The sequence below is a fragment of the Aptenodytes patagonicus genome, chromosome Z (assembly GCF_965638725.1).
Source record: "Aptenodytes patagonicus chromosome Z, bAptPat1.pri.cur, whole genome shotgun sequence".
Lineage (NCBI taxonomy): Eukaryota > Metazoa > Chordata > Aves > Sphenisciformes > Spheniscidae > Aptenodytes > Aptenodytes patagonicus.
In genome coordinates, this window is record NC_134982.1 from 36,519,840 (window position 1) to 36,580,787 (window position 60,948).

The following is a 60,948-nucleotide window of genomic DNA, read 5'->3' on the forward strand; positions in this document are numbered from 1 at the left end:
GGAGGAACAGCTCTTTACATCTCTTTCAAGAAAATTAAACCAAACCAAATGTCCATCTTCAGCCCCTCATGTTTCTAAATGCCTGTCCATATTTACTTTTACATTTGCTATGAATATACGGCTAGCCTGCACACCTTCCTGCCACGTTTTGGGAAGGATTTATCAAAACTTCTTCTGTAATGATGCACTTTCTTCTTTCTTCCATACTACAGGGAACAGTACAAGAGCCAACATCACTGATAGAAAGGTTTTGGTAATATATTTGCTCCCAGTTGAAATGTATAGTCAGAATTCTTGTTTCAAGTGCCAAAATAAAAATGAGACGGACAATATACTTCACATTTTGAAATCTGTCTTTGCCGATTCTTAGGGTTCAGGCAGGTAATTTCAAGCAATCCTGTTACAACGGATTAAACATTTGCTACTTGCTTCCTGACCTGCAGTAGTGGACTGTGGTCATAATCTAGCCGTTGTGTGAAGTAATGACGCCTGCCAGTTTTGGACATCTTACCACCTTTATGGTTATTCTTCCTTTTAAATATAAACTGATTTCCTCATACAAATAAATTTCTTACTTGAATAGTATTATATTATCTCCCTTTACATTTGACTGATTAGAGATAAAATGTTACTCCTTTCATAAATTAATGGATCATTTCAAAGGTTAGTGGATACTGATGCATTATTTTTAAAAGCTTTCTTCCTTACAAACAAATGAGTGAATTTTTTTCACCAAAAATGCTAGTACTTGTAAATGAAGATGAACTTAGTGACAAAAAGATCACTGTTTTTACCTATTAATAGTTTTTACATATAAATAGTTCTAATATATTTCATTGTGGCCTGCTTTTAACATGACAAACCTATCCTGTGGCACTAAGTATTGTCTTTCATGCCCCATGCAGTACCACCAGAGACAAACTAATAACCGTCAGGGAGCATTAGTGATAGTGAAGATAGAGGCTTACTGAAATAACACAAGCATGTTGCAGTGCTGTTGAAAATAATTGATTTTGGCAACTTGAGGTCCGTGGGCTGCAAAAATGTCATTTCAGAACTGCTTTGCCAACAGCAGAGCTGTGTGCCTAACTTGAGATTTCAAAAAATACTGAGCAGAAAGTTCACTTTGAGTGAGAAAATAGAGTGAAACGGCATTGATTCAAAAATGTGAAAAATGTTGTGTTGAAAAAATCTTCAAAACCAAACATTTTCTTGTAAAAAAAGTTCAATTTAAGCTGTCGTTTTCTAATGAAAAAGCCTATTGTTTATACTTTCCATCTAGAGCTAATCAGCACAAAATTAGATGTTCAATAGCATTCTGATTTCATTGAACAGTCAATGGTCAAATTGAGGTCCTGAAATTGAGTCAACAGTCAAATCAGGTCCTGAAAAAAATCTTTATTTAATTCAGTGTGTGCATCTCCTCATATTCACTTACTGAGGTTCATACATACCTTTACCCTGGAAAGCTGCAAGTAAATCTGTGTTTATGCAGCAGACACTCAGAGAGACACCATGCTGCTGAGATGCCAAATTAGTTCTAAGTTCTCATTAAAGAGGTGTATGATGCTCACATGGTCACATTTCTTCTCCTTTATCTTTTTCTGAGAAGCTATAGAGGTTGTTGAATTGACCCTGTAGGATTTCTCCATCTAGGTGCTCAGTAGAACATCAGTAAAAATGTGTTAGAATTTCATAATTTAGATTTTATGTGAATCTTTCAGAAAAGCAGCTCTTTTAGAAGAGATTTTACAATCCTTCAGTTATCAACTCTTGCTTGTCTTTTGATATCTGCCAAGCTAATAATCCACTGCCTAATTGGAAGATGACAGAAACGTGGAGTGCTTGAGTTTCATCTGACATCAAGCATTTGTTTCAAGTGACAAAACTTAAGAGTCCTTTGGCCTGAGAGGAGTTTACAGAGTCTGTCAGAGAAAAGAGAAACTCCTGATCAGGTATCTCACCTGGGGAAGCAGACCAGTGCCCAAGCTTCCTACAGGGAAAACAATTGCCACCTGCATTACTTCCACTGCATACAGAGCCACTCTCTCCCTTCTCGTTATCAGCATGGGAGCCAGCTCCACCACGCTTCACAGCTCAACTGCTTCCTCTGTCATTACTGCAGTGGTGACAAATTTTATCTCCCTGACTTTACGAGGCCCTCTCCCAGCTACAAGGAGGAGCTGCTCTGAGGTACGGAGGATGGTGCTAGACCTCTCTGTTCGTACGAAAGAGCGAGCAAGAAGGAAGAAGGGTCGCAGAGCCACATAGACTCCTCCACAGCCCTGTCCCTGCCTGGTGTTCTGTGGCTGACGGTGCTGTAACTTCCTCTACCTGAAAACAACACTGGGTTAAAAAAACATGCTTTATGCCTCAAACGAGGTTCCTGACTCTTCAAGATGCAAAACAAAGAACACTTGGACTGGTGGAAAATGCATTGCATCTCCTTTCCCAGTCCATACATGTTGCGGTGGCTTCTCCCTACCCAAGGATATGAAGATAGCACCTGTTGCATTTGCCCCTGTACGACTATTTTTTCAGAGCTATCAGGGTGCGAGATCCTTTGACTAGTCTAAGAAAAAACAAATTCTCGACTGTTGTGTTCTGGGAGTATTAAGGTAGGAGAACAGGGAAAACATAACCTGATCTTTCAGTGCCAGGATTTAATACCTTGAACTAAAGCTGAAGAGCTGATCCTTAAAGGCTTGCCCAGAAGAATTCTTACCCTCTCTGTTTGCTGACAATGTTGTACTACTGGTGAGTGAAGACACATACTGTTAAAATTCCCAGTCCTGGCTGATAGTGACGAATCCCCACCCATTCGGCACGCAGTAACTCAGATAGTAAGATTAACAATAAAGAGTGCTTAATGCAAGTACTGCACATTGTCTGTCAGGGGCCTTGTTGCCAGAGTTTGCACCCATTTCCGAGATGAGCTGGGACTGCACAGCCGACAGAGGTGTTAGCCTCAGCCAGAGGAGGAATGCGAATCTAGAGGAGTGATGCCGGTATCTCAACTTGCGTCATTTTAGGTGCTCTCACTACCCTGCCTGACTTCCAGCTGCTGATCCAGAAGAGCAGTGGTATCCCATAAATGCTGCGTTGAACTTGCTGGCCCCACACTGTTGTCCTGGCCACCCTAAGGTGTCTGTAATAGCAAAGAGTGCTGGCACCACTCCTCACTTTTCCCCGCTTCTAGGCAATCTGGTGCTGGGCCTCTAAAATCTGCTGTCCCTTGGGACTGACCCCAAGGGCTGACCACTGGGACAAAGAGCAGAGGGTTTATCAGTGACTAAGACAAATGCTAATATCTAACCACAGTTTGAATGCTGCCACACTAAATAATTTTCAAGAAAAATTCTGTAAAAAGTTGCCTGATGAGCAGCAGGAAAAATAAGCAGAAAAGGTGATTCAATTAATCATGAATGAAAGGATTCACTATAGCATTTTTTCTAATCTAAACGGGAACAAAAATACAAATATTTACAGACTTAATTTCATTCTCAGATGAAAATAAAAGATTTATAACAAAGATTACTGCACAGTTCTAATCTGCTTATATTTTGGGAGATACTCTGCACTGCCTTCTCCTAATAGTTTCTCAGCATCAGTACTAGTTTAAAGCCAGGCTAACAGATCACAAAAAGTAGCTGTCTGTAAGGAATCATAACTGAATGGGGATAGTGCCAATGTGGCCTCATAAGAAGCAGTATTAGGATTCATATCATCAAACACATGAACCAACGCACTCTAAAAATGTAATTTGCTGGTAAAATTTGTTGAGCACAGTGATAAAGGAACAGCTGATATAGTTAATAAGCTGGACTTAATTCAAAAGAAGTTGCCTTGTTAGAGCTAAATGCAAAGTTACACATGGGAACTAAGAATGCAGCTAAGTCTGGGGAACCGTACCTTGAATTTAGAAGTGTAGTGGGCAAAATCCCAGAATGATGTTGCAGCAAAAAAAGACTAATACGATCGTTGAGTGAATAATTGGTGATCGAGCTTAAGTAGGAAGAGGATTTTACTTCTGTGGGTGGCACTGACCACAATAAAGCTCTTAGTGAAATATCATGTCCGTATTTGTAACTTTCTTTCAAACACCATCACACGGCAATAAAACTGCCTATTCAGTAATGCCCTTCAGCAAGACTGTAAGTGCACGTTCACTTAGTTTATCAAATAATTACATGGCTGAAAGGCAACTTCATTTTATTTTACAAGTAAGTTTAGGTAAAGAAAATGCTGACTATTCAAGAATTCTTCCAGTTAGAAAGAACAGCACAAGTCCAATACATTCAAAGGAAAAGCTTAACATTTCAAGTTGGAAATGAGAACAGTGAAAAACTGGGAATGGAAAAAAGTGATGAACTAACTGAAGGATCAGGCTCCCAAGGTAAAGTGATGGATTTCCAGTTTCTTGCCACTTTCAAGAATACTCTTCTAGGAGACTGCAGAGGAGCTGAATGAAATTTTATTGTCTATTTTTCATAAACCTGGTTAAGATCTTGAATTTACAACATATTTATGCATCCGTTGTGACAGGTGAGCAAAGACTATAAAAAGTTATTTCCAGAAAGAAGTTCTGCAAGACACTGCAAATGTGGCTTTGATGTCCGAACAGATGCACTCTAGGTTATTGGTCCATCAGCCTGAGCTCTTGAAAGGAAAAACAACTGGAAAGAGAGAGAGTAGAAATTTTACAGTTATGTCGGAAAACCGGTTGTCTGTACTAGGATTGATTTCCACATTTTACCTTCTCTCCCCTTATCTCCAAACGATAGCGACTCCTTACAGACTTATGATGCAACTAACTAGTGTGGGAGGGAGAACATAAATTTCTGTCAGTAAAGGAGTATAAATGAAGTATTTGGAGAAAGACTACTTCTCAGCAACAAATACCTATCACAGTACATTAATCAAACTTTTCTTTTTGTCTTCTGAGATCGCAATGTTCCACTCTGTCTGTGCAAAACAGCACACTTACATGCTACTTGAATGGTTTTCTGGTGTGTATAAGCTAAATTATTAGCAGAAGACAACTCCCTCTTCCCCTCTTTGAATGCTCCTACATATGCAACTGCTGGAAAAAAGAGCTGAAGAGTGCTTTCCAGTGATACTGTTTACTCCTTAGTGTCGTAGGCTGCTGCACTTGAGCGCACACCTTACCCCCTCAAAGGTCCCTCCTTCCCGACAATTTACCTTTCTGCTGGTGGGATGTGTGTACCTGCCAGCCAGACCCTGCCAAACCTACCAGCAAACTTCCTGTTCGCTGCCCACGTGGATTGTTCTTTATTTTCTCTCACACAAAGACTCCCCCTGCCTCTTCACCTACAGTTAGCATGAGAGTTGCCAGTAAGGTTGGGCGTACAAGGCTTCCACTGTTCCCCCCTTTGCAGGAGCACAACGTGCTTGCTTTAGAGAAAAGCTCTGCCTTTCTCTTCAAAGTGAGATTTATCTCCCCTAACAGTCCTCTCCCCTTTTTACTCAGCAATCAGGACAGACATCAAATATGTTTTACAGAACATTCTTTTTTAAATCACTCCAATAATTTCTGATTTTACTATCTGAGAACAATAATGACATTATATGAAGTGAATAAATTGGGAAAACTTACTCAAAATATTTTCTGCAATTACAGTGTCTGAAAATAACTTTTTCTAGGCTTCAAAAGTTTTGTTTTAAACACAGCAAAATATGAAAAGATTATTTAAATATGTCTGTGCAGTTATTCAGGCATTTGTCAATTCTAAAAAGAAAACAAGGCATGAATAATGAAGACTGACAGAAGTGCAGGAAGCTGGAAGGTTGACAGCTGTTATTTGCACATTAAAATAAACTTTCAGGAATTAAAAAAAAAAAGTCATCACCAACATTTCCCTTTCTTTAGTCACACCTCAAGAAGTGCGTCTGAGAAGATAAAGCCATTCCAAAAATATAGGCGATGTTTTTTCTTTGGAATAGGGTTATTTTTGTTTATTCCAAACAAAAAGTGACTTAAAAAAATGGCATTCCATCTTCCCAGAATATAACTTTGCAATTTTAGGCTTCTGTATAGATGGCATAAATTTTATGGCCCCAAATTAGGTAAAAAATATTTTTTTAAAAAAGCAAAAAGCCACAAGACAGAAATACTTCTGGGACTATCTTAGTTGATGAAATCTCTCACATGTGGCTTCCCTTGTACCTTACCAGAGGTCAGTAAGGTACACTTGAGTTGCTACGTGTCCTTCAGTTATGATAATTCTAAAATTGTACACCTGGCTACTTATTTTCACAGATATTGTGGAAAATTATTCTCTAAGATATTTACACATCCATCAGATTATTGAGTACCAACTCAGAGCCTGGAGAAATCTTGGTCTTTAGGAAGCCCAGCCGAAATGAGTGTTAGACTCCCTAATCAGACTCCTCAACCCTGAATTTTGTAGCAAAACAGTCCGATTTAGACATGTGATCAACATCAGCATAGCAACTTGAACCTGCTTATCCACAGTATGTAGAAAGCTAACGTATGTGCAACAGGACTTGCAGATACTACTTGCATTTAATATTTAACTCAAGGCAGAAAGCACAATATTTGTATTTTTACTTAAACTCCCTGAGTGTCACCGAGGCGTACTTTTTTTGATTGGTTTTCCCTTGTTCATTTAAGTCAGGCACTGCTGCCAGAGCGCTGCAGTGTAAAATTTTCTGAGAAGCGTATTACTCATTGTCTTGTTAAAATACACTCAAAACCACTTCCTCTTCACAAGACAAATTATTACCTTTTTAATGAAGTGGGAAAAAAGAGGAAATTTATTTTCTGATCTTTCTAACTTCCTTTTGGAAGTACGAAGATAGAAAGTAAAATTATTTTATCATTAGCGGACATTCGGTGACCTGTCTTAACTGGAAATAATGTTAGAAAAAGAAAGTCAATTAAACAGATAAACTTTCTGAACTCTCTGCTTCTCCCTCTCTAGCCTCATTGCAGAAGCATTATTACATGACAAAACCTCATCAGACAAACATATGGGACAACAAATCTTTTTTCTTTTTCATCATGTTGTTTCATTCACTCTAAAGCTGGAAGGTCTTTATTACACAGCTACATATTTCTCCTCTAACTGTAATGATGCCCTTGCAGACTTTAAATTTCTTTCATATTTTTCACAATATTGCAAATGATAGCAAGTATCAAGTTTGCAACCTTGCATGACAAAATTATCTTCAACACTTGTGATTTTCAGTATCATTCAAAAAACTTCACATCTCATTTGTCAGAATATTTTGTGGAAATAAAAAAGTGACAGCACCAAACCTTTTATCGCCTTTAACAATGTTCGCCTTAGCATAATTCTGAGGCAGAAAGCACTTGTAGCTCTACTCTGCATCAGCCATAGAGGCAAAAAGAAATGGAGACTGGATGCAATAAAAACCTGCTACCTGGTCCCTCGAAAAGAATGTTACAGCAGTAAATACTGGAGTTTCGACCTCCAGTGAAGACACCGTGGCAGTCAGGACTTCGTGAACGGCAATCACAAGCACCCAAGGGGTGCTGGAATTATTCAGAGCTGGCAGGAGCACTGGATACCCCAGGGAACTGCTCTAACTGCAATTCTCTGCTCAAAGATGTGCACAATCACTTGCTATAGCCATAATGTAGCGATGGCTGCTGCTGTAGTTGGCAAATCCTGCCCATGCACCCCAGCTGTGTTTGGGCTGCATCATTCAAAGGCTTCAGGGAAGGATCCCCAGTGTCCCGCAGGAGGGAAGCAAGCATGCAGCTCCTCAGGCAGAGGCAGCCCGGGGCAGTGGGGACGCGTTGCTCTGGTCATCCTGGGACCTCTGGAAATCCAATGCGGGATTATGGCCTTGGCTTCTGTGTCACAGGATGCGGCAGCAGGCACGGCAGTGCTCGAGCAAGGGATCGCAGCTTTCACCTTCGGCATTGCAGCTCAACCCAAGAAAACCAGAGGTCACGCAGAGAACTGAAGGCAGATCTTCTGGATCTTCTGAGTCCCAGACTTGCGGTCTAACCCGGTGGGTTAGCATCCATTAGCTATCAAAACAAATTATCAAATTTCACCTTTGTAGGGCTCGAATTACTGCACTTAACACCACTTGGAAAAAAAGAGGAGCCTATCACCCAAATGGCAGCCAACAGACTATGGAAGCAGGGATTTTGGCCACAGCTCCAGGAAAGTCCTAGCTTCATGGAATAAAAAAGTGAGGCTGTGAAGCATATCCTAAACAGCAAGATCATGTTATATTTGGGGATAAACTATTATCATGGGGGACTTCAACCACCCCAACATCTGTTGGAGGGACAACACGGCAGGGCATAACAATCCAGGAGGTTCCTGGAATGCGTCCATGATAGCTTCCTTCTCCAAGTGGTAGAGGAGCCAACAAGGAGAGGTGCTATGCTGGACCTTGTTCTCACCAACAAGGAGGGGCTGGTGGGGAATGTGAAGCTCAAGGGCAGCCTGGGCTGCAGCAACCATGAAATGGTGGAGTTCAAGATCCTTAGGGCACCGAGGAGGGCGCACAGCAAGCTCACTACCCTGGACTTCAGGAGAGCAGACTCTGGCCTCTTCAGGGATCTGCTTGGTAGAGTGCCATGGGACAAAGCCCTGGAGGGAAGAGGGGCCCAAGAAAGCTGGGTAATATTCAAGGATCACCTCCTTCAAGCTCAGGAGCGATGCATCCCAACAAAGAGGAAGTCAGGCAAAAACACCAGGAGGCCTGCCTGGATGAACAAGGAGCTCCTGGACAAACTTAAACACAAAAAGGAAGCCTACAGAGAGTGGAAGCAAGGACAGGTAGCTTGGGAGGAATACAGAGAAATTGTCTGAGCAACCAGGGATCAGGTTAGGAAAGCTAAAGCCCTGATAGAATTAAATCTGGCCAGGGACGTCAAGGGCAACAAGAAAAGAGTCTATAGGTACATCAGGGATAAAAGGAAGACAAGGAAAAATGTGGGCCCTCTCTGGAACGAAATGGGAGACCTGGTTACCTGGGATACGGAGAAGGTGGAGGTACTCAATGACTTTTTTGCCTTGATATTCACCGGCAAGTGCTTGAGCCTCACTGCCCAAGCCACAGAAGGCAAAGGCAGGGACTGGGAGAATGAAGAGCCACCCACTGTGGGAGAACATCAGGTTCAAGACCATCTAAGGAACCTGAAGGTGTACAGGTCCATGGGACCCCATGAGATCCATCCACGGGTCCTGAGGGAACTGGTGGATGAGGTTGCTAAGCCACTATCCATCATATTTGAGAAGTTGTGGCAGTGCGGAGAAGTTCCCACTGACTGGAAAAGGGGAAACATAACCCCCATTTTTAAAAAGCGGAAAAAAGGAAGACCCAGGGAACTACAGGCCAGTCAGTCTCACCTCTGTGCCTGGCAAGATCATGGAACAGATCCTCCTGAAAGCTATGCTAAGGCACATAGAGGACAGGGAGGTGATTCGAGACAGCCAGTATGGCTTCACCAAGGGCAAGTCCTGCCTGACTAACCTAGTGGCCTTCTATGATGGAGTGACTACATCAGTGGACATGGGAAGGGCTACAGATGTCGTCTATCTGGACTTCTGTAAGGCCTTTGACATGGTCCCCCACAACATCCTTCTCTCTAAACTGGAGAGATATGGATTTGATGGGTGGACTGTCCAGTGGGTGAGGAATTGGTTAGATGGTCGCATCCAGAGGGTAGTGGTCAACGGCTCAATGTCCAGATGGAGATTGGTGACGAGTGGCATCCTGCAGGGGTCCGTATTGGGACCGGTACTGTTTAATATCTTCATCAATGACATAGACAGTGGGATCGAGTGCACCCTCAGCAAGTTTGCAGATGACACCAAGCTGAGTGGTGCGGTCGACATGCCAGAGGGACAGGATGCCATCCAGAGGGACCTGGACAAGTTCGAGAAGTGGGCCCATGTGAACCTCATGAGGTTTAATAAGGTCAAGTGCAAGGTCCTGCACCTGGGTCGGGGCAACCCCCGGTATCAATGCAGGCTGGGGGATGAAGGGATTGAGAGCAGCCCTGCCGAGAAGGACTTGGGGGTACTGGTGGATGAAAAGCTGGACATGAGCCAGCAACGTGCGCTTGCAGCCCAGAAGGCCAGTCATATCCTGGGCTGCATCCAAAGCAGCGTGGCCAGCAGGTCGAGGGAGGGGATTCTGCCCCTCTACTCTGCTCTGCTGAGACCCCACCTGGAGTACTGCGTCCAGCTCTGGAGCCCTCAGCATAAGAAAGACACGGACCTGTTGGATCGGGTCCAGAAGAGGGCCATGAAAATGATCAGGGGGATGGAACACCTCTCCTGTGAAGAAAGGCTGAGAGAGTTGGGGTTGTTCAGCCTGGAGAAGAGAAGGCTCCAGGGAGACCTTATTGCAGCCTATCAGTACTTAAAGGGGACTTACAAAAAAGATGGCTGTAGACTTTTTAGCAGGGCCTGTTGCGACAGGACAAGGGGGAATGGCTTTAAACTAAAGGGGGTTAGATTTAGACTAGATATAAGGAAGAAATTTTTTACGCTGAGGGTGGTGAAACACTGGCACAGGTTGCCCAGAGAGGTGGTGGATGTCCCATCCCTGGAAACATTCAAGGTCAGGTTGGACGGGGCTCTGAGCAACCTGATCTAGTTGAAGATGTCCCTGCCCATGGCAGGGGGGTTGGACTAGATGAATTTTAGAGGTCCCTTCCAACCCAAACTATTCTATGATTCTATGATTCTATTACTTAGGCTTGAAAGAGTCGTTACGGCTCAGCAGCACCCGTCCACTTCATTTTACATTCAGCTCGGTGTGACTGAAATACAGCTTTTTAGCTTCCTGCATACAAAGCCTATTGCTGCATGTGTCTGATCTTAAACTAATCCTTCAGCAAAGGGAATGTTTTTGAGAGGGGAAGTCTAATGAGAAAAATGTTGTTAAACTAGAGGACATACAAAGAATGTGCTGTGACTGATACAAATTCTGGCCTGTTTTTTTTCAAATTAGCTTAGCTGTATTTTATTCAGACTAACACATCCTCCATCCTTCCTCAAGCCTGTTTACTCAGCTGGATGTCCACAGGGTCCAATTTTTCCTCCAATTGCCCTTGCACGCTAATATAATTGCGGCTCGTATAGGTAATTGGTCAGCCTACAGCAGTGTTTGCATGCATTTGTTCATCTGCACTACCTGGCAGCCTCTTAAAATGAATTTATAGACTCAAAGTACTGTTGAATACTTTGTTTCATTCAGTTTATAAAAGGAGAAAACACATCAAGAAATACTTCCAGGAGCTTTAGGCATTAAAAATACTGCAGTGTACACACTACAATTATTTTTATGGGCAAGTGGGAACAGATCTCTGTTTCCACACATCAAAAAGAAGGCACACACTCACACAAGTCAGTTGTATCTAATTTGTAAATACTAAATTAAATAAATTTCATAGCAGAGATCAACCAGATTTGAAATTATTATGTGGGGAAAAGAGGACCATTGAAATTTCAGACAAGAGAAACTGAAATTGTTGGCAGCAGGCAAGAACAGCTTTTTCTGAAATACACACAGAATTTTACAGGTCAGTTTTACACTGTTGTGGAAGGATCAGTATGGAAGTGATTTTTATTATGGTTGTTACCAGAATCCGGTTCTTGGGTTGAAACAAAAGATGCAAGCCCTGTGCCACAATCCGTCATCATGTAGTTCATGCTCCCTTATTCATGAAGTGCCACAATTCAGCTATTTTAATCATTTCCTTGCAGGCATAACCACTGGTTTTTTTCTTTGGCTCACTATTCTTGCAGTGGATCTTCCCAGATGTCTAAAATCTTCCCTTTACTTCTTCTACAGATGAGACTACTGCTCACACCATACCCAGCAGCTGCTATTTTATTACTCTCTGCTACATTTTTCTGTGGCCACTAATACTTCTGCACTTCCTTTTACATATCTAAATCCAGTATCTCATTTGAAAGAGACCAAAATGTGTGAAACCTCTCTGCATCAAAATCTGACATAAATTCACATGTACACGAAACAGAAGAGCTGCTGATTCAGATCCATTTAACTCTCTCAAAAAGTGTTCCAAGAATGATTATCAATGATCTAATACATTGTATAAAAACATACAAGCCAAAGATTAAAAAAAAAAACCCAAAACTCTATTTTTGCAATTCGAAAAATGGCAATTTATATAATTTTTAGTTTATACCTACATCAGAAGCTCCTGCTCTGGTAGGGGTTACAGAGAACTGTGAACTCTGTCTTGGCATAAATACACCAGAAGATGCCTGGGTCTCCTATGCTTGTACCCCCTGATCAGCATGGTTTAGAGATTTGATTGTTTTTATCTTACATAGCAAGAGTAGAAAGCACAAAAAAAAAGGAGGTGGGGGGGGAGGGAAGGAGGGTTAATGCATCAGTATAGCTGCATACACATAATTTAATTATTTAGGCAAGAAATTTAACCAATACTGTAACTAGCGTTGTTACACCAATAGATGCTCCTAACAGAGAAAGTTTTCAGTGCTTCCACCAACACTCAGTTGTTCTCTTAAAAACAAACAACAAAGCTCAGATAATAAGTAAGTACCTCACTAACTATTCAGTGATTTTTCACAGTTCAGTTTTCCAAAACGATCATTTGGGATTATAGCTTAATCATGTCACAATAAAAAATATTGATTAATGAGAGTAATTTATAAAAGAATTAGGAAAATCTAAAAACAGGTTTGGAAAGTATTACCGAAGTATTTACACAACTTTAAACCGATGTAAATGAAATCCAGAGGAGAAGAAGAAACTTTTATTTTTTTTATTTAAAAATAACATGTCTAAAAAATATAGCACATCAGAAATCTCAATAGGAATGAAAAAATAATCTATAACTTAAATCAATTGGAAAGAAAGAAATATTACATGAATAAAATAAAGAAAGAGAAATAAAAGACAATACATTGTTTCCCAGCTGGACATACTCTTGCACTTTTAGATTTGATTAAAAGAATATCAGAGTAGGTTTCCCTGTTTTGATATTATTTAGCCATTCACCTCATACATTACCCATTCAGGCATAACCAGTGTTAGACCTTGTAATTTTCAGCAAGTCCAGTATAAACATTATTCAGCATTGTTTGAAAACAGTCAAGATCAAACAAAGAACAAATTAGTAAAATTCAATCACATGCCCATGTGTGAACTACAAAATTCAGAATGCTAATTTACAAAAATCAGTATTATTTTGCTACCTGGCACTTAGATTGAAGCTGTTAAGGAGACAGAGTGATCTGTAGATATTCTATCTATAAACTACGCTGTGATCTACAGTATATCAGTCTTGGAATGTGCATAGAAATACTTATTCACCCAGAAACACACATAAATTACAATTTAAGTTTTGTAATTTCTAACTCAAAAAGCACGTGTTCGACTGTAAATCTGAATTATTCTTACAGCTATACAGGCAATACTTAGATGGCCCTTGTTGCAACAACCAACTTTAATCACTCCACCGTAGTTTGGCAAGACACAAGATGCCATTGAGCAATTTCAGCAGAACTGAAGTCCTAGGCCTAACGCAGCTCACAGATACAAGTACTTCAATGAATCTTGAAGTTCAAATGCTCAGCCACTGAGAAAGCAGTAAAAAAATCTTTTGAAGAACAACGCTTTCTGAAGTATTCAGTCACGCAGTATGTCGCATGAGTACGGACACTGTATTTAGAAGTACCAGTTCTTCCCAAAAGCAATCCCTAGCATCACTCACCATCACTCAGACAGTTTTGAAGTCCTGATACTTTGTTTAATTTAGAATTATATTCAACTTATTAGTGTAAAAGAAATAATTAAATTTATCTTTGCTAACGCAGGAGACAACTCCCAGTATATTTCCTGCACTCCTAACTATTAAAACTATTAACCTTAAAAACCACATATATAAAACAGTCAACATGAAAATGAGGTGCCTGACACACTGTGTAGTAGTAACAATGGTAATTATATTACCATAATAAACAGCATACCAAGCAGGAATTTGTCACATTTCGTCTGTTTTAAATAACTTCAAACAGCACTGAAATAATCCTTTGTAATGCCTGTGTATTTTCAAATAAGTACATTCACTTAATCAAAGATTTTTAATAATTTGTATAGACAAGTATTTCTAGCATTGTATTTTACATGTATCATTTCCTAGTGACTGTAAAGCAAAAGATTGCATCCATACCCCAATTGCCAAATCAATATAATTTGTTGTTTTATCCTGAACGCGATAATGTGAATGTGAATCCTGAATTATCCTGAATTATCCTGAATATGAATGACAGCGGGATTTGTCATGACATCCCACTTGGTGTTTTATTAACCATGTGTTTATAAGTCATGAGTAAAAATAAATTATCAGGAATATCTGAAGAACAGCTCAGAACATATATTTAAAAACAGTTATGTCTGTTAATAAAGACTGATCCATAGGAGATTAGATTTATTCTTAAAATTCCCAGTATGTGAGAATTCAAGTCTCACAACTGGACCAATTTTAAATAGTTATTTTTTGACACAAGAGCCATGGATCTCCAGCTGCTAAATGTACCTGTGGCAGCACCAGAACATTGCATGTACTGCCCTAGGTCAGGAGATACGGACTCAGGCAACAAGAAGGTAAAAACAACTTGAATTATATACAAAATAATGCTTAAGGTTATGAAAAGCTCCAGCTGTGCTTTATTACAGCAAAAAAAAGGCAGCACTTGTTCAAAACCCATAAAGAGGTGTGACAACTTCTTTCTGCGTATTTCAGTGTACAGAATCCATAACAGATTTCAAATCTCTTAAGCAATTGACTGCTTGCTCTCAACCCAAACCCAAATGGAACCAGATAATTCTTTTTTAATCAAACCAATACTCCGTATCTCCACGCCTTCCCTGGCTACTCTACCACAGTGCCTATTCTGACCACTAACCTGATGCAGTTGGAAGATACTAAGTTGAGGCCCGTCAGGACTTGAAAAAGCGCACCGTGTCCCCACTACTCATTCAACCTAGTTATGAGCTAACAGAGAGCTACAAAGTGGCTGTCAGGTACGACTAACAGCAATTTATATTGAGGGCAGAAAAGAAAAATCCTTTCAGAGGGAAATGGTCTGACTGAGAAGGGACAGGCCCTGAGAAGCATATACGTTGGGCTTGTGCTACGTATATCCAAACCTGTCTAAGATTATTTTTATCGGCGCTGCTGGACAGCTACAATGCTCAGTCCAATCACTTCATTAGATTCAAACCTTTGGCCACAGACTTTAACATCAGATATGAGGTTTTGCGGTTAAACAAATGCTAGTAATTTCTTGAAGTGCAAAAACCAGAATAGTACCTTTGTCTTCTGACTGTCAACTTTCAATTGGTTACAAGACTATGAATAAAAGTGTATTTCTTATACACAATGCTAAAAAAATCAGTTTATTATGCTTGCACACATAACACAACTGTAGAAGTACAGGATTGAATGAGAAGTACTAGGTGGTACTAATTAAGATCCACATTGTTTTATGCAACTCTCATTCTTCAGGAAGTACACTTAGTTTTTATTTTAGGAATAGTTTAGAAGTGGTAATACAGTATTATTGATGGGAATATATGTAGAATAAGCAACAATTTTTGTTCGGAAAGATGAAGACTCCACCATACAAAGAAAACACTTTTAAGGAATGCAATGATATTTCCAGTTGGGATATTGAGAAGAGCCGGTCACTAGTATTTGTCTTCGTGATACGGTTGTTCCAACAAAGCTACATTGGCTTATTTGTGAGCTGCAGCAAAACTGAGTGCATGGTGAAGACAAAGGGTGGAGATAGCCAAGTTAAATAATACATGTAAGTGGCAGCATCCTCAAATACGTGACAGAAACACTCTGCTATAAGTGATGGCAGGAAGGCTGGCCAAATACAGTAAATAACACATTCCATAAAAAGTGTTTTATGCTAACTAACAATTTCAGGTTACCAGAAAACTTATCTTATTATCGTACATTTCATCTGAATGCAAAGTTGACTTGAAAAAGATTCTCTTTCACAGTACTGCAGAAATCCTATCTTTGCCACCTACGTTCCTTACATTGGCATACAACAGCCTGCTATAGCACAAAAGAAAGCATGAACTCGTAATTTCTGAAAAGTGTCATTTACTGAATAAAACTGGACAACTGTAAGATGAATATCGAAAGATGTCATATAATGATGGCATGTGTATTTAACTGTGCAACTCCCGCTCTTTGCAATCTCACTTCATTTGGTAAACTTTGGTAGCGAATCAGAACAAATTTTTTGGCCCCACCTCCATTTTCTCTGTGCTTTTATGAATCTTCCCTTCACATTAGCCCACTTTAGATTCAAAACAGGGAGGAAGCTGCCTAGTTCAAAATCTATCCTGCCACTCGGTTCTTAGACAGTTTCTTACTCATGAATCCTCCTCAAACTGAAAATGATTGTGTACCTCAGCTACTCTGCGAGCTGTTTGATGGAACCTCCCTTCAAACCAACAGATCAGAGGATAGGTTGGTAAACATTATTTAATGCAGAACATTTTATTTTAGATATCAAGAGTTTTCAAATGAAATCTCAAATCTCTGATATTATGAGAAGATACCTGGAGGTATTTAAAAGACGAGTAGATGAGGTGCTTAGGGACGTGGTTTAGTGGGCATGGTGGTGTTGGGTTGACGGTTGGACTCGATGATCTTAGAGGTCTTTTCCAACCTTAATGATTCTATGATTCTATGATTCTAAGATAGCAAGGTAGCATTGTTCAGTCCTATCAGGAGCTACCCCGTACTGCAAATAAACCAGTTATCTTCAAATGTTTTCAGGTTGCTTTCCATTAGTGCTTTGGCTTCTCTTTTCACCCCTCAGGAAATCAAATATTGTTAAGTTCATAGCTAATATCCACTGTGCTTGATAAAGCATGTGTAGTTCTGATGTTATATCAGGATGAAATTCATTAATACTCTCTAGAAGATTTTTTAAATGAATAACAATGACAAGCACTAAATAGTCTTCAGAATGCAGTTTCTACTAAAATAAAAAATCCTGAAGGAGAGCTGGAGGGAAAGAAGTGGGATTTCAAAGCAAAGGTTCAGAGGATTTCAAGGATTTCAAGGTTTAAAGGATTTCAAATTAGATCATGAAAGTCTACCTGATCTTTTCCTGCTGGAACAACTCTTTCTGAGAATCAGTTTCAGAAGCATTAATCAACTAATAACATGATAGGGTCATTGGCTAAAATTTAAAAAAATATTATGATTGCTTTTACACTTTTAGAGGCCCGTCATTCAAAGAATAAAGCTCAGTGCCTCCTAAAAATGAAGCCTCTCCAAATTGTCCCTTCTCTCCTCCACATGCTTGGAAACGGGATAAAAAATGAAGTAGCTGCCTTAATCATATTACATATCGATTCCTAATGTTAAGGATGAATGGGAGAGCGAGAAAAAATATATTTACCAAAAAAAATCCAGCACTACCTTTGAGAAATTGTGACGCTGTGCAATTACCATTTCCACTTGAGAATCAGGCAAGACATTCGCGTACATCGTTTACTTAAACGTATACCTGATACTTCAGCCTCAAGGTTCTCCTTTCGGCCACTTAAGTAAGCGCCCTGGAATTCACGGGCTTTTAATTTGCAGTTGATTGCTTGGAAGGGAAGTCGCACGGTTCCGAGGGTTTTCTGGACGAACCTGGCACGCTGCGCTCCCGCCGGCGGCGGGCCGCCCGCAGGGCCCGCTCACCCAAGGCGCGCTCTCGTCCCGAGCGGCGCGCCCCGCCGCCAGCACGGACGCGCGCCCGCACCGCGCGACCCTCGCTCCCGCTGCCCGCCGCCTCGCAACCAGGCGGGCCCCCGGGGGGGCCGCCGGGCCCCGCCGCCGCCCGGGGCCGGCAGCCCGCTGCCGCTGCGCGCGGCGGCCGGCAGAGGGCGCGCGGAGAGCCGGGGAGGGGGCGCCCGCCCCCCCCGCCTCGGCCCTCGGCGGCGGGGGCCCGCCCCCGCCCTCCGTCGGACGCTCGCGGCGCGTTTCATCCCGCTCCGCGCCGTCCCCGCCCCGGCTTGCCGTGTTGGGTAGCTTCTCGTGCTGGAGAACGCTGGGACGCAGCAGCCAGCACGACGTTTGGGCTGCTGGCGGATTTTTACCCCCGCAAGGCCGGCAACATTTAACGGTCCCGTTACTCCACTGTGTATCACGTACAAGCATGAAACACGCCGCTTACAACCGAGGTTCCTACCGTCGAGCAGGTTCTGCGTTACGGATTTGGTTCCCCGTGCGCGGTTAAACTGACTGAAACAATGATACTAGAAAACAGAAAGAGTAATTATATGCCCCCACAGTGAATGTATCAAGAATCGTTACATTCTCGGTCCTCTTTCTTAATAAGCTTCAGAACTGTATGGTCTGCTAACTATGATAATGGATTAGCATGAAAAACTGCAAAAAAACTACGGTGTTTTGCTCATGAAACAGATTTAAATATTGGCACGTAAAACAAAACTGCTATTATTCCCCGATGTGTTTCACGGAGACGACAACAGTGGAATTCCTTAAAAATAGAGGGCATACAGCCATTACTTTATAACGTATATGCTCATTCTTTTTAGTTTCAGGCACTGCTCCAGCCTTTCCATTCACTTCCCTCAAGCTTTCCTTTGTTTAAATATCGCTGCCAATACCATCTTAAAGAAAGTCTAAGCCCGCCTCTAAAAATGCCGTTAAAAAAAATGGTTGAACATTAGGCTTGAAACTTCAATGAAGAAAATATTGCATCTGTTTTTAAAAGGAGAGGGAACGTAAAGTCGGTTCAAATGTTGTAAGTTTATAAAAGTTTAAAATCCAAGTGATCTTTAAGATGCACCTCTTGGAACTTTCAACGGATCATCAAAATCTCTTAATTCCATAAAGGGGCACCCAACATTGGCAGTGACTGTGTTAAGATTTTGAAAGAGCTGATCTAAAAGTCCATTATGAATACCACTCGTGACAAATCTAGCCCTTCTTTTTGAATGAACTGTTCACAAACAAACTACCACTCTCTCCAAACACAGCCTACCTATGTAACATCCCGATTTTGTGCCTTTTATTATCCCGTTGCATGGCTGTCATTTAAGGTGGATCCTAGTCCTGTTAGGCTAGACAACAAACGCAGTAAGCAGCATAACTGAAAACACTGAAGCTGTGAATTTCTCCCAACACTTCACACAACTTTCAAAAATCACAAACATGCTGATACTTGAATAGATACAGAGGGCTATAATAAATTGCATAATTTTTCCAGATACAGGAAAGCTGAGCCAGGACTTTGGGCATCATTGTCATTTTACCAGATGTAATCTTAAGGACGCTTTCCTTGGTTAACTACTTCCATACTTAAAGGGCCCACAACAAGCTATCGTACATCAACACAGTACCCTATCAAATCAGTGAATATACTTTACCATACAGGTTAGTAGCAAACATCTGCATTTAGGTACAAATATTTTAAAATATTTTCACATATATTTCCCATATACAAACACTTAGACCAATTCCAGCTAATCACGACTAAACAAAAGTAAATATAAAATTTATAACTTTATTGACAATATACTCCTCTTTATGGTACATTATGCTAATTAAATCTGTATTTTTAAAAAGTAATCATTCTAGTATTTGCACCATACAACTTCTTTGTTGAGTTATTGCAAAGAAATCCTTGGGATATAGGGAAAACATGCTTTCTATCTGCATATTTTACCCTGGAACATTTTATCGCTTTTGTCGACATAAAGACATGAACATTTTTCACTAAGATCGTATCTATGCAGAAAGATAACTGTAAGATGTAAGATCTCTATATATAAACACATACATTTACGTGTATTGATAAAAAGCTCTCTGAGAAAGGTTTAGGAAGAAGTCTGCCTCAGTTTTAAATGTTCCTTTTATAGTGCGGTGCTGCAGGATTACTATTGCATACCGTAAATAAATGGCAGTATCAGGGAATTTTAAACACATGTAGCAGAAAAAAGATGTGAGTATTATCTAGACAGACCTACTGATAAAAACACTAAAAAAAATTCAAGGCAGAATAAGACACTTAGTGGGAAAGCTAACAACCAATGTCAACTTCAGTGTTTCCTACCAAAAAACAAAACTCTTTACCAAAAAGTCAAAAGAGCCAGTATCAAACAAATAGAGTAAGACTGCATTCCAGTCATTTGGTTTCGGCATTAACCTCAAAGACTAAAGAAATCCCCTTGGAAAGCTAATTTGAAAGTAAATACGCCTAAAGTTAAACATACAACTTGTATTAATCTCAGAACAGAATCGAGACCACTATTAAAATAACGCCGGGGGCACATTGTGATGCCTACGATTGGTGGGTGGATTTTAATTGACTTGAAGACTGTCATAGTCCTATTATCATAAAACCTGTAACGCACTTCCAGCATGGAGGACCCATCTGTGCCCACCATCCATCTGTTCAGATGTGATTGGCAAAGTGGTAGGGAACTCGCAGCGGTTGCCTCTGCCTGAAAGGAATAAACCACAGGATCTTCCAGCGAGTGCCAAAAACTTCTGAGAAGGTCTGCTGCCATGGCTTTTGGGGCCTCGATCTGTGGAAGACAGCATTATTAGTGAAAGACAGCACGCCCATGGAGCACTTCAGTCAGCTAGAACAATGCAGGTTGGCTGGGGATCCATTACTGGACTCCGATGAATTCTGTCCCAGCATCACAAACACAGCTTTTCTTTCATTACGGCATGCAGCTGAGACTTAACTTTGGAGAACAGAAACTATCTGTGTCGTCAATCAACCAAAGGCAACTTTTGAAGCAGACGAGAACCTCAGAATCAATGAAACCTCTGTCAAGACACAGCAGAAAGTGTCTTTTCATCTGTACTTTTGAAAGAAAATATAGTTTCACTGGCTTTGGAAGGAACGGGAATAATGTGAGGCTACTTTGGGTACAACCAATATTAAAAGATTAGTGAGCTGCTGCTAGAGATAGGAAGTACAAGGCACAGTACCATGCAAAATAATCCTAACAGTGCCTTCAGTTCCTTTTCTCTCTCACACAGTTAAAAAAAGCAGCTACTCCTTTAGATTTTCAGCAAATAAATGTAGACATTTTACAGCACTTACATGTCTTCACAACAGTTCGACATTTTTTCTATACTTGTAGTGTCCTGTTGAAGAAAAGAAAACACAATGAAAAAGTATTTATTTACATTCCTAACTGTTAAAATGTCATTATGAAAGCAACTAAATAAAGCAGGGAATCCATTCTTAGCGTACACTGCTTTGGCATTAGTCCAGTAGGTTACATATTACTCATATGCCATATTAGTTTCAAACAGCTGTGAGATTATATGCGCAAATTTACTCAGTATGTTAAATGATTTTTAAAAACATGATGTGAAACTATACTCTGTATGTATCACTGTATGTGATAGCACGTACCACAGAATGTCAACAAAAACTTACAACATTATTACAGCTAAAATTAATTCAGGTATTACAATTAATTCATGCAACATTTAGAAGTAACGTGTGTAAGGTACACTCTTGCCATACTCTTTACAAGCACCCATTCCAGACTTGGAACAGTCCACGGAGATAACCACAGGAAAATTTAGTAAAATGCAACTATTAACAGATGTAGTATTTTGAAAAGCAGGAGCTATTAAGAAGTTTTAAAATAGTTATCTTCATGAGTATTATAATGCAAACAGCACCACTAGGAATATACCATCAGTTTCCATAGTGCCTACAGGTAAATACCAAATATAAAAATTATTCTCTTAAAATGTAACAAAAACTACATAATGTGTGGAGTGAAGGCACCCCTGCAGCTAACAGCAAATTGAATTCATACTTTACTTTTCTGAACGTGATTAATGAGTCACAAAGCTTTATAATTAACAAATCAATTTAAGCGTAGATCATCCCCAAATACAACTTTTAAAACTACCAATAGTACTTTTTTCTCACTTTTGCACTGTGTATTTGACCAAAAAGCTTGCTTTGTAAGCGAGTATCACTTCAATTTTAACTCCAGCAGTGTTAGTGTTTTCAATGCACTTTCATAGTTCATTATGTCCCAGAATCACTCATGAGGTCCAAAATACAGCAACTGAAATATCTGTCATGGTTCCATCTCCTTTTCACGGCAGCTTGCTATTTCCCTTTACTGTGCACTGATTTAGGCATGCACATAATGCACCTGTCAGATTACACTAGCGTTTGAATGAAACCGAGCGCTAGTCTCTATTGTCCCAGCCATGCAGAGACACAAGGGCTGTGGTTTAATTAGCCTGCAACTTCACTGTCATCTGGAAACACTACCTAGCAATAAAACCATACTGCGTTCTTTGATTCTTCCTGCCATCAGTGCATCCAGTTCAGTGCAGGCACTGCTGGGATTCTGCCACCATCTTTCATAAAGCTTTGAAGGGGAAGGGTGAAATGTGAGTGGGGAATAATGCACAGGAAGCTGCTTCCCTGCTTCACCAGACACAGGTGGCCTCAACTCCCCTTGCCAAATTTTCTCCTTCTAAATCCGCTTCCCAGCTCTGATGAGTTTTGGAACAGGATGCCTTACCACATGCTAAACGGCAAAAACCTTCATTCTGCCCACGACCTACCCAGCTGAATTCCAGATGCACTATGGCAAAGGAGAGAAGTCCCCTCTCCTCACGCCGAGCCACCAAGATGCACAAGTTCTTCCCTGTTTGTGCAGAGAAGGCATGCCCACAGCAGACTATCTCAACCATTCTGGCCTCATCATTAGGTGGATTTGAACAACTGCTCAATAGTGAGAGAGGACAGGACTGGAGGCAGCAGGCTGTAAATACTGCCTGTTGTCTCGATTCCCGTAGATAAACTGCTTCTCCTCTCCACCTTATGGCCCTGTCTAGCGTATTCCCCCTCACCTGCCACAGGTGGCAGGAAAGCATTACAAGACACAAGCCATTCTCCTTGTTAGGGCAGGACCTGACTGCACAGCCAAGGGACATTCTGCTTCCTTGGGCTGGCTTTTCATCCAACTCTCGTCAGAACAAACACCACCTTTTCTTACCACAAAAAATCACACACAGCTTTCTGAATAAAAAGGACTAAATAAACACAGATATTACTTCCATGACATTTCGGTGAGGTTGTAACAGCATTTTCATGAGATGCTGTAGCTCCTTCCATAACTGCAAAAATATCTCAGCTCTAGGAATTATCCTCTGGTCAACTCAAAGCTGTCTACCTGATAGTATTACAAAATAATATTGGTATGTTTGAAAGCAATGATTGCTAATGATTTTTTGTACAGCAGTAGCATGCTAGTCCATATTATAATTGATTTCTAGTTAGCAAAGGTTTATGCTATCATTTCACAAAAGGAGCCTTAAAACAGCTTTGGGTGCAGAAGTAACATAACAAAATAACACCTTAAATATGGCTTCTTGCTATGTTTCTCCACATTGTTTATTCATTACTACATTTGTACGGCTCCCTAAAACACTGTATCTGAGATTTTTGGAGGAATTCCCAGGTTGGGAACTGGGGGTTGTATTCCTTTTTAATTGTTATCATGGCACGTTATCAAGACCTGAAAGATGCTCATCAGGGTCTGCTTCTCTCAAAAATGTAACCCATTAAATTAATGAACTAAGTGAAAGCATCAAAACAAGAACTGCAGAAAATGACCGTAAGAAAAGACTGTCAAGCTTCGACACCTTTAAAACATACTAAGGATTTTAGTTGGATAGGAAGTCAAAGGAAATCCTCCCTTCCTTCCTCCCTTCCTTCTTCTTCCATTAAAATGCCAACATCTACTTTAGAATACTTTTGCTTTACAGTAAAGGAATTGGGACTTAGCAGTGAATCCTTTGCTTCTGGGATACTTTTTCAGAATTAAAAAAGCTTTATAGCCACATTTTAAAAGCTGTGAACTAGGGCTAGAGGGAATGGGAGGAAACATCTCCCTCTGAAGTTTAGCTGCTTAGCAAGTGCTGGTGACTGAACTTAAGAAACCAAATTCCCCTCACAGCTTCCCTCCCCCAACAGTGCTGCAAAACAGCTGGGCTCATTTGAAATGCACTTTCATTTGAGAATGAACCAATTTACCATTTCACATGAAAGTGAAACTTCACAGCACCCCAGGAAACTCAGTAGCCCCTCTGGAGACAGGAGAGGAAGGAAAGAGAGAGGGCCACAGTTGAGTTTTGGCCTGTTATTTAAGGCTTTCTTCTCAGACTGATGAATTTTTCTCCTTTTGGAGACAGGAGGACCAGAATAACCACTATTCTTCTGAACGACAAGGTGTTCTGTTCATTAACACATCCCACGAATGGCTTTCAACCAGAATATCATCTGTCTTAATTATGCATTTCACGTATACCAAGGTTTTGCTACAACATCAGCATTACTGTGTTCAGCATAAGAGGCTTTGGCTGTCTGCATCTACTATCAGCTTGGATTACTATTAATACAAACAGATCTCTGCTAAGATTTTTTTTTCCCCAGACTCACAGCTAATGCTGATGTTAAAATCTTTTGGAGAATTGGCACTCATCCAAAAGTTGAAAATAACTTGCTATGGGCAAACATGGCATATCTATGGAGTCCTAGTAATCTCTATCTCCAAAAATCCCGTAAAATTTACAATTGCATACAAGACAAAATTGACTAACCCACAACTGATTAATTTCACACGATGGGTCATCTGGACCCCCAAAGTCATCATCCAGATTGGAAACAACTATTGTTCCTGCACCTGGTTATTCAGAGATACATACCCACTGATAAGTATCTTAAAGCAACGAGGAAAAAAAAAATCATACCTTAGTGAGAAAGGCAAAAGAAATTAAAGGAAATAAACACAGCAATCATTAACAACATATCACTTTAAAACAAGAGGAAACGGGCAAAGGCTTCAGATTCTGCTGAGGAGATGAGGAATTGTTTTTTGCTTTGAGGACTTACTACAAGTCTGCAAGAGCAGCTTGCCTACTCTAAGTGAAGTAAGCTACTGCCACAGCTAAGACTGTTACACGAGGAATGGAGAGACATATGTAACAGCGCCGACGGAATTCTGCAGACCAGCTTAAGATTCATTTGCAAATGAATGCACCTGTGTTAGCTACTAAGAGGAATACAGCTTTCACATCTATATTTTTAATTAGCACAACCAACTGCCTGAAAAAACAGGTTTTTTAAAAAGATCACACGCATTGTTTAACAAACTGTGCTATAGGATGGGATTCATCATGAACTAATTTATCATGGAAGAAGCACATGGAAAGAATATTTTCCTCTTACTGATTCACGTTTTCCAAAGGAGAAGCTGTAATTTGTAACTCACAGAACCAACTCCAAAGCACGCAGCCACAAACTCTGGTTCAATTTTTCTTCTGTGTTCGCTTAAAGTGACATGTAATCAATACAGCTCCATTTAATACTTGCAATAGAAGAATGTAAGCATTATGCCACACTTTCTTAATACAGTATTTTCAAATACTCAGTATATCAGAACCAGCAGGAAAGTATGATAAAGCAGAAAGAGAAAAAAAAAAACCAAAACCTGCAAGCCCTCCTGGATTTGCAGCCATTGCTGTTATCCGAAAGTGTAAGACAACATATCCTCTATCTGAACAACACATTTTTTCATTCCTTGTACCTAACATCCTTTCATTGTGTGTATGTAAATGACAGGTAAGCAATTGAAGAGTATAAAATACTGAACATCTCATAGAAAGAGTACTTCATATTTCAGAAATTTTCCTTTTTGGCATTAATTACATTTTGGGTTTACATTTGGCCACTTTTTAGCATTGTTTTCTTAATCTAGACTTCTCACATAAGATAATATGATTAATTTTATCAATTACAATCAGGTTCAGCCTGAAAATTACTAGTTCAGTTTTAACTTTAAATCCTTCAATCAGAGAATTGTATGCAAAATGAAAAATGAAGCTACACTATGTTATATCTAGGGAATACTCCTATATTCCTCTATGCTCTGATAAATTTAGTTAAATAGATTTCCAATGTATTTGTCAGATATTAGAAAATGATTCAATGAAAACATCTGGTAACAAATTAGGAACACATCTACAAAGAAGGTGATGCAAACAGACCTCTTTTCTTCAGTCAAAATCCACGGTGTGTTAGGTGCAGATAACTGCATGACAGGAAGACACATTACAAAATGTGTTATTTTTCTTGATACTTACCAATACCTTCTTAAGACAAAAATATTAAGAAAAAAATTCTCAGGAAGGCTAGCTGTTGACCTTCCTCACACAGATGCCATTTTAATAGTCTGATGTCTAAATCTGACAAGCAACATTTAAACAAAATGTACTCAGCCCCCAGAACACTCACACATCATTATTTTACTTACTTTCAATTGGTTAAAGGTACTTCCTTTACTATTTAGAAAAATAACTGAGCTGTAACAGGACTTCTTCCTTGAGTGATGAACTGGGTGTATTTTTGGCATGGTATTTCTGACTCTCTGCACAGTATAAAATCTCTTTGACTAAATTTTCTAACTTACCCTTTTCCTTAATAATATTGTAAATAATTAATTTCAATAAAAGTATCCCTGCTTTACCTAAAACTACATAGTGATCTAAATAAAACAGATGAGATCTTTTGCCACTTAGTGTGTCTTACACTTGAGTTTATTCTTACATTTTAAATAGCTCAGGAAGGAGGTTTTTTTAAATAAACTGAAATTTTGTTTTGATGGTAAATAGGTGTGTAAGACTGTCAGGATACATTAATTAAAAATGTTAAACCAATTGCTAGTCTATTTGAGAAAAATAAGATAAAGATACAAAAGACTACACAGTTAACAAAATCCCATTCAAAGACAAGGGCATCACTAATTCCTGACAATTTAATTTACAGGACTTTACGCAGTCTTCTAATAGGAGATTTACCTATAGGTGGATTAAAGGTAGGGACAGAAAAAGGTGAAGGGATAAGAATAATGGGGAAGATACAGACAGACAACGTTAACATGAACTTATTTTCTGTTACATCTCTAATTTCAAATTACTATGTAGTTTTATACTTTATATATCTTTTGCTCTCCCTCTACAATTACTTTATACCTTACACTTTATTATAGCAAGGTAAAGAATACGTTTGCTGGGAATCCTAATTTCCCCTTCCAATCCTAATTTCTTCTGTGCTAAACTTAATTATGAGGATTAATAGTTCCTTGATTACATTTCTGCCATGTTTGAAAAAAACAGGAAAAGCCCTTAGTATTTCACTAATCAAAACAGTATTTAATAGATTATCTGATTAAAGATATTACGAATATTTTTAATTATAAGATACTTATTTTTAAAGACAAAAAGCATTTTAGCACAACTAGATCACTTGTGCACTCTGTATATTAAAACAGCAATGGATCAACACTACAAAATATGCAAAGAATTAAAAAGCCTTTGGTTTTATTAATAGAGTAACTGCAATTACATTTTCATTATTTTGCATTTCAACCTTTAAAATTTTGTCTGACTTACTGATTACACAAAGAATTTTAAATTTTTCACTGGCATTTTTATTGTTTCCATTTCAATTTGCATTATACTATTAAATGAAATGATACTCCTAAAGAAAATTAACCGCTTGAAAATGTTCCTGATATATAAATATATCAGAAAATTGATTTGTACAATTTCCATCTTTTTCCGATTTCCTTAAAAGGATGTTTTTGTCCTTTTGAGAAGAAAAGAAGACTTGAGCAAAATGAATAATGCTCCTTACTACATGCTCACTATAAGCATCAGTCACATTAAGAAAAATAGTTAAAATATATGAATTATTAAGTTCAAGACATTCATGTGGAGATGGATCTGTTTACAAGAACAACAAAAAATAGCTGGTGAAATATGTTTGCTACTTGAAGGTGAAAAGGAGAAACACTGCAACAATAATAAAACATAGCACTTAACAAATACAGACATTATAAAATACTTCTAAGGGGAAAAATTTGTGTGGTAGGCATCATATTGTGCACCAGACAGACTGCTGAACACCAGCTGTTAAACTATTTTCCCTTCCATCCTCCCCAAAGCAAATAAAGGGAAATTTCTCTCTATCACATCCACACAGTAGTGATGCACCAGGATATTGGCATATCACTGTACACCATTCAGTTAATTAACAGGAAACCCTGGTAGCATTAATTAAATTAATAAAGTCATTGTCCACTTAGTTCATAATACATCCACTACCTTGCACAGAGACCACATGGTATCTATTAAATTTATAAAAGCCCATCCATTACATAGTTCTGCGCCAGAGAAACAAGTTAATTATTAAATAATTTTAATGAAAAGTTTTTCTCTGCAATACTAACACACAAAAGTCACATAAAATCATATTTGATGGACTACAGTGGAAAAATGAAGAAAATTTCTTTAATTCTATATAAATACTTTGTTTGAACATATGGAAAAATGAAAACACAAACTGTTTAGCATTTGAAATAAAAAAACAATCAAAGGTAATCCTTTAAAATTAGGGTTCAGATTAGTCTCTGCAAAGGATGCTGTTTAACGGAAACATCTGGTAGTGTTACGTTGAGAGACAGGCCTTTTTTAACTTTGGAAATGAGATTAGTAGATCAGTTATTTCTAAGTATACAAGTAATTTCTAATTATTTTATCTGGGTCACAGATAATCCGCTTTTACAGGGCTCCCACAGCGACATCAGAGGATCACTGCTGAACTGATTATCCTGTTACCTTCCACCATCCATTGGAAGATGGGATTTTCCTTTTGTACAGAGGAAGAGAAAGAAGCGGCTGATTGCTTCAGACAGGTGGCAGCCAACAAAATAAAGACCACCACAGATCTTGAGAGGAAGAAAACCTCACATATGCAAAAGGTACCAGCCTTAAAAAAGGTCAGCAAACTGAATACTTCTTAGTAGTGTCTGGTGCAATTTAAAACCTCACTAGATATGAACAAATATCAACATAATGTTGACAAGTCATTGTTTAAAAAAACATGCCATATTATTTATTACTTGTTTGACAGTAATGCCTTGTAGATCAAACATGACCGATGTCAGAATCCTACTGTATAAATAGAAAAGCTGGTTTTTAACATCATTTCACTGTTGAAGTGATGCGAAAGACATATAGAAGTACTTTCTTAAAGCAAAAGTGGAACATGAGCAAGAGAAATGCAAATGCCAGGGCTAGTCTTGTACTAGTATACACACAAGCATCCTGATAGTTCCACCTTTTTAAAAGAGCATGAATTGCAGCTCTTTACCTCCCACAACCATAGATCAGAAGCAATCTGTAGTTGATAAAAGACGGGGGTTTTTTCCTAGGTGAATTTATGCCTTTTTGTATGAATAAATGAATAACTAGCCTAGTTATGCATTTTTTTAGGAAAACAAGCGTCTGTTACATATAAAAATATCAAATGAGAGAGGACTTCTTAAAAAACGCTTGTCAAGAAAATACGTCTTGAGAAAGCAAACAAGTTTCTGGATACCATTTGATTTAGCTTCCAATTAAATTTTATTATTTGATATGAGGATGACTACAGAAAAAAAGTAATTGGAAATAAAATTGAGTAACACAGATATGTGCTCCTCAAGATTTTCTTCTAGGTTAAGTGCAAAATATTCTTTTCTAGATAAACTTTGCATTTGCCATTGCAATACAATGTCATTAGTATGTAGTTGCACAAGACTGTATATTTTGGATGTTTTTGTGGAAAATTTAAAAACTTTCTGGAATGGAACTATCTCAAGGAAAATTATAATTTATCTATAAATAGTATTTTTACTATGTATGACAAACCAGCAAATAAAAAACCACCTCTCTACCTTCATGGAGTTTGAAAGTGTCTATACTAGAGCTATCTTCCAATCCTGTAGTGGTTGAAGCAAAAGAGGAATAATTGCTTTCGGGAGTAGAAGCAGATAGAAGCAGTCTGAAGTAAGGGGTACCAATAATTTAAAAAAAAAAAAAAAAAAAAAGATGTTATTCTCAACAGGAGAACATTTAGTTTTTCTAGGATGCAACTGACAAAAATCTTTTTTTTTTTTTTTGTTTTTACTTACTGTTTTATGTGAAGCTTGCTTTTACTTCTCAAGCAAAGTCATTAAAAAACATCATGCTGCCTGGGAATGTAAGAATACAGGCTCATTTCCAGTTAAGGAATATAAAATTTGAATTTGCACTACAAGCAATGACAGTGAACAGAGGACTGGAAAAGCAAGCACCAAGCACGGAAGATAAGCAGGCCTTCAATATAAATGCATGATCATTTTGGAAATGACATCAGACAGTGCTTTCTTCATGGGTGAAACTAGTTTCTTCCACCCACTTCTCTACAAACATGAAAATTATAAGTAAGAAGACTAATTGTTATGCTGAGATTTTAAGAAAAGTATCTTCTTAGGATCCTAGCATTCCTAAATTAGCATCTTAAATTTGTCCCTATTTCAGAGACTTCTGAATCAGAAAAGACTTACTAGACAGAACTTAGATACCTCTATTTCCAAAGTATCCAAAAAAAAGTTCCCCAAGAGTGATCTCAGGTACATGCTGGAAGAAGTGTTAAAATTCAGGATGATGATGACAGTAAAGGCAAACAGAGCTTGGGGAAAGCAACTGGAGAAGGAGGACGAAAAGAGCCATGTGCCCCTTCTGCTAGAACTGTTTCACACATGCTAGCTTCTAGGGAGAAAGCACTAATCCCATATAGAGAGGCCACCTCAGCAGCTCCCCCCTTCATCAGAACAATTCATGTCAGAAGTTCCTCTAAGGACAGTTTTTGCCAACCAGCTGTTCTCTTCTCATTGTAGCAAATCACCTCCCTTGCTCTTTGGCTTCCTGGACCTCCACATGAGATATGAATAGCCTTGTGCTAATGATACCCTAGCAGCGACACAGTAAGAGAGGTGGTAAATCTACTCAGAGAAATCACTGCACATGAGCTAACTTGGTCTGTTAATCACCTTCTCAAGCAGTACAGCCTTAAGAACATTCTCTGTGTAAGAGCCAAATTTGAGTACACAAGTTATAAAATTTTCATTTTTACCAGAGAGCACATTTTTTCCAGGCATCTTAGTATCTGTTGAACACCCATGTAACAGAATAACAGCAGATTACATGCCTTTTTTTCTTAAAGAACTTTTACATAATGGATCTGTTATAACCAATGAGAGTTATGCAATGATAGGCACAGGTGGTCAACTGCACACCACCACTGAATTTTGGAAAGTGCCGGCACACACAGCAGAATATCTCACCCGCACTTCATAATGTGCCTCTTTGCTTTCCTGGTTTAGCTACTGCCCTCTTCCAGAAAAACATGCAGGAGTATATCAGATATATCCTTTCCGTTACATGTTCAGTTGGACAACATTTTCTGACTTCTGAAAAAATTTGTCGAAGAGGAGAAAATGCCAATATTTCCCCTTAAATCCTACAAAAAACTTCTGCTTGTTCTTATGGCTTGTCAAGCTATCACTTAGCTCAATTCTAGTAAAGAGCAACTCTGCTTATAAAAATGCTGTATACAAAGGTCACTTAATGCAAATTAGTTCCATACATTCAAATTTATCTATATTGCTGCAGTGGCAAAAGGATAAACTTCTGTAACTATGAAGAATCAGCACGAGTGCTCTGACCTAGGGTACACATCACGCTTCATAATGCATGCTACATTCCAATCATTTACATTTGAGCAGAGCCATCAGACCGTGGAAATCAACCATAAACAATGAAGCACGAAGTTGCCATTTCAGGTCCTAGTTCCTTGATACTTATGATGCTAAAGGAGACCGAACAACTCTGTGGTTTCATTATCCCAGGTTGCTTCTGTGAGACTGACAGTAAGCAGAGCACATTCTGTGTATGTAGAAGATAACAAAAGACCGAGAACAGGGGATTTTTTTAATATGCATGTCCAATATTCCTGGAAAAAAGTAGCCTTAGCTTTATATTACTCAGGCGAAACAGAAACTATTGGCTTCGTTTCTGGAAAATTATATAATGACAGTGAAGCAAATTTACCTTACGGAGAATCAGGAAGTTTTGCTACAAAAGGGCCAAAGTTTGATAAATCTTGAGTTTATTTTTCTTTCCAAAAAATACAATTTTGGCAGCATTTGAAATATAGGTAAATAATAACATTAAACCTCAACAAACCTGAACTTGCTGGACTCATTTAGCAACAGTATGTATCAGACAATGTTTAGATCACAGAGCTGCAATGCTGATTGTCTTTACTATTTAAAAATAACTTTTATCCAGGAGTTGTGGAACTAATCTTGGCTTGATGTTAAACTGCGAACACAGGCACGGAGGATGAACTAGGAAAATGTTTATTGTCTGTTTTCCTGTACAAGCACAAGCAAGAGCTGCTCTGCTTCACCTTTTTCAAAAGGCCCATGTTCTTGTCCACCTCTCTTGCACACATCTCTGGGCAGCTTCAGCAATCACTGAAATTAATGCTCTCAAGAATAGCTATGGAGCAATTAATATAACAAGAATGCTTTAACCGTGCATATCTATGCCGTCAAGAGTTTGAGTTTCTTTTGAATTAACCTCAAGTCTGCACTATCACACTTCAATGATTGTTCTGCTGTTAAATAAATTTTGATCTGTACCTTATACTAAGTTAAGCTTAATTTCATTATTAATTCATTATTTTAAATAGAGCTCATTTCAGACACAATTTGCTTAGTTTATACAGGAAGGTTAGATGCTGAACAGTAACCCCAGCACAGTACACAGTAGGAACATCGCTGTCTTTTAGTGATCACGGTTCATTGCTTCTACAGGACTTGAATGTCTTCCACACTGTGCGCTCAGCACTGTGCGCTCAGCACTGTGGGTGGGTATACCCAGCCTCTTTGTTTCCCTATTCTATGCATCATAGGCGTGCCTTTGGGGAGCCTGCAGAGAAACTACTCACTCACCTGCTGCCCTCTCCTCTGCCTTTTGCATTGGCTAGCCAAAACTGTTAGTAAGTACTTATGGAGGAAGCAAATCCCCACACTACAATTCCGACAATCAAAAACCATTTGTACAGAAAGATTTTCTGACACAACTTGCACTAAGCACAACCTCACCAAACAGATTTGGCTTTGTTCGTTTGAAGTCTGACTAATTGTTCCCAAGCAGATTTCCTCAAAACGACTGTATTGTTTATTCTTGCTAATTCTATACTCACGAAGAAAGAAATGAAAAGGAAGAAGACGATTGTGCTTTGAACGGGGATGGACTAGATGACCTACGTTCTTCAATGAGTCAATGCAATAGCATCCACATAGTGTGAATGAATTAAGAGTTTGGAGATCCCAGTAATGGATTTCTACTTCCCCAGCAAGCCCAACCCAACAATCCCAAACCTAAAAACTTGTCCATATGAGCCAAGCGCAATAGCCCCTCTGCTACAGGTAGGGTGCAGTGAGAGGCGCTAATGCAGAAGATCTGTACTTTCCAGCATCTGCCTCTCATAGTCCATCCATATCTGCAATTACTGTGGTGTGTTTGTTTCACAAAGTTTGGCAAAGAGGACAAAAGAGAGTGTCCAGGCATACTGCAGCTCAGCAACCCACAGAATTATGATCTGAGCACATAAAAGGAGGTTGGACTTGAAAATGCTATTAGCCCACATCTGTTCCAGGGTAGCGGCCAGCTAAGTAAGTGCAATGGGATGTACTTCAAAGTATATTATACAACTGACGTAGAATAAAGGGTCTTTACAGCACTTTTTATAAGAGTCTGCAGTGGTGGTAGCAGCCTGACAGCGTTAAGGCTCAGAACAGTGAAAGAACATACTGGGAATTCATGCCTGTTGCAGAGGCAGCACAGTTGGTATCCTGTGTCAGAACAGAAATGTCTCAAGTTTCAGGTGCATCTGACAGAATCAGGTTCAGTCTGAGAGTTTTTATTTCATATATACTAATAGTATCTGAACAGATGCTGATGGCCACTGCCAAAATTTAGTCCAGCTTCTGGCAGCACACAGAACAGAATGGTAGACTTAGGTTTTGTTCCTTGTTTTCTTCTGTATCATTTCTGTGTTTTAGTGTAGCACCGATCACATGGCTTTTTGTTCCTTCTCATATATCCATTTAACAGAGACTAAAAAGACATTCATATTTCGGCATCTGAACTCTAAGGCTCCCTGAGTTTCTGTCTCTCCCACTACTGGGAGTGAGGGTGAGCAGAATTCAGGTGCCTGCACCACTTCAGCTAGATACCCAGCAAGGCATAGTATCGGATGAAAAAAAAATCCGAACTCTAGAGGACGCAGACACAAAGCTTGTGTGCCAGCATTTAAACAGAGAGGTGAGAACCTGTCAGCAAGACCCTGGAACAGAAATCAGGCACGCAGTAAAGGGGCACAAAGGTAAATCTGTAGACCTGGCGGTTGACAGAAAGTGCAGAAAGCAGTCTGGTAGAGCAGCTGGAGGATAGCAAAAATAATACACAGCATAGCTACAGTCACACAAAGAGCAGAAGGCAGTAAACTTATGTGAAGGTAATACAATAAAAACAATAAGCAATATTATTGTTTTATCTAACAGAAGGAAAAACTATACAGTAATTTTTGTCCTTTATTCCATACAAAGGAATTACATAATACAGTTAGGAGGTTTTCCATTGTGCACCTACAAAGGTTAATACTGTGTAAACCCTCATAATCCCGAAGTGAAATCTCAGGCAGATCTCAATCAGTTGTAGTCACAAAGATGCTGTCATCTGGTATGTTATTGTCTTTAAAAAAAAAGTTTTGCAGGCCAGATCATACACCCTTTCAGACATGTATAGATCCAACTAATGTACTCTCTCTGTTCAACACTGCAGTACTTCAAACACTTCTATGGATTCTCAAGATAACTTTAAAGAATTCACTGGCAGTGATTAACTTCTAATGTACAGAACAGGATGTTACAGCAACAAAAGCTTGTTTCTTGTAGATATTTATTACACTACCAAATTCATTTAACTGAAAATTTTTCCATGCAGAGGATTTTTTTTCTGTACTTTTAAATACAGAATATGCATTTGGACTGTAAATTGTATGTGATTCCACTCCACAGTTTAGTAACTGAAGAGATATGAACATAAGCATATTTATTAAAAAACATAACAAAAAACCTATGTTCTCAGAATGTATGATTTATCAGTGGGCCTCACTGTCACAAAGTACAATGAGACCAGGGCACATAAGAGTTTAAAATAAAAACAAAAATCAAAACCCACAAATACGTACCTTGTACACTGCACAATTCCAGGACAATGTATGGTTTTATTTTACTAATACAAATCAGGAAATTGCCTTGATAGGTGAATTATTAGACACTTGTTTGTTAGAAGGCTTCTTAAGACTTCCTTGGAGACAAGTCTTGACAGAGCACGTACTAAATAGGTGCCTCATAGTCCAAGTGTTTCTCTATTCTTCCCTTAAATGCAATCTGCTTTTCTGCTTTTATTAATTTTATTGAAAATAAAACTAATATATACTTCTAAAATTAGATACTTACAGTGAAAATACCCATTAGCTGAGTGTAAAAGAGTCCACTTATTCCACCTAATATTATTAGACCCATGAAGGCAGATATTCTTAGGAGAGCAAGTTCATGCCTAAATACAAAAACATCCTAGAACAAGACAGAAAGAAGAGAGAGACTTTAGCACTTACAAATTAATTTAAGTCTTTGAACCGAGTGGAAATACTAGATAAGAGCTGTTTCCAAAGACTTAAACTAAAGGCAAATACTGGATTTTTGAGCTACATTGCAAATCATTGATACATTTATATGCTAAAATTATAAACCAATAATCTTTTACTTATACATGTAAACAATTGGGGTTTTTTTGCCAGACTGTTAAAAAAAACTCATTCAGGTATTTACGGTTTGGGAATAGATTGAGCTCAAATGGGTTATTCCTGAATGTTCCATCTCAAACTGTGCCAGATTGCTACACACAAGCTCCAAAACGTAAGAAAATCATTCTGTTAAACAGTCTGATTTATAAGACTCCTATATCTTGGCTCCCAGCCACAGCAAATTTCATTTTAACATCACCTCTTTTGTAATAAAAATAACAACATTCCTAGCCTGACTCTTGAAGATGGTACCTACAAAATCCAAGTATCTGTATTGGATTGGTCTCACTGTAATGCTGTCTATTATCCAACATAAACTTATCTTCAACTTTTAAATTTTGGCCTTAAATGGATTATTTTAACTGTGCATATGGGTGCACAACCAAGTTGCCTCAGGGTACAGGAGAACATGAATTTACTGTATCAGCTGCTCTGGAAAGTCTGCTCTCACCCAGCAGAAAATACTAAAAGTGTAAGACAGTTTTATAGATCTTTTTCAAAGGATAAAACACCTTATTTTTATCACAGGAAAACATTTGTACATGGCGATTACTGTAGATGTACTGCAAGTTCACACCCCATCTTACCCTTTGATAATGAGTTAACACACCCATTCTCTTATTTATAAGTTACGATTATGTTCTCAAAGCTGTTTTTTGAATGTACACATCTGTTTTTCCACTTAGAAAAGCCAGATCACAGTAGGAAACTATTAAAACCTCTCAAGTAAACTTTAAATTACAACCAGAACATAAAAGTGAACTGAATGAGAAAAAAAAAACAACCACCGCTTTTGAACTTTCCTTCTTTATGTTCACCAGTAGGACTTAAGGAAGAGGAATTCTTAGGTTCAGGAATACTGGGTTTTAATTAAACAGAGAATAGTTAAAGCAAATTAGATTTAGTAAAAAAGTCTGATTTTAAATTTAAATTACTTCCATGAGGGTTCAAAATATAAACCCAGGAAAAAAGTTTATACCAGCTACTAAAGCTGTGAAGAAAGTCAATATTTAATGAACAAGAAGAAATCACTAGTTAACCAGCTAAAACAAAAAGCAAACCCCACCAGTCTTTTCTGAACTGGTAAGCCAGCTCCTGTTAGTATTGGCCTTTCTTGCTGCTGTAGAAAATATATGCTTCATTTCTTTTTTTTTTAAACTCTTCTTACTCAGTTAACAAGTTAATTCAAAGTTAAATCAACTCAAAATAAAAGCATTCATACCAGTCTTTATTCCCCTTTCCACCAGCCCACCAAAGCTTTAAAGAAAAGCAAGGTAAGACACAAGTTCTACTAGCTGTAAAACACTTTCTCTTTGTATCTTCATAGGTATGTTGTTTTATTACATCAGAAATGTTTTAATGTATTCAAACTCAACTTGACAGAAAACAGTGAAATGTGAGAGAAGAGTGCCAACAGTGAAGCTGCATTCTGGATCTAGCATCACACTCCTTCATTAGGAAAAAAGTTTGTAATACAGCTCTTGGCATCCCCCCAACACTCTAATTAGAAGAGTTCCTTCTCTTGAGCATCATCTTCAGCGGGAAAAAGAGACATCACCCAACGCATGACAACAGAAAATCCTAGCATAAAGAAGGCACACTACATTTTGCTTTTGGCCCTTCTAACCCATGTTAAAACTAGAGGTACAGAAAAGGAAAGACCTTTCATACTGAAGTGAAGACCAAGGAATACTACTCTGTCTTTCCTTCCTTCCTTCCTTCCTTCCTTCCTTCCTTCCTTCCTTCTTCCCTAAAAGGTTAAAGTATCTACCACAAAAGACTGGGGGTTGCTGAATTACTAGTGAGAAGAGGTGACATCACCAATGTTTTTTCCAGCCATTACACAACCCTAGGGGAATCAAAGTCTCTGAGGCAATGATGACCTGGAAATCAATACTGGGCCCTCACCTCGCAAACCGTACAGACAGAACAGCATTTTTCTATAGAAAACCAAAGTATATGCAGGAATAGTCTTTTGGTAATCAGACCTCAATAACAGAGCTACTTTCACAATTCTGCGTTGTAATAGAAACATGTGACTCCATGAAAATAGAAGAAAGACCATTTTAAAAAATCTATTTAAATCACAGTAGTAGTAATAGTAGTGGTAATAATAATAATAATACATTTAGGATGTTGCTGCTTTACATAAAAGCTCAACCCAATTTGTTTTTATTATTTCCTCTCAGAACTGACAAAAACATTTTTCCCAGCTAAGAAAACCAATCAAAACTATAATAAATAAACCCCCAAGACTTAGCCAATAATTAATCAATTCCTCTTTCAATGTATTTTGAAGAGATATGTTCAAACACCATTCGGGACTCACCAATCTCAGTGCAGTGTGAGTACTGAGACAGCCTGCCCCCCCAACCTCCAAAATCACACTATCTGTGCTAAGAGAAAGAACTACACAGACTGAGCCACAAAGCATAAGCACACGTAAGCTAACATCACCAATGCAGGAACTCTCTCTCATGGCACAACAGGGTTTTGTCCCATAGCAGCTTTTTTCCATGCTGGGCCAGGCTGACATATGTGGCCTTAGCACAGATGTTAAATGTACAGTTTTAACAATGTGCGAGCTGCCCTTCAGATATCCACTTTCTCCTCTCCTTTTTGTCAACATCACAGCCTAAGTGCTCTGTCAAAACTTCAGTTCACATGGGTTGCTGCCGTTACCTTTCTACTCAGTATTTCCTACACAGCTCAGATGTGCCCTGCCCCCAGGCTGTTGCCTGTTCTAAAGGTTTTTAAGTTCCCTTTAGCCACTACTTCCATCCATCCAGTCAAACTGCAAGGATTCTTGGCTACTTATAAAAATGGATAGAAATGTGTACAATAGAAACTTGTCACAAAATAAGAAACAAAGTGTAGGTCTGTAGCATTATGTTGAGGAATGGATTACAAATGATGAGATCTGGCATCTTTATCTTAACAGACAATACCAAAACATTCCACAGAAAGCGTCTCCGTGTCAGATTCACACGAGACTCCCTCAACCCCACGGCAGAACACATGCCATGTCTTCGTTTGTGAGCATCAACTGTTAAGGATGAACCCTACAAAACATGCTACCATTGTCTAGGAAAACAGCTATTATAGCTTTATGCTATCATACAGGAGAGAGATCAAAAACAATGATGGGTCAGCTCAAGATCATGATCAATTATGTGGCTACTGCTTCCAAATTCAACTTTCTTTTTACCCTGATAACAACGGAAAAAAAAGCATAAAAACATTTAACGGGTCCTTGCCATTTGCAGTATGGGGTTATTATTTCCAAGGGTTTACAGTATTCCTTTAAAACCAGCACACTCTACAGAACACGGAGCTTTCAGCAGGACCAATGCAGGACTATTGTATCTCTTCCAGAAGAGACCAAGTGAAAAACAATCTTCATAAATTTTCATTTACAATGTAAGATTCATTTATTCAATCTTGATTCTCTACTGAAATATGATATACACAGAAATTAATATACTAACAAAATATATTAAGATACTTCATCTTTCTCTTGGGGAAGGGATACCTCATGTAACGCATGCTAACTTGCTTGTCTATTCTCAGTTGCAAATGCCCAGGATGTCTATCCCAGTCAGTCTATCAACTTGGCTATCATAAAAACACTGTAGAATACAGAACAAAGCCAGGCTGTCAGATTCAAAAAAGCGAAGCAAAAAATACAGACTGCAGGTTTTGCAGGAAGAAAGAGGAAGGAGAGGTACAACGGAGAAAATTCACTCATGTTAAGAAAAAAAAGAGAAAATTAATTCACAGAACACAAGCTGCATTCTAATAAGCCCTTTTGTGGAGATATTATTTATGTAAAGCGCTTTTTTATTCAGGACTATTTCAGGTCTACTAAATGAGTAATTTTCCACTCCGATTCATGACTGATTTAGTTTAAAGTGAAAATGGGAATAGCACTCCGATTCCAAAAATGATTATTTACACAGAGTTCAATCCAAAGTGATAATTCTGAAATAATTTCAGACTAGAACAGATTTTAAGAAAAGGCCATACAATCTTCGCATAAAAATGACACTATCGATATACTAAGTTTTTACAAAATGTTATCCTCTCAGTCATTCCTATCTTTTCTCTACAGACCACATATTTACTTTCCAAACTTAATTCAATATTCATGTACTGTCCTTATAATTATACAGGAGGAGTATAGGTTGGTTTTGCAGAACACTGAGAAGGAAAATGTTGACGTATTTTCATTTTTTTAAAAAACTCTCACATCCTGCAGGTCATTTCATGACCCTAAGAGAAAAGATTTCCTTTAGATTCTCTTTACAATATAAATGGACTTTGGATGATACATATTTTCAGATTTTAATTAATAGTAGTTAATACATAATATTAAAATAAATATTACCATAAACAATCTTCTCACAAAGTTTAATGACTATTTCCCAACACCTTTTATTTGGAATTGAGAAAGCTGAGTCCCAGACAGAGCAGGCTGATATTGCCACAATGCTTCCTCCGTGATGTTTCCTCCCCGCTCTACCAATAGACCTCAGAACACTTTAAAAATTAGTTAAGTAACAATATTTTCATAACGGGCAATGGATAACTGCAGAACCAGGAACAAAATAAAACTAAACCTGAGCAAAGGGGTTTGGGTTTTTATATGTCAGTGTTTTTTGCTATGACAATAATTCCAGCAACATTTCTAGCAAACAGAATGTATCAGCAAAACTTTTGCTGAAAAGATTAAAAGCCTTCTATGAATCAGGTAAAATATATGGCCAAAGCATTTATTTTTACTTCTACTTGACCAGCTGTGTCTAGAATCTGTGCCAGCACAGCCATATAGAGAGCAACCATGTAGTCATGAGAAGACTAGTATTTATTCTTCTCATCCCACTATCCACAAGATTGAATACTTCCTAAAAGATACAGACTTCCTGACCTTGATTTTTTTAATGAAGATGCAAAATTAAGAATGTTCCAGGCTTAGCCTCTGAAAATCACCAAACTAGCAGAGGAAGTCGTATGCTGTTTTATTCGAATCATATTATTTTTCTTCTGCTAGGATCTCACATAGACAAAATTACCACTTCCTTAATTTCTAGCAGCAATGGTACTCCTCCTGCTGGACAAACAGAAGCAATAACCACACACAATCCATCTCTGACGGTGTATCAATCACAAGAGCCAAGAATACTATGAAGCAATTTTCTGCCATAAGACCTGAAGCTGAAAGATTGTATCTCTATTGAAATGGCTTCCTCCATTAGCTTTAAAGCTATCACCCTTACCTTATAATTAATTAAAAATGTTTTTCTTACTCAACCCTTTAAAAATAAAACCCACAAATTTTCATTCAGAAGGACATACTAACATGCATACAGTGATCATATTTTCATAATGCACTAATCAGTACTGTGATAAAATGATTATTTCACAACAGCATTAGAAGCAATTTTAATTTTACAGCTTGTGTTACGTATTATTTTATATCCAAAGAATAAAAATTAAGATGAAGGCACACCGCCAAAAAATTCACAAGTATTTTTAATGAGCAGGAAGTAAGCTAATTCCAGATGGCTGTTTAGAAAAAAATTATCCAGTTTTTTGAATCTGTGCTAAGCACTAGCCCCTGTCAATTCAGAAAATGTAAGCTCTTGGTTACGGCCAAAATTTCGACACAGAATAGCACTTCTGTGAAAGGTAGAAGGTACTGCAGTCTCTGGAATGCTGTGGTACTTTAGCTTTAATTGATATACAAAGACTAAAAGAATCTTGCAGGATGCTTGCCTAAAAACCTAACTAATAGTAAGCAAAAATTCTCACTGGTCCTGTTCATTTGATGTCAAAATTATGTAATTCTGACAAATTATTCTGTGGCATGAAGTTATATGGCATCACATCCTTAGCAACACTTTAAAAAAATCAGCTTAATGGGGCTCTGATGTCATCTTCCAGGCAGATATATTGACTAGACACCCAAACAAATTATTCTTAGTTTTCTGTACTTCAGTGTGTGCCCCCCAATCCTGCAGCTGAAAAACTGAGAAAGCTAAATACTATTCAGTGTAATTCTAAACTTAACAAAGGACAGAACAGAACAGACCTGCTGTGTCTACTAAGTTTTTCTATATGGTGTAAACATATTTATCTCTCTGGGGCACAGAATGTTATATACCATAACACAGATCCAGTTTTTCAACAGGAAGAGTGCCATTTGAAGTGTCCACATATGCCAATTGATAAGCAAAAAAACCCACTGCTAAAACAAAACAAAACTAAACAGAACAACGTACTCCGTTTTTTCCATGACTCTAAATTTAGGCAGTCAAACATGGGAACCTGATCCACTCTTCAGGCAACTACATTAAACTGGGTTAAAATAATTACTGCGTATGTATTCTGCCTCCTAACGTGTCACATCTTCTAAAGGGTAGATATTAAAAATAGGTCTCTCTCCAAAAGACTTGAAATTTACCCAGTTAAACCATCAAGAACAAAGATTTATACATATTCATTTTTTGAACTGTTATTATTAATAACCATTTATTATTACCTCTTTAGAGGTTGTAAACTGTCTGAAGGAAACATGTTTTCCCTTTTCCTCTCTTGCACAGACCAGCTCCAAGCAAATAATTTGGTTCCCTTTCATCCTGCTTTTAAAAAGCAAGGCTAACAAACAGAACTTGGGTTCGTTATCTAAACACAGTGTCATTACTTGAAGTGAGTTAAAGCATTCAGGGGACTCTCGCAATAAAAAGGAAATATTCTACCATGAAATTACACTATTAGAGAAGCACGGCCAATTTCATACCAAGATTTTATCTTTGGAAAATAACACTCCTAGAAGCACTGCAATATCCAATCCAGTATTCAGATCAGTATCATTGAGAAGCCTTTGCACTTGAAACCTGCAAACCCTGTGCATGGGAAGCCTTCAGAATACAGAAAGTGTAAGATTACTCTGTCCAGAAATGCAGTAGGTTAACTTAGTTTATAAATTAAAAAGAAGTTTACAAAGCTACTGAGACTAGAAGCAAAGGCATTTACATTTAGTTATCCTTCAAAAACATTAACTTTCCAAAACCCAAAACATAACATATCCATAAGAAATTTTACTTAGATGACAGATTTCTTCACTAATAGAGAAAGACTGCAACTTCATATCCCTTTCATATACCTGAATGCAAGTATAGCAAATCAAAACAGCTCCCTCAGATCTCACAGTGCCTGTAAAACAAGGTGAAAATGAAAAGCCCATCTGCAACAAACTGGAAACAAAGTGAAAAATGTGAGTACTCCATTTCAAGAGACTCATTTGACAGGTCTGTCTCAGTTTACAGGGCAGTGTCTATGGAAAAATGCTCCAAGCAGACAGCAAATTCTTCTCTTTTCTGTATTTCTAGAGTCCCTTAAACCATTTAAATGGAAATATTCATATATATGAAAAAAATAAAAAATGAAATTCCTTTAGAATAGAAGTTATTTTAAGAGAGTTTTGCAAAAATCCTCAACTTTGGTACATTCCATATAATGAAAAGTTGGTATCTATCAACTTGAATATAACTCTTTCATCAGTTCTGGATGATCCAAGGAGTACAGTCTTCATACATTTTCAGCTCTCCTTTGACATATCATCTTCACATACATTTTCTTGGGAACATCACATCCACTGCAGACTGATATGGGAGCAAATAAGAAGCTTGGAAGGCTATGCCCCATTCTTTTCCAGAAATAGAACTTTTTCAGGAAGTTTAATATTCTTATTTTATATCATTTAGGATATAAAATAATACAACAAACTTAAGTTGTTCAACAAAATGGAAAATGGGACTTGCCTTACCCATAACCAAAGGCCAGTCTCCAGCAGCCCTGAAAGATGGGTGTGACACCACCAGCAGAGTATGCTGGGGTGTCACAGCAGCATGGAATAAAAAAATCTGCAGCACTTCAGTACTTGGAAAAAAGGTCAACGAGATCTAGAGTACACTACCAATTTCTGGGATGGTCTTAGTCTCTTCACTTAGGACATCTGGAATGTTATCTGATTTTGAATAAGTTTTAAACTTGTTTTCTAGGTTTTTCTCTTTAGTGTGTTTGTATTTGTTATAGTACAGTACAAATACAAAGACCATTTCAGATTTTGGGTAGAAGTTTTTATGTTTCTTTATGAGCAAGATCTTACAACATTTTCTTCAAAAGAAAGAATATCAGCTTTGCACTCAGCAACTTTCAAGCAAACCTCTTGAATATTCTGAACATTACAGATAAGAGACATAAATGAGCACCAGACACAGAGACTTTACAACTTCAATTCCATAATGGACGAAATTCCATAATTTTTTACTCTATTCCAATCCATAAGTCCATTTTCTCTGTTTGTGTGTTCAGCTGCGTTTTGCTGATGACAAGACGTTGAAATATGATAATGGCATAGAGTCCAAGTAAAACAAACCAAACTTAATTCTCTCTTAACCCACATGACCTTTTCAAAGCAACACAAAATACTGCTTCAAAAGCAATGTACATTTTTCTCCTTTCAGAATGATTGTATGTTTTTTCTCTTTTTTCTGGCAATATCAGCATTTTTAAATAGGGACTTAGGATAGATATACACTCTGCATAAATTTACTTTGGAGAAAGTAAAAAGAAATTTGAATACACCTGAAGTAGTTACCTTGCTTCTTCCCAGTATTCACTAATGACTTCTAAAAGAACCTAAGTGGTTCTGTCCTCCTTTCCTAGATTTCTAAGAAAACTAATGTGTTTTTAATGCATAGAAATCATATACCCTTTTAGAATGATATTTTGTTACTTACCATAAATCAGTTTGCTCACTTGATAACATAGATCTAGATGAACTCTTTTCACTGTCAACAGCTGAACAGCAGAAACGTGTAGTAACTAGATACCAAAATAAATTACATTGCAGTACTAGCTATTTGTTCACTTTGTAGAGAAAACAGATTCTTACCCAGTTTTCTTTTTTCAGAGGCAAAAAGTAGTAGTAATGGCAGAAATCAAGTATCAGCGTATAGGAACTAAGGATCTGAGTGTAGAAACACAGCTGTAAAAACAGCCAATGATTGTCTTCACCAACACAATTATTAATCCTGCAGAGAAACAAAGTGCATATATAAAGACAGAAAGATAAAGACTTTAACACTGCAGTTACGATAGTGTGAATAAGAGCGGTTATGATTATTTATGGAGCAAACATAAGAACTACTGACTAATCACTCCATTCTTAATCGAAGTGATGGTCTCTATGTTAGAGACGGCAGTTACTGTAGAGAGTGGTTTCCTTATGTTGCCACTTAAAGTGTAGGTTGCATTACTGAGATCACTGCTTAGAACAGGAGACATATTTCTCCATACCTTCATATAGCAAAGATACTCCAACAATTTTAAGTAATACTCAAGTAACAAAATTATTTTTAAAAAATATGCAAAATTTCACAGTAATATGTATTAACTTCTGCTACTCAACATATTTCAGTGGTGGTGAACTATGTGGAGTCCAAAAACTGCAAATGAATGGTTTGAAATAAATGCAGTCACAGGGTACCCCAATGACAAATAAGCATGACTTAGGAAGGGGCCTAAGACACAGAAGACAGAACAGGCATCTCTGTTCAGAAGCTCCTTCTGCCTACTCCAACATAAAGGAGTAAAGGCATCACAAGGATTCTAGAAATCTTAAGTACAAGATTCAAAACCTTTGAAATCTATGTCTAGTCTGCTTCACAGAAGTTACATGGATGCAAAAAATGTGGCTGGGGTGCAATTTCATGCAAGCGTTGGCACAGACATCAGTACCAAGCTAAGCCATAATGACAAAACCACCATACTGGCACTATTTTCTGAAGTAGTGATTGACAAAAAGGGTAGTTTGAAAAATGGCTAAATCAACATAGGAGGATCCTGATGTCAATTCTGTCCTCCGCAGTTCATCATTGCTGTCTTGCTGGAAATTATACCTCAGAACTACTGACAGAAATGTTTGTGTTCATTTTAAGCTACAAACAGTCAGTTTAAATAGAGAATTTTAGCCAGACTAGTTCATTTTGACTGAAACTAGTTAGAGAACACGAAAATAGGCAATTTCACTACAAAATCAGAGAAGCTATGACAAGTGGGGCATGATATGAGTCAATAACATTTTCTACTCAGCACAGCCACTGAGTAAACTAAAAACCAAAAACTGTCTGAAACCATAATCTATTTTTATTATTATAAAGAGCATCCCCTCTTATGTTGAAATTGTAATCTTTTATTTCAATCCAAGAAACATATTGTTTAATTTCCTACAAAAAATACTTTTTTCCAGCATCAGAAACTAAATTGCAACAAATGAAATAAATCTGGAATGTACAAATTAATTATGTTGAGATCAGTTCTGGGAGTAGAAATTCCAATTCTTTAAACAAAATACATGAATTTTCCGAAACTATATGGCATATAACAATTTGACAATGATACAATGTAACACTGCAACAGTTCTTACTGTCAGTTTTATTTGTAGACATAACAAAGGCTCAAAGCTGTTCTTTCCCTGCTCTAAATTCCTAGATGATTAAGCACTACTGGGAAAAAATATGACAAATGAGCAATAGTCAAGACCATGAACTTTGAAATGATTCACTAAAACAACAGCAGACTGTTAGACCCAATGTCCTGGTCTTACCATGGACAGTGGTGATCCATCCTCCTCACGCAATGTCCACAACGACTGCAATGGTGTGAACGCTTTGGTCTCATCATATTGCATTTGTTACATAATTCCCAATATTCTTGTTCTAGGTGAAAATGTAAAGATGCCTTAGAGAGATTTAAACTCAGTACAGCACGCTCATGATAAATCTGTATGCTAGTGATTCAAAGAGAAAAAAATTCTTACTATGATCTGAGAAGGGTAAGCAGCATATAGAAAACTTTTTTCCCACTGTCACCTTAATTAAACTGGAATATATTACTGACACTCTGTGACAGTTTTCTCCAAAATCCTCTCTCCTCCTATATATTTATAGGGAATAATTATTACAGCGCAAAAGCTGTCACTCAAACAAGGAAGACCGTAATTCAGTTATTTTCTTACACATCTACTGTAAAAAAACATATCTGCTAGAGAACCATCGTGCAACCTCCCTGCCATTCCAAAACCTCCTGAGGAAATACTGCTACTCGAATTTGTCAAAGCTAGCTAACTAACATAAAACACGCAATGAACACTTCAGGAGCATCTTCCATCTCAAAGCATTTTAAGACCTGCATCTCTCAACATGCAATTTTACACATAAGGCAACCAAAGAACAGATAGAGGATAGGCTTGTATTCAAAATTATACACTATTTTTGGATGCCCAATGTGAGATTCTTTAAGCTGATGTCCAGAGATACTGAGTAGCTGAAACCACCAGGAGCTACTATCGCTCAGCTTAGCTATAATTTATCTCAGATTGCACCACCCAAATTAGAGGAAGCCTTTGAAAATGAGAATTCAAATTATAATATTCAGAAAGTTCATCTTCACATGGGAAAGAAATCACACCAACACTGTAATACTTCCATTCACAAAATGGAAGTATTTTCTGTCTTTAAGGAAAACAGGTGCATGACTGAGAATCTTAAATACTTTGACTGGTTGTTTCTACATAAATAGAACCTTTTTGATGCAGAGAAATTTCTTAAATCCCAGGGGAAAAAAAATAAGCTTAGTTTTTACAGTAGGGCATTCTGAAATTTTATATGGTAAAGCATTGTCCCTATATAAACAAAATAAAGCTAAATTTAGCATTTCTGAGCCACCTGCAGGCAGCTCTAATCTTGTCTTTCTTGCTGCAAAATAACATTTGGACACTGGAAGTAAGGAAGCCCAACATCTGAGATCATTAAACTAGTAATAATGCCAGATGGAAAATGATTTACAATCTGTTCCCATAAATCCAGTGTCACAAAGGTGTCACTCCCTAATAGGGTAGCTACCAGCAGAGTTCAGAAACACCCCAACCTCATTTCTGAATACAATTTATACCATGCAAAAATGTATCTTCCTGTCAACCTAGAGAATACCAGAGAACTGAAGTGCTACTTTAGAAAGTACAAACCCCTTGATATAGCACACACCAAATCATAATATCAATGTCACAGTCAAGTCTAAGTGTTCCATCTTCAGAAGTATCTATGAAGTATCACTGCCATACAAAATGAATGGAGCATGAAGAGGTTAGAGAGCTATTCAAAGGGATCACTTAAAAGAGAAAGAAACATTTGCACACAAAGGAAATTTGTACTGGTCCTAGTATTTTGCAGGTAAATGAACATTCAGTCATAAATGTAATTGTCTGTAACTGTACAGAGTGTCTTCATTCTTCAGGTCAGGTTGCAGAATCCATGTTGTTCTTCCTGCAGCAAGAACTCTGACTGCAGAACCCAAGTCTGAGCCACCTTTCATTTTACTGGATCAAAGGCTCAATTACCAGGAGCAGAAAGAACACCGACATGAGATTTTCTGCAATCATTGTTTCACATCTGAATCCCAGGGAGATACATCCCTTCCTACTATCTGCCGCCCAGTTTGTGCATATGGTAGCATCAGTGCTGAGGCTACACAGATCATGTTTCCAAACACATCATCCTAGGTTCTCACTAACATCAGGAAGAGAGAGCAAAATGTTACTCCTGGCATCCACCATGTTGCAAGACAAGACTGAAATATTCACCCCTCACTGCATTTGATACATTTTCTACATTCAAAAAGTATTTTCTGTTAATGTGACAAAGCTCATGCTGTTTAATAGCCCTACTCCATTCTAAACTGCTGCATAAAAGCTCTATGCATTAGACAAGCACCTTAATAGTATCAAACAGTTCATAAAAATATTGGCTTTCTCTGTGGAGAATTATTAAGGTTTCAAATTTGCTCCAATTTCTGGAGCATCGAATACCATACAGGAATTGTGGGATAAATTCACAAGGACAGAAGGGAATTCTCACATGTTAAGTTGCTACTCTATAGCAACGCAATGTAATTAGCATCACATTTGTTTGGTTAACAGCCCATACAAACGTAAGCCACTGAAAAAAATGTGTAAAAAATGCACAGGTAAAATCCAGTGTAAGAGTACCTTCTACGACCACTTTCGACATCTTATAAATTAACTTAGAAAAAAGCTGTAGAATTATAATGACTAACCATCTCTAAACATTTTTTATTAAATATTATCAAGTTAGAAGTATATGCAATATGTTTGAAAGCCTAGAATGCAAAAAAGTTCTTCCCATGGAAAAACCTTCCTAGCAGAAGTTCCTACATAACTAAACTTCCGATGGAATACAACTTTTGAAAAAGAAGTTTTGAGTCTACACAAGGGAAAGTGCTAGAAATTTACAAGTTACAAACAGTGACATGCCGATTTTAATTTCATTAACAATGCTTCAGCAGAGACAGCTCATGGTTTCCATCAAATCTCACAAAACCAAATTGATTCTTAATTATTTTGAGGACATTAAAATAATTTTTATTCAATTATATAGAAACAACTTAATGTACCTGTAATTGGTATCTTTGGGTTTTCAGGTAGCTTTCCTGGATCAGCTGCTGAGGCTCTTAGTAATGAAGCTATACAAAACAATGAGCAGAAGTAATAACCTGAAAAAATAAATAAGCCTTTGTTAGTCTTTTTCAGGTGTACAAAATATCTACGATACACTGCATCAAAAATATAGATGCTCCAGCATCCATCCATGAGTTGGAAATTACTCAGCCTTCTCATTCAATTCCAGATACATTTTTGGTCCTATGCAGTCTACAATATTAAGTACTCCCCAGTCTTAAAAAGGGAGAAGAAAAGGTAGCAGTGAACACTGTTTTGATAGCACCAGCAGGATGCCACTATGACCTTACTACTATATTTAAGAAGTTCCTCCACTGTCTTATCAAATAAGCACCAATCATTCTACACCTCAAAGCCTCTATGTGAAAGGACATTCTCAATAGTCCACCTTCACTTCAAAGTTGGTTCCAGTTATAATCCAAGCTTTCTCCCCAGCAAAACCTATTAGCATAACTCATATTAGCTGACCCATCCAGGGATGTATGACAAAACTAACAAAACTCCGTTTGTCAACCATCACTACTACCACCCCAAATTCTGACAAGCACTAAGAGTTGTGGGCCTGAAATTCTCAAAAAGTTCTAGCTACAGGATCTGAAAGCCATATTAATGCTTTTCCCCAGTTTCCACACAAACAAGTTTTACCATAACACCTTTGAAATGAATGAAATGTCTCAACTTCTCAGAACACAAAAATGTAGGATGTGTCCCAGTACTCTTATTCTTTATCTTATCCTTTGTCTTTATCCTTTACCTTATTCTTTATTTTCTGACCTTTCTCATATATGTTAACTAGTGCCCAAAGATACTATTTTTACTAGCAGAAAAAAGGGCTAAGTTAAATTGACTTACAGAAAATTGCCACAACTGAAATATGTCCCTCTTCATAGTGAGGAAAAAGGATGACTTTTGGAATGAAGATTGTATTGTACAGCCAGACAAAGATAATCAGGCCCATGCAGCACCAACCCTGAGGGTCAACCACAAAGTGAATTCGTCGTCCCATCGAACACAAACAAGTAATAATCTGTCACGACCCAGGAAGAAAAGATTATCCTAGAGAGATAAATTAAAAAAAAAAAAAGAGTAAATTAACTAGTATCATGCAACCTACAGGGTTCCACATACATTCAAATAGGAAAAAAAAACCCGTCAGTTATTGATGTAAGGAATTAAATGAAAACTTACAGACATTTCACATACACTGTTCAAGTACCAGGAAGAGAAATTTTATGATTTCATTAATTAGTTATATCTTGCTAAAAAGTAACATTTATCATCAAGGTGCAAGTAAAACAAGTACCTGGGAAAACTATTAATAGGTAAAGCAAGCAACGGTCAGCCAGCTGGCAGCAGCAAAGGATACAAACATTAAAGGAAAGAAGTCTCCCATCAAAATGAAAAGGTTGCAAAGCAAACAAGAAATACAGGAAATGATTTATGTTATACAAGGATTCATCCCACCTATCTGTCGTAGTCTCCCAACTATATTTCAAGATTATTTTTAAAAGCTTGTATGCTGAAACAGTCACAAGCTTCCCTAGGAATTTGTCATTTTTCCCTGCATAAAAAACCTCCTTCACAGCATTTATAGCAAACCAAGAGAGAAAGGAACTACACTACCCTAACATCTTTCATGTAGATCATTAAGAGGTATCATACAATAGTAAGTTTTCTCACTATTAATCACACTTAAAACATCAAGGTTTCCATTCTGATAGTTTAGCTTGCTGGGTTCTTTTTTGTTTTAGACTGAAGAAACCCCACCAAGTCCTACAGTATGAACTTCAGAGCTTCATAAATTGATCTTCATAAAAACACAGCACTAAGTCGTAAGCACTATTCAGCAGAACCTTCAAGGGAAGGATTGCTACTGTTACTTCTTTTGCCAGGCTGCCTTCCTACACATATCTTAATATTGCAACACACACATAAACCCCAAGCTACTCTCCTACCCATCAGTTTCCCTGATTTCTCGGCTTCAGGGGACTTGTCCATCTCAGATGGATTTCCTTCCATTCCTTTCAGCTTCTACTTGTTGCATTGAAATTTCATCTTGTTTATCAGTCAGACATCTCTGTTTCCAGGGGTTTTGCTTACTTGTTTCGTGTTTGTCTATCCTCACTTGCATTCACAACTTCTCTGCTTAATATTATCCACAAGTTTCATTAATGTCGTTTTCTTCTTTTTCTAGATCTCTAATCAAAATCAGACCCAAGTAAGCCATCTGACATTTTTCCACACTTCTCCTATGCACTATTTATCATAACCCTTTGTTTGCTGTCTTCCAGCGCAACAGTGTTCCCATTCAAGTATAGCAGAGTATTAAGTGCTTATTTTTATCCTAAAAATGCATCAAATTCACTAACACTTGTTTTACGAACCCATGTTGCATACTGAACACAGCTACTGTGCCCTTAAAACTGTTTTTAAGTTCATGATAATCATAAAAACTATTTAGGCCTATATTTACTATTCTTTTTTAATTTTACTATATGTAGCATGCATGCACCATAGTCTGTTGTATACATGGTATTAATATACTACACATGTATGTACAGTCTCTAGACATATAAATGATGTAGTATTATCCTCCTGAATCTGCCAGTTCTTAATGTGTCTCTGTTGTAAGTTAGCTTTGGCAACCAGCAGGTTTAGAAGTAAAAAACTTTTTATATCCTTCTAAGCATGCACTGATGGAGGATCTGTCTCATCAAGCAGAGAAACTGGGGGAGGAGGTGAACAGACTGCACATCAGGGATGCTGAAAAGGAGATGGACCAGATCCCCTCCGAGACCCTGTAGCTACAGAATACCCACTGCACCAAGGAGATGCAGGCAGAGCCTTAGCTTGTCAGGCTAGGCATGGAGATGCTGAGTCTGGCAAAGCCTGGGAGCTTGTGAGCTGTGGCACCAGGAGGACGGTTCCTGCTCCGCTTGCAGCTCTGATCTACAGAACAGGTTCCGAGCCCTGGCAGCAGGCAAAGACGGGGAGTTCTGTCCAATGAAGCCTCCAAGCTGGCGGTGCCCAAGTCCTGTGGCAGTGCGGGCAGGATGAGGCAAGGAACAGTGGTGGGAAACTCCCTGCGGCAGGGACAGAGGCACCTCTGCCAGCCCAACCCGTCACCTGGCAAGGTTTGCTGCTTGCCAGGGGCTTGGGTCCTGGATACCATGGATAGGCTATTACTGAGCCTGGTAGTAGTCTTGCCCTCAGACTGTTAAGCTCAGCTGCTCTTCCATATGGGCACCACAGATATGGCCAGCGGAGTCCAGAGCGTATCAAGCATGACTACGTGGCTTGGAGTATGAGGACCAGGGCTTGGGGACCAGGTGGCATCTCCTTCATCCTGCTGGTGAAGGGGAAGGACTTGAGGAGTAGACAGATCCCACAGACCAACAAGTGGTTGGGCAGCTTGTGTCAAAAGCTGGGACTCAGCTTTTACATCCATAGGACCTCCTCTGAGAATCAAGAACTGCAGGGGAGGCGGTGCGGATCCACCTGACACTATGTGGGGTAAAAGCATCTTTGCCAACAGGCTGGTCAATCTGCTAAGGGAAGGCTTAAACTAGGAACTATGAGAGAGGGAGGTGGTGACCTATGATCAAGGGAGGAAGTGGTGGTCAGGGTTTGCAAGCAAAGGATGCAGGGTGATGTGGACAATAGAGATCATAATATAATATATTATAATCAACATATAATCATGTTGATTATAAATCAACAAAACAGAGGTGAAGTGGGGCCACATCAAGTGTGTGCACACACTTGATACAGAAACACCATTTGAGTATACTGGGATGGGGTTAGGAAAGCCAAAGTCCACCTGGAATTGAATCTGGTGAGGGATATGAAGGTCAAACGGAAAGTCTTGTACAGGTACACAAGCAGCATAAGGAGGGCTAGGGGAAATGTGGGCCTGCTGCTGAATGGGGCAGGGTACCTGGTAAAAGGATACAAAAAGGTCAAAACGCCTTCTTCACCTGGCTCTTTACGGGTAAGACCTGCCTTCTGGAATCCCAGACCCCTGAGAGCAGTGGGAAAGTCTGGAGCAAGAAAGACTTACTCCGAGTGAGGGAGGATCAGATTAAGAAACCTTTAAACAAACTGGACATAACACTTCCATGGGACCTGATGAGATGCCACCATGAGTGCTGAGAGAGCCGGCCCTGTCATTGTGAAGCCACTCTCAACCATGTTTGAAAGTTTTAAGCTGATGGGTGAGGTTCCAGAGGACTCAAGAAAGCGTCAAAGCCCTGTTTTCAAGGGCAAGAAGGAGGACCCAGGTAACTACAGGCCTGTTAGCCTCACCCTGATCCCTGGGAAGGTGGAGCAAATAATCCTGGAAACTGTTTCCAAACACATGAAGGACAAGAAGGTGATTGGGAGTAGCCAGCATGTATTTACAAAGGGGAAATCATGCAGACTGACAGAAACACAGAGGCCAAAAAAACCAGAGGCAGCTAGAAACACTGCTGACCACTGAAGAACCCGTCTGTTTTCCATCTTACCAGAGCAGCAGAGATTCCATGACTTCACAGCACTTCCTCAGAAGGGGAAATAACAGCTCAACAAACAAAACAGAGAGATACAAGTACTGAAATACTTGTTTCTGAGTGACCTACTAAGTATAATATATGAGCAATAGGCAGTGAGAGAGATTCTGGACAAAACAGTAAGAATGCCTATAATGGAAATATATCCCAAATTTTTATAACTTCATGCCTAACTTTTGCCTGCATGACATTATTCACTTTTATAATTAAAAAAACAAATCAAAACAAAAACAAACACACACACCCCAAACCCATACCTTTGATGGCAAGTTCCACAATTAAGTTGGAACTATGCAAAAAAAGGCCCCGTTCTCAAGAAAGGGAGGTTTTTCATCATGACCTTCTGTATCTTTTCTGAAAGAGACAGAAAAGAGTGCGATACTCTATCAATCATCATCACTGGTTTGAAAGGCAGCATATCGTAGATTACCTTCTATTCTGTTCTTCATACCTCACCTCGGCCTAAGTAGAGCTTCCTCTCAAGCTACTCACAGAGATATCCAGATCCTTCGCCTCCCATGTCTGAACCGACATGCTGATTCTAACTAGCGTTCCTCAAATTTCACTTCTAGGCCATTTCACAATTTTAACATAGATTTAAAAGGATGGGAGTGTTCAGAGAAAGGTCTATACAAAACTGCACTACTGCCAGTGTGTTTCAGTTACTTTAAATTGTGATACACTTGCTTCCTGCATGCCTATTGTAATGATAAATTAAGTTTTATATTTTTCGTTATACTTTTGTCAGCAATATTGCATAAACAATGTTAATACATTGACTTCCTCCAGCAAAGTGAGCTTTTTCCCCGCTCCCTCTTGGTTTATGTACCATACAGAAATATGTAAGGGGGGTGAGGGGTGTAAAGAAAACCTAACACGTGCACATTCTGATGATTAGGTAGAAAGTACTAGATTCCAATTTAACTCACAGACAAGGTGAATTTATAGTCTTCTCTTCTTAAACATACTTTTAAAAAAATCTATATTTACTCTTTCAAATACAATGTCAAAAGAAAAGAAGACTGATCTCTTTAGGATGCATCATTTCTGATAAGAATAGCTACAATAAGTAGAGGAAGAAAGGCTATGAGCAGGTTTACAACAAATCAGTTGAAAAAATGAAGTGATTTATATCCATATACACTCAGTATTCATACATGCAATGCCTAAAAATTTTCCAATGAAATAATTTAGGATAAAATACACAACACTCATGTTGGAGGTTTTGTGGTTTTCTTCCCTCTTTCCCTAATTTATAGCCATTTTTTCTAAATAAACACCTCAAACACAATGCATTTGACAGCAAACAGTAGCCGTGGCTGTGAAAAGCTTCAGATTTACCAAACCATGACTGAGTCTTTCCTACATGATCAAGAATTGTTCTTGCCTTTCCAAAAAATACTTTTACTACAGGATGCCTAGACAGCATTTTTTCCTAACCCTTTTCTTTCTGTCCAATTCAATTAACGGTATCATAAACTCTGTATTTGTTCACTACAATCACCTCCAATACACCTTCTGATGTGACGTCCACTGAATAATGAGAGCACAGAATGAGTCAGGCAGGCAGAAAGTCACTTCCAAGAAATGAGAAAGCTTTGAACTAACCAGAAATGTTAACATGAAATAAAGATTGTTTTAGTGGCTTGTTTGAATGCAAACTTCAAAAAAATACAAAATTTTGTATCAAGACTGTCCCAAAACATACTTAGAAAATTCTGTTTCATAAATAAACCCAGTACAAGCACTACTCAATTTCTCATCCTAAGCAGCATGACAACCAGCTCTGGTGACAGCCTGCTCCTTGCACTTTAATAGCCATTGCACTGATACATAACTAGAAACCAAGATCCTATACATTCTGCCTCACTTTAGCCCTGGACTTCTACTTCAGTAAGAAAAGTAAGACTTGTGAAATCCGACTTCCAGAACTCTTTTCACAAACGCCTAAACCAGTCCAGAATGACACAGATCAATAATTCATAGTATTGCTCACTGTGAAACACAATTTTAAGACCCACGTAAACTGAACAATACTACAATCTATAAAATACACTTCTACAGTGAGAAAAACTCCACTTTCTAAAAAGGCTGTATTCTAAGCAATTCAGACAGAAAAAGGAACAGAGAGTAGACATACAAGAGATACACTTGTTATAATATTTGTGATAGCCAAGGCAAGGCCATAACAATCAACAGCCTCCGTCAATTTGTGGATCCAGCTGTGGTTTTATATCTGTGAGTTCCCTGAAAACTTAAGAATTACTGCCAAAAACTACTGATATAAAACTAAAAATACACTTCACCAGAAAAAAAACCCTGGACTTATCAACTAAATTACTTTTAACTACATTTTAAAGAAGTCACGTGATGTTACCAAGTGTCAGAATAGAATTACTATTACGCCTTTTGCAGCTCTTCCGTTTAACAAAACTAGTATCCGAATAACCAGTTAATACAAGCAGCAGCGTATTTTTGCCATGACAAAACCCCACGTACCTGGCATTGCACATGTTTATACAGTAGATGGTTGTTAGTAGAGACCTTGGCACTACACAGTTTTTAGGTGGCTGTTCACAGGTTGGTTAAGGTAGGCAAAACATTCCCACCCAATTCCTTTTTATAGATAGGATCTTGCAAGGCGTACCTGTAAACATCTACTGCATTCATGAAAGATGCCACACGGGCTTGGACTGGGACGTGGCTTGAGATTAATGTATACACGCTATATCCTCGTCGTTCACAAATCCATGACAAGTATGTTCACTTACTGCTGACCAAACAGCTACTTGTAGACAGATAATGTATGTTACTGAAGCACATTGCTGTTTGGAACCTCGGTGCGAAGGGAACGAAGACCTACACTTTCATTTTACTAACTACTGGAGCTGGAAAATGAAAGTGTGAAACTAGGAAAGGTCAGAGGGCATTGTATTTCCTTGCACTGTGTTGCTGGAGCACACAGCCAACAAAACCCACGCACCTCTTCCATTCCCACCTCAAAAGCAGCAAACGCCCTCCTCATCATTTAGCAGAAAAAGCAGCATCGTGGAGCTTCGTGAAAATGACAACAGTATTTATTTCGTAGACAAGGAGAGGCTGATGAAGTCTGCTAAGGATTTCCCTCCCCCAGCTCTCTACACAGAAAACAGCATTCCTTAAGTTAAAAGTTAATACAGGTAAGAGCAGACATCCCAGACTGGCAACGCAGGTTTAACACAGGTAAAGCTGACGTCCAAGACTGGCGATGCGGAGGCCCCCAGCGCACCCCAGAGAAAGCCTACCACCGGTCAGCCTTCCCAGGGCCATGCCAAACCGCGCCCCGAGGGGCAGCCGGCGCTCTCCAGCCCATCGCCGCAGGGCGGGCGGCAGCGGCCCCTCCATCGAGCCCCTGCCTCGAGAGCAGCGCTCGGGCACCAGACTGCCGGAGAGGCCTGGCCACGGGGCAGCCCTCACGGCGGCCACCGAGGGGGGCTGCCCTCGGCAGGGCGTGCGGAGGGCGGCCCCTCCCGCGGCCCCCCCCGGCCCGGCGGCGCCCCCGACGGCCGCACGGCCCCTCCCCCCGCCGCCCCCCTCCCCGGGGCACGAGGCGGAACCAACCGTTGGGCGAAGCCAGGAGGAGAAGGGAGGGGCCGCGGTCACGCGCCCCCCTCTCCCCCGCTCTCCATAGCAACCGCGGGGGCCGCCTCGGCCGCTCGCAGCACGCGCGCCCGCACGCGCCCCACCCCCGCCGCCGCGGCGGCGCCTTCCGCTTCCGCCGCTCCAGCCGCGCGTGCGGGCTGAGCGCACGCGGGCGGCGGGGCGGGGCCAGAGCCCGGGCGGGAGGGCGGGCCGGCGGGCGGGAGGGCGGCTCGGCTCGGGGCCCCGCCCCGTTCCCCTCGCCGCCGGGCCGCGGGCCCCGCCGGGGAGCTGGGCTGCCCTGCCTCGCACCGGGCACGGAGGGTACGTGGGGGCTTTTGCACCTTGCCTTCCCTGCGCGGGCGGGAGGAGCCACACTGGAGGGACGGTCTCGCCGGCCCGGCGGGAGTCTGTGGGAAACCTGTTTGCCCGATCCGCCTTTGAGCGTGCGGCGATTTTTCTCCGGTGCTGGAGCTCGCTGGCGCAGGCCCGTTCCCGAGCGCAGACTAACGCTAGTCAAGATGAGTCCTTCTCTCTCCTCCGTCTCTACGTGTAGTGTCCCTTTGCAATTCCTGATAAAACGTAAGCGCTGCAGGCAAGGCCTCTGCCTCGGTCTCCAGGCTCCTGTTGGGAGAATCTCATTCCCTAACCACTGTACCAATTAGTCTTTATATTATGAACCTGTGTGAACTATCTTAACTGTATGAAATCGTATTAGCTTTCTTAAGAGATACATATTTTACCTTGTATACTGCATAATCATGGTTAAGTCAGCATAACTGAAGGGCCCCAGCTCACTGCAAGGAGGAGGACAGCCCCCCCACCTTGAAGATAAGGACCTTTTGTATCTCGGAATCTTAAAGCCATCCACGAAGAAGAAAGGGTACCACTGGACTACCAAGATAACGTCAGCATGCCAGCCCCTCCAACACCTCTCTGAAACCCTCCCGTTATCTGGCATCATAGATAAGTAACTGTAGCAAGACCAACTCCAGGGACACCTAGATAAAGAAAGAAGCGGATGGACAATGGCACCATAGAATTATAGTTGTTTTTCAAAATAGTAGTGTGTGTGTGTTAAGTACTGAGCGGTCATAGAATCATAGAATCATTGAGGTTGGAAAAGACCTCTAAGATCATCGAGTCCAACCGTCAACCCAACACCACCACCCACTAAACCATGTCCCGACGTGCCTCATCTACACGTCTTTTAAATACCTCCAGGGATGGTGACCCAACCACTTCCCTGGGCAGCCTGTTCCAATGTTTCACCACTCTTTCAGTAAAGAAATTTTTCCTCACGTCCAATCTAAACCTCCCCTGGCACAACTTGAGGCCATTTCCTCTCGTCCTATCGGTAGTTACTTGGGAGAAGAGACCGACACCCACCTCGCTACAACCTCCTTTCAGGTAGTTGTAGAGCGCGATGAGGTCTCCCCTCAGCCTCCTTTTCTGCAGGCTAAACAACCCCAGTTCCCTCAGCCACTCCTCATAAGACTTGTTCTCCAGACCCCTCACCAGCCTCGTTGCCCTTCTCTGGACACGCTCCAGCACCTCAACGTCCTTCTTGTAGTGAGGGGCCCAAAACTGAATACAGTATTCAAGGTGCGGCCTCACCAGGGCCGAGTACAGGAGCACAGGGCACACGAGTACAGGGGTCAAATCTTGTTGTATCTGAACGCTTGAAAAGTATAAGAACCATGTGTAAAACCACATTCGGTGTGCCCCCATTTGAATGGAACACCTCATGCGCATGAATAAAGAATTACTCTTGTAGTTCTATACTTTGCGTCGTCCTCGGTCAGCACAGGCCAGTTGTGAAATTTTCGTGACACTCGGGTCCCCTGCTGTGCTGTGCCCCTTGCTCACAGAGGGCCCTTACATGGACACAGAAGCCAATCTTTGTTTTTAAAGGATAATTCTGACCCGCAAGGGATTAGCAGTGGCTAAGAGCCACAGACAGCTTGTAAAGGACAGCATTTTCAGTGTTCCCAGCTGGGAATCGTGCCTTGAGCACCCATTGCTGATGCACATACATGATCTTTTGGCTACCTAAAGGTATCCCCATCTGTCTGAGTGGCATGGTTCCCACTGTAAATTGATGGGCTTTTGTCCTGCAGCATTTTTCCTACACAATGATGGATGAAATGGATGAAGAGTAACATGATGATCACCACCAATGCAGCAAACTCTTCTTTATTACTGATAACATTCTTCCTAAAACTTAATCATAATATGATTATTCCGAAAAGAGAATACCCAAAAAGTCAGTGTTTAGGTGGATTTCAAGCTTTTCTCGAGACTTCTGGACCTCGTCCTAATTTATTTTTCAGTGTCCACAGTCTTCTGTTATACAGGACGATTGTTAACATTTCAAGCTAAAGTTGCTCTGACCTGAAAATACGTATTCTTAGCAGGAACTGGAGGTTGTCTGGAAAGAGAATGAAGCATGTTTCAGGTAAACCAGAAGATAGCGCTTCTTCAAGAACAACCTACATACATCCCTAGGAACAGGTAACACTGAAAATAATATACATGTTAATTGGACTATTAAAAAACGTGGGGAAAAGAATCACTGGAAAGGTGGTTGTAATAAAAAACAGCCTCTGCCTCTGTTCCATGGCAAATTTCACATATGAGTTTATGCCTAAATGTAAAAGACATAATAAGCTGTGAAAACTTTTCACTGATTTGAAGAATAAATGTAGATGAAAACAACCAAACAAACAAGGAGTGGAAAAGAAATGAAGGACTTGGGAAATAAAATGGAAAGATAAACAAAGAGAGATACTATGATCAATGAAGGTTTCTTGTAGAACGAAAAAGAATCAGTCAATAATGTCATCGTCTAGTCAGATACCAGGTATTTGCGTTTCTGTAGTGGTACGCTGATAATGGCCAGTCATTAGGTCTGTAGTCTTGTCAGATAGATTGTAATTTACTCTTTTCTACTAATGAATGTGCAGAGTAAACAGGTTGTGGAACAAAGGCAGTAGTCTCTTCTGGCTCAGTCATCAGCACAGCAGTTCCCATTTGTTAGTATTTCTTTTGGGGAAGCAGAGCGCAGGAGGAAAAGCAGGCAATCTGTGGACTTCCCAATTGAACGTGCAAAGGCTCGGACTATAGAAATTACCCAACACTTCTGAGAGAGTATCAAATCCAGGTAGATAATGAGTCTTTGTGGTGAACTCCATTCTGAAAGAAAAAACATACCTAGGGGAAATACTAACTTTGCATAATACGGACTTTACATAAAGTCCAATATAGGTGTATTACACAGAAATTA

General features: G+C 39.2%; 1 protein-coding gene across 5 annotated transcripts; it reads right to left on the reverse strand.

Annotated features, from left to right (window-relative positions):
• Positions 1-19,255: 19,255 nt before the first annotated feature.
• ZDHHC21 (zDHHC palmitoyltransferase 21) lies at positions 19,256-57,750 on the reverse strand. 5 transcript variants are annotated; one of them, XM_076362619.1, is made up of 9 exons: positions 57,645-57,750; positions 54,302-54,398; positions 50,347-50,550; positions 49,431-49,529; positions 46,567-46,678; positions 44,854-44,992; positions 35,548-35,664; positions 21,147-21,190; positions 19,256-20,616 (listed from the first exon to the last, which is right to left on the reverse strand). In XM_076362619.1, exons 3-9 carry the CDS (start codon positions 50,498-50,500, stop codon positions 20,484-20,486), a joined length of 798 nt encoding a protein of 265 aa, XP_076218734.1. In that variant the 5' UTR covers positions 50,501-50,550; positions 54,302-54,398; positions 57,645-57,750; the 3' UTR covers positions 19,256-20,483. The 5 variants fall into 5 exon arrangements, with proteins under 5 accessions (XP_076218734.1, XP_076218733.1, XP_076218735.1 ...); XM_076362621.1 differs by lacking the exon at positions 54,302-54,398 and adding an exon at positions 26,135-26,178 and having other exon boundaries at positions 20,532-20,616; XM_076362618.1 differs by lacking the exon at positions 54,302-54,398.
• Between the last annotated feature and the right edge of the window lie 3,198 nt (positions 57,751-60,948).

Coding starts and splice junctions, on each gene's coding strand:
- ZDHHC21 (XM_076362618.1), bottom strand. CDS start 50,500: ATGGGACGACGAATTCACTTTGTGGTTGACCCTCAGGGTTGGTGCTGC. Junction 35,665..44,853: donor CTCTGAAAAAAGAAAACTGG/GTAAGAATCTGT, acceptor GTCTTGTTCTAG/GATGTTTTTGTATTTAGGCA. Junction 21,191..35,547: donor AGCTAATGGGTATTTTCACT/GTAAGTATCTAA, acceptor TTTCTTCAACAG/GACACTACAAGTATAGAAAA.